The sequence below is a fragment of the Hemitrygon akajei genome, unplaced genomic scaffold (assembly GCF_048418815.1).
Source record: "Hemitrygon akajei unplaced genomic scaffold, sHemAka1.3 Scf000103, whole genome shotgun sequence".
NCBI lineage: Eukaryota > Metazoa > Chordata > Chondrichthyes > Myliobatiformes > Dasyatidae > Hemitrygon > Hemitrygon akajei.
This window is the reverse complement of record NW_027331989.1, coordinates 2254033-2326121: the sequence shown is the minus strand read 5'-3', so window position 1 is coordinate 2326121 and position 72089 is coordinate 2254033.

The following is a 72089-nucleotide window of genomic DNA, read 5'->3' as shown; positions in this document are numbered from 1 at the left end:
CGGCCCATCACGAACTCACGGGGTCAGACACAGAGTGAATCTCCCTACTCACCGTCCCATCACAAAAGCCCGGGGTCAGACACTGAGTGAATCTCCCTCCACACCGTCCCATCACAAAAGCCCGGGGTCAGACAGATATTGAATCTCCCTCCTCACCGTCCCATCACAAAAGCCCGGGGTCAGACACAGAGTGAATCTCCATCCAGACCTTCCCATCACAAAAACACGGGGTCAGACACAAAGTGAATGTCCATCCAAACCGTCCCATCATACATTCCCTGGGTCAGACTCAGAGTGAATCTCCCTCCTCACCGGCCCATCACAAAAACCCGGGGTCAGAAACAAAGTGAATCTCCATACACACCGGCCCATCACAAAAGCCCGGGGTCAGACAGATATTGAATCTCCCTCCTCACCGTCCCATCACAAAAGCCCGGGGTCAGACACAGAGTGAATCTGCATCCAAACCGTCCCATCACACATTCCCTGGGTCAGACACAGAGTGAATCTCCCTCATCACCGTCCCATCACACACTGGCGGGGTCAGACACAAGGTGAATCTCCATTAACACCGGCCCATCACAAAAACCCTGGGTCAGACACAAAGTGAATCTCCATACACACCGGCCCATCACAAACTCAAGGGGTCAGACACAGAGTGAATCTCCCTCCACACCGTCCCATCACAAAAGCCCGGGGTCAGACAGATATTGAATCGCCCTCCTCACCGTCGCATCACAAAAGCCCGGGGTCAGACACAGAGTGAATCTCCCTCCTCACCGTTCCATCACAAAAGCCCGGGGTCAGACACAGAGTGAATCTCCATCCAAACCGTCCCATCACACATTGCCGATGTAAGACACAGATTGAAACTCCCTCCACACCGTCCATTCACAAATTCCGTGGTCAGACATAGAGTGAATCTGCAACCACACATTTCCATCACAAACTCCCGGGGTCAGAGACAGAGTGAATCTCCCTCCACACCGTCCCATCACACTCTCCCGGGGTCTAACACAGAGTGAATCTCCATCCACACCGTCCCATCACACATTCCCGGGGTCAGTCACAGAGTGAATCTCCATCCACACCGTCCCATCACAAACTCCCGGGTTCGACACAGAGTGAATCTCCATTCAGACCTTCCCATCACAAAAGCCCGGGGTCAGACACAGAGTGAATCTACATCCAAAACGCCCCTTAACACTTCCCCGCGGTCAGACACAGAGTGAATCCCCATCCAAACCGTCCCATCACAATCTCCCGGGGTCAGACACAGAGTGAATCTCCCTCCACACAAACCCATCACAAAAGCCTGTGGTCAGACACTGAGTGAAACTCCTTGCACATCATCCCATCACAAATTCCAGTGGTCAGACAGAGTGAATCTGCATCCACACCTTTCCATCACAAACTCCCGGGGTCAGACAAAGAGTAAATCTCCCTCCTCACCGTCCCATCACACACTCCCGGCGACAGGCACAGAGTGAATCTGCATCCAATCCGTCCCATCACACGTTCCCGTGGTCAGACACAGAGTGAATATCCCTCCTCACCGACCCATCACACACTCCCGGGGTCAGACACAGAGGGAATCTCCATCCACACCGGCCCATCACGAACTCACGGGGTCAGACACAGAGTGAATCTCCCTACTCACCGTCCCATCACAAAAGCCCGGGGTCAGACACAGAGTGAATCTCCCTCCACACCGTCCCAACACAAAAGCCCGGGTTCAGACAGATATTGAATCTCCCTCCTCACCGTCCCATCACAAAACCCGGGGTCAGACACAGAGTGAATCTGCATCCAAACCGTCCCATCACACATTCCCTGGGTCAGACACAGAGTGAATCTCCTTCATCACCGTCCCATAACACACTGGCGGGGTCAGACACAAGGTGAATCTCCATTAACACCGGCCCATCACAAAAACCCTGGGTCAGACACAAAGTGAATCTCCATACACACCGGCCCATCACAAACTCAAGGGGTCAGACACAGAGTGAATCTCCCTCCACACCGTCCCATCACAAAAGCCCGGGGTCAGACAGATATTGAATCTCCCTCCTCACCGTCCCATCACAAAAGCCCGGGGTCAGACACAGAGTGAATCTCCCTCTTCACCGTTCCATCACAAAAGCCCGGGGTCAGACACAGAGTGAATCTCCATCCAAACCGTCCCATCACACATTGCCGATGTCAGACACAGATTGAAACTCCCTCCGCACCGTCCATTCACAAATTCCGTGGTCAGACAGAGAGTGAATCTGCAACCACACATTTCCATCACAAACTCCCGGGGTCAGAAACAGAGTGAATCTCCCTCCACACCGTCCCATCACACTCTCCCGGGGTCTGACACAGAGTGAATCTCCATCCACACCGTCCCATCACAAAAGCCCGGGGTCAGACAGATATTGAATCTCCCTCCTCACCGTCCCATCTCAAAAGCCCGGGGTCAGACACAGAGTGAATCTCCATCCTCACCGTCCCATCACAAAAGCCCGGGGTCAGACACAGAGTGAATCTCCCTCCACACCGTCCCATCACAAAAGCCCGGGGTCAGACAGATATTGAATCTCCCTCCTCACCGTCCCATCTCAAAAGCCCGGGGTCAGACACAGAGTGAATCTCCATCCTCACCGTCCCATCACAAAAGCCCGGGGTCAGACACAGAGTGAATCTCCATCCACACCGTCCCATCACACTTTCCCGGGGTCAGACACAGATTGAATCTCCATCCACACCGTCCCTTAACACTTCCCCGCGGTCAGACACAGAGTGAATCCCCATCCAAACCGTCCCATCACAATCTCCCGGGGTCAGACACAGAGTGAATCTCCCTCCACACAAACCCATCACAAAAGCCTGGGGTCAGACACTGATTGAACCTCCATCTAAACCGTCCCATCATACAATGCCGTAGTCAGACACAGAGTGAATCTCCTTCCACATCATCCCATCACAAATTCCAGTGGTCAGACATAGAGTTAATCTGCATCCACACCTTTCCATCACAATCTCCCGGGGTCAGACAAAGAGTAAATCTCCCTCCTCACCGTCCCATCACACACTCCCGGCGACAGGCACAGAGAGAATCTGCATCCAATCCGTCCCATCACACGTTCTCGTGGTCAGACACAGAGTAAATCTCCCTCCTCACCGTCCCATCACACACTCCCGGCGACAGGCACAGAGAGAATCTGCATCCAATCCGTCCCATCACACGTTCCCGTGGTCAGCCACAGAGTGAATCTCCCTCCTCACCGACCCATCACACACTCCCGGGGTCAGACACAGAGTGAATTTCCAAACACACCGTCCCATCACACACTCCCGGGGTCAGACACAGAGGGAATCTCCATCCACACCGGCCCATCACGTACTCACGGGGTCAGACACAGAGTGAATCTCCCTACTCACCGTCCCATCACAAAAGCCCGGGGTCAGACACAGAGTGAATCTCCCTCCACACCGTCCCATCACAAAAGCCCGGGGTCAGACAGATATTGAATCTCCCTCCTCACCGTCCCATGACAAAAGCCCGGGGTCAGACACAGAGTGAATCTCCATCCTCACCGTCCCATCACAAAAGCCCGGGGTCAGACACAGAGTGAATCTCCATCCACACCGTCCCATCACACTTTCCCGGGGTCAGACACAGAGTGAATCTCCATCCACACCGTCCCTTAACACTTCCCCGCGGTCAGACACAGAGTGAATCCCCATCCAAACCGTCCCATCACAATCTCCCGGGGTCAGACACAGAGTGAATCTCCCTCCACACAAACCCATCACAAAAGCCTGGGGTCAGACACTGAGTGAACCTCCATCTAAACCGTCCCATCACACTTTCCCGGGGTCAGACACAGAGTGAATCTCCATCCACACCGTCCCTTAACACTTCCCCGCGGTCAGACACAGAGTGAATCCCCATCCAAACCGTCCCATCACAATCTCCCGGGGTCAGACACAGAGTGAATCTCCCTCCACACAAACCCATCACAAAAGCCCGGGGTCAGACACAGAGTGAATCTCCATCCACACCGTCCCATCACACTTTCCCGGGGTCAGACACAGAGTGAATCTCCATCCACACCGTCCCTTAACACTTCCCCGCGGTCAGACACAGAGTGAATCCTCATCCAAACCGTCCCATCACACTTTCCCGGGGTCAGACACAGATTGAATCTCCATCCACACCGTCCCTTAACACTTCCCCGCGGTCAGACACAGAGTGAATCCCCATCCAAACCGTCCCATCACAATCTCCCGGGGTCAGACACAGAGTGAATCTCCATCCTCACCGTCCCATCACTAAAGCCCGGGGTCAGACACAGAGTGAATCTCCATCCACACCGTCCCATCACACTTTCCCGGGGTCAGACACAGATTGAATCTCCATCCACACCGTCCCTTAACACTTCCCCGCGGTCAGACACAGAGTGAATCCCCATCCAAACCGTCCCATCACAATCTCCCGGGGTCAGACACAGAGTGAATCTCCCTCCACACAAACCCATCACAACAGCCTGGGGTCAGACACTGATTGAACCTCCATCTAAACCGTCCCATCATACAATGCCGTGGTCAGACACAGAGTGAATCTCCTTCCACATCATCCCATCACAAATTCCAGTGGTCAGACATAGAGTGAATCTGCATCCACACCTTTCCATCACAAACTCCCGGGGTCAGACAAAGAGTAAATCTCCCTCCTCACCGTCCCATCACACACTCCCGGCGACAGGCACAGAGAGAATCTGCATCCAATCCGTCCCATCACACGTTCTCGTGGTCAGACACAGAGTAAATCTCCCTCCTCACCGTCCCATCTCACACTCCCGGCGACAGACACAGAGAGAATCTGCATCCAATCCGTCCCATCACACGTTCCCGTGGTCAGACACAGAGTGAATCTCCCTCCTAACCGACCCATCACACACTCCCGGGGTCAGACACAGAGTGAATTTCGAAACACACCGTCCCATCACACACTCCCGGGGTCAGACACAGAGGGAATCTCCATCCACACCGGCCCATCACGTACTCACGGGGTCAGACACAGAGTGAATCTCCCTACTCACCGTCCCATCACAAAAGCCCGGGGTCAGACACAGAGTGAATCTCCCTCCACACCGTCCCATCACAAAAGCCCGGGGTCAGACAGATATTGAATCTGCCTCCTCACCGTCCCATCACAAAAGCCCGGGGTCAGACACAGAGTGAATCTCCATCCTCACCGTCCCATCACAAAAGCCCGGGGTCAGACACAGAGTGAATCTCCATCCACACCTTCCCATCACACTTTCCCGGGGTCAGACACAGAGTGAATCTCCATCCACACCGTCCCTTAACACTTCCCCGCGGTCAGACACAGAGTGAATCCCCATCCAAACCGTCCCATCACAATCTCCCGGGGTCAGACACAGAGTGAATCTCCCTCCACACAAACCCATCACAAAAGCCTGGGGTCAGACACTGAGTGAACCTCCATCTAAACCGTCCCATCATACAATGCCGTGGTCAGACACAGACTGAATCTCCTTCCACATCATCCTATCACAAATTCCAGTGGTCAGACATAGAGTGAATCTGCATCCACACCTTTCCATCACAAACTCCCGGGGTCAGACAAAGAGTAAATCTCCCTCCTCACCGTCCCATCACACACTCCCGGCGACAGGCACAGAGAGAATCTGCATCCAATCCGTCGCATCACACGTTCCCGTGGTCAGACACAGATTGAATCACCCTCCTCACCGACCCATCACACACTCCCGGGGTCAGACACAGAGTGAATTTCCAAACACACCGTCCCATCACACACTCCCGGGGTCAGACACAGAGGGAATCTCCATCCACACCGGCCCATCACGAACTCACGGGGTCAGACACAGAGTGAATCTCCCTACTCACCGTCCCATCACAAAAGCCCGGGGTCAGACACAGAGTGAATCTCCCTCCACACCGTCCCAACACAAAAGCCCGGGGTCAGACAGATATTGAATCTCCCTCCTCACCGTCCCATCACAAAAGCCCGGGGTCAGACACAGAGTGAATCTGCATCCAAACCGTCCCATCACACATTCCCTGGGTCAGACACAGAGTGAATCTCCCTCATCACCGTCCCATCACACACTGGCGGGGTCAGACACAAGGTGAATCTCCATTAACACCGGCCCATCACAAAAACCCTGGGTCAGACACAAAGTGAATCTCCATACACACCGGCCCATCACAAACTCAAGGGGTCAGACACAGAGTGAATCTCCCTCCACACCGTACCATCACAAAAGCCCGGGGTCAGACAGATATTGAATCTCCCTCCTCACCGTCCCATCACAAAAGCCCGGGGTCAGACACAGAGTGAATCTCCCTCCTCACCGTTCCATCACAACAGCCCGGGGTCAGCCACAGAGTGAATCTCCCTCCTCACCGACCCATCACACACTCCCGGGGTCAGACACAGAGTGAATTTCCAAACACACCGTCCCATCACACATTGCCGATGTCAGACACAGATTGAAACTCCCTCCGCACCGTCCATTCACAAATTCCGTGGTCAGACAGAGAGTGAATCTGCAACCACACATTTCCATCACAAACTCCCGGGGTCAGAAACAGAGTGAATCTCCCTCCACACCGTCCCATCACACTCTCCCGGGGTCTGACACAGAGTGAATCTCCATCCACACCGTCCCATCACAAAAGCCCGGGGTCAGACAGATATTGAATCTCCCTCCTCACCGTCCCATCTCAAAAGCCCGGGGTCAGAGACAGAGTGAATCTCCATCCTCACCGTCCCATCACAAAAGCCCGGGGTCAGACACAGAGTGAATCTCCCTCCACACCGTCCCATCACAAAAGCCCGGGGTCAGACAGATATTGAATCTCCCTCCTCACCGTCCCATCTCAAAAGCCCGGGGTCAGACACAGAGTGAATCTCCATCCTCACCGTCCCATCACAAAAGCCCGGGGTCAGACACAGAGTGAATCTCCATCCACACCGTCCCATCACACTTTCCCGGGGTCAGACACAGATTGAATCTCCATCCACACCGTCCCTTAACACTTCCCCGCGGTCAGACACAGAGTGAATCCCCATCCAAACCGTCCCATCACAATCTCCCGGGGTCAGACACAGAGTGAATCTCCCTCCACACAAACCCATCACAAAAGCCTGGGGTCAGACACTGATTGAACCTCCATCTAAACCGTCCCATCATACAATGCCGTAGTCAGACACAGAGTGAATCTCCTTCCACATCATCCCATCACAAATTCCAGTGGTCAGACATAGAGTTAATCTGCATCCACACCTTTCCATCACAATCTCCCGGGGTCAGACAAAGAGTAAATCTCCCTCCTCACCGTCCCATCACACACTCCCGGCGACAGGCACAGAGAGAATCTGCATCCAATCCGTCCCATCACACGTTCTCGTGGTCAGACACAGAGTAAATCTCCCTCCTCACCGTCCCATCACACACCCCCGGCGACAGGCACAGAGAGAATCTGCATCCAATCCGTCCCATCACACGTTCCCGTGGTCAGCCACAGAGTGAATCTCCCTCCTCACCGACCCATCACACACTCCCGGGGTCAGACACAGAGTGAATTTCCAAACACACCGTCCCATCACACACTCCCGGGGTCAGACACAGAGGGAATCTCCATCCACACCGGCCCATCACGTACTCACGGGGTCAGACACAGAGTGAATCTCCCTACTCACCGTCCCATCACAAAAGCCCGGGGTCAGACACAGAGTGAATCTCCCTCCACACCGTCCCATCACAAAAGCCCGGGGTCAGACAGATATTGAATCTCCCTCCTCACCGTCCCATGACAAAAGCCCGGGGTCAGACACAGAGTGAATCTCCATCCTCAGCGTCCCATCACAAAAGCCCGGGGTCAGACACAGAGTGAATCTCCATCCACACCGTCCCATCACACTTTCCCGGGGTCAGACACAGAGTGAATCTCCATCCACACCGTCCCTTAACACTTCCCCGCGGTCAGACACAGAGTGAATCCCCATCCAAACCGTCCCATCACAATCTCCCGGGGTCAGACACAGAGTGAATCTCCCTCCACACAAACCCATCACAAAAGCCTGGGGTCAGACACTGAGTGAACCTCCATCTAAACCGTCCCATCACACTTTCCCGGGGTCAGACACAGAGTGAATCTCCATCCACACCGTCCCTTAACACTTCCCCGCGGTCAGACACAGAGTGAATCCCCATCCAAACCGTCCCATCACAATCTCCCGGGGTCAGACACAGAGTGAATCTCCCTCCACACAAACCCATCACAAAAGCCCGGGGTCAGACACAGAGTGAATCTCCATCCACACCGTCCCATCACACTTTCCCGGGGTCAGACACAGAGTGAATCTCCATCCACACCGTCCCTTAACACTTCCCCGCGGTCAGACACAGAGTGAATCCCCATCCAAACCGTCCCATCACACTTTCCCGGGGTCAGACACAGATTGAATCTCCATCCACACCGTCCCTTAACACTTCCCCGCGGTCAGACACAGATTGAATCCCCATCCAAACCGTCCCATCACAATCTCCCGGGGTCAGACACAGAGTGAATCTCCATCCTCACCGTCCCATCACAAAAGCCCGGGGTCAGACACAGAGTGAATCTCCATCCACACCGTCCCATCACACTTTCCCGGGGTCAGACACAGATTGAATCTCCATCCACACCGTCCCTTAACACTTCCCCGCGGTCAGACACAGAGTGAATCCCCATCCAAACCGTCCCATCACAATCTCCCGGGGTCAGACACAGAGTGAATCTCCCTCCACACAAACCCATCACAAAAGCCTGGGGTCAGACACTGAGTGAACCTCCATCTAAACCGTCCCATCATACAATGCCGTGGTCAGACACAGAGTGAATCTCCTTCCACATCATCCCATCACAAATTCCAGTGGTCAGACATAGACTGAATCTGCATCCACACCTTTCCATCACAAACTCCCGGGGTCAGACAAAGAGTAAATCTCCCTCCTCACCGTCCCATCACACACTCCCGGCGACAGGCACAGAGAGAATCTGCATCCAATCCGTCCCATCACACGTTCTCGTGGTCAGACACAGAGTAAATCTCCCTCCTCACCGTCCCATCACACACTCCCGGCGACAGACACAGAGAGAATCTGCATCCAATCCGTCCCATCACACGTTCCCGTGGTCAGACACAGAGTGAATCTCCCTCCTAACCGACCCATCACACACTCCCGGGGTCAGACACAGAGTGAATTTCGAAACACACCGTCCCATCACACACTCCCGGGGTCAGACACAGAGGGAATCTCCATCCACACCGGCCCATCACGTACTCACGGGGTCAGACACAGAGTGAATCTCCCTACTCACCGTCCCATCACAAAAGCCCGGGGTCAGACACAGAGTGAATCTCCCTCCACACCGTCCCATCACAAAAGCCCGGGGTCAGACAGATATTGAATCTGCCTCCTCACCGTCCCATCACAAAAGCCCGGGGTCAGACACAGAGTGAATCTCCATCCTCACCGTCCCATCACAAAAGCCCGGGTTCAGACACAGAGTGAATCTCCATCCACACCGTCCCATCACACTTTCCCGGGGTCAGACACAGAGTGAATCTCCATCCACACCGTCCCTTAACACTTCCCCGCGGTCAGACACAGAGTGAATCCCCATCCAAACCGTCCCATCACAATCTCCCGGGGTCAGACACAGAGTGAATCTCCCTCCACACAAACCCATCACAAAAGCCTGGGGTCAGACACTGAGTGAACCTCCATCTAAACCGTCCCATCATACAATGCCGTGGTCAGACACAGACTGAATCTCCTTCCACATCATCCTATCACAAATTCCAGTGGTCAGACATAGAGTGAATCTGCATCCACACCTTTCCATCACAAACTCCCGGGGTCAGACAAAGAGTAAATCTCCCTCCTCACCGTCCCATCACACACTCCCGGCGACAGGCACAGAGAGAATCTGCATCCAATCCGTCGCATCACACGTTCCCGTGGTCAGACACAGATTGAATCACCCTCCTCACCGACCCATCACACACTCCCGGGGTCAGACACAGAGTGAATTTCCAAACACACCGTCCCATCACACACTCCCGGGGTCAGACACAGAGGGAATCTCCATCCACACCGGCCCATCACGAACTCACGGGGTCAGACACAGAGTGAATCTCCCTACTCACCGTCCCATCACAAAAGCCCGGGGTCAGACACAGAGTGAATCTCCCTCCACACCGTCCCAACACAAAAGCCCGGGGTCAGACAGATATTGAATCTCCCTCCTCACCGTCCCATCACAAAAGCCCGGGGTCAGACACAGAGTGAATCTGCATCCAAACCGTCCCATCACACATTCCCTGGGTCAGACACAGAGTGAATCTCCCTCATCACCGTCCCATCACACACTGGCGGGGTCAGACACAAGGTGAATCTCCATTAACACCGGCCCATCACAAAAACCCTGGGTCAGACACAAAGTGAATCTCCATACACACCGGCCCATCACAAACTCAAGGGGTCAGACACAGAGTGAATCTCCCTCCACACCGTACCATCACAAAACCCCGGGGTCAGACAGATATTGAATCTCCCTCCTCACCGTCCCATCACAAAAGCCCGGGGTCAGACACAGAGTGAATCTCCCTCCTCACCGTTCCATCACAAAAGCCCGGGGTCAGACACAGAGTGAATCTCCATCCAAACCGTCCCATCACACATTGCCGATGTCAGATACAGATTGAAACTCCCTCCACACCGTCCATTCACAAATTCCGTGGTCAGACAGAGAGTGAATCTGCAACCACACATTTCCATCACAAACTCCCGGGGTCAGAAACAGAGTGAATCTCCCTCCACACCGTCCCATCACACTCTCCCGGGGTCTGACACAGAGTGAATCTCCATCCACACCGTCCCATCACACTTTCCCGGGGTCAGACACAGAGTGAATCTCCATCCACTCCGTCCCATCACAAACTCCCGAGGTCAGACACAGAGTGAATCTCCATCCAGACCTTCCCATCACAAAAACCCGGGGTCAGACACAAAGAGAATGTCCATCCAAACCCTCCCATCATACTTTCCCTGGGTCAGACTCAGAGTGAATCTCCATCCACACCGTCCCATCACAAAAGCCCGGGGTCAGACACAGAGTGAATCTACATCCAAAACGCCCCTTAACACTTCCCCGCGGTCAGACACAGAGTGAATCCCCATCCAAACCGTCCCATCACAATCTCCCGGGGTCTGACACAGAGTGAATCTCCCTCCACACAAACCCATCATAAAAGCCTGGGGTCAGACACTGAGTGAACCTCCATCCAAACTGTCCAATCACACAATGCCGTTTTCAGACACAGAGTGAATCTCCTTCCACATCATCCCATCACAAATTCCAGTGGTCAGACATAGAGTGATTCTGCATCCACACCTTTCCATCACAAACTCCCGGGGTCAGACAAAGAGTAAATCTCCCTCCTCACCGTCCCATCACACACTCCCGGCGTCAGGCACAGAGTGAATCTGCATCCAATCCGTCCCATCACACACTCCCGGCGACAGGCACAGAGAGAATCTGCATCCAATCCGTCCCATCACACGTTCTCGTGGTCAGACACAGAGTAAATCTCCCTCCTCACCGTCCCATCACACACTCCCGGCGACAGGCACAGAGAGAATCTGCATCCAATCCGTCCCATCACACGTTCCCGTGGTCAGCCACAGAGTGAATCTCCCTCCTCACCGACCCATCACACACTCCCGGGGTCAGACACAGAGTGAATTTCCAAACACACCGTCCCATCACACACTCCCGGGGTCAGACACAGAGGGAATCTCCATCCACACCGGCCCATCACGTACTCACGGGGTCAGACACAGAGTGAATCTCCCTACTCACCGTCCCATCACAAAAGCCCGGGGTCAGACACAGAGTGAATCTCCCTCCACACCGTCCCATCACAAAAGCCCGGGGTCAGACAGATATTGAATCTCCCTCCTCACCGTCCCATGACAAAAGCCCGGGGTCAGACACAGAGTGAATCTCCATCCTCACCGTCCCATCACAAAAGCCCGGGGTCAGACACAGAGTGAATCTCCATCCACACCGTCCCATCACACTTTCCCGGGGTCAGACACAGAGTGAATCTCCATCCACACCGTCCCTTAACACTTCCCCGCGGTCAGACACAGAGTGAATCCCCATCCAAACCGTCCCATCACAATCTCCCGGGGTCAGACACAGAGTGAATCTCCCTCCACACAAACCCATCACAAAAGCCTGGGGTCAGACACTGAGTGAACCTCCATCTAAACCGTCCCATCACACTTTCCCGGGGTCAGACACAGAGTGAATCTCTATCCACACCGTCCCTTAACACTTCCCCGCGGTCAGACACAGAGTGAATCCCCATCCAAACCGTCCCATCACAATCTCCCGGGGTCAGACACAGAGTGAATCTCCCTCCACACAAACCCATCACAAAAGCCCGGGGTCAGACACAGAGTGAATCTCCATCCACACCGTCCCATCACACTTTCCCGGGGTCAGACACAGAGTGAATCTCCATCCACACCGTCCCTTAACACTTCCCCGCGGTCAGACACAGAGTGAATCCTCATCCAAACCGTCCCATCACACTTTCCCGGGGTCAGACACAGATTGAATCTCCATCCACACCGTCCCTTAACACTTCCCCGCGGTCAGACACAGAGTGAATCCCCATCCAAACCGTCCCATCACAATCTCCCGGGGTCAGACACAGAGTGAATCTCCATCCTCACCGTCCCATCACAAAAGCCCGGGGTCAGACACAGAGTGAATCTCCATCCACACCGTCCCATCACACTTTCCCGGGGTCAGACACAGATTGAATCTCCATCCACACCGTCCCTTAACACTTCCCCGCGGTCAGACACAGAGTGAATCCCCATCCAAACCGTCCCATCACAATCTCCCGGGGTCAGACACAGAGTGAATCTCCCTCCACACAAACCCATCACAACAGCCTGGGGTCAGTCACTGATTGAACCTCCATCTAAACCGTCCCATCATACAATGCCGTGGTCAGACACAGAGTGAATCTCCTTCCACATCATCCCATCACAAATTCCAGTGGTCAGACATAGAGTGAATCTGCATCCACACCTTTCCATCACAAACTCCCGGGGTCAGACAAAGAGTAAATCTCCCTCCTCACCGTCCCATCACACACTCCCGGCGACAGGCACAGAGAGAATCTGCATCCAATCCGTCCCATCACACGTTCTCGTGGTCAGACACAGAGTAAATCTCCCTCCTCACCGTCCCATCTCACACTCCCGGCGACAGACACAGAGAGAATCTGCATCCAATCCGTCCCATCACACGTTCCCGTGGTCAGACACAGAGTGAATCTCCCTCCTAACCGACCCATCACACACTCCCGGGGTCAGACACAGAGTGAATTTCGAAACACACCGTCCCATCACACACTCCCGGGGTCAGACACAGAGGGAATCTCCATCCACACCGGCCCATCACGTACTCACGGGGTCAGACACAGAGTGAATCTCCCTACTCACCGTCCCATCACAAAAGCCCGGGGTCAGACACAGAGTGAATCTCCCTCCACACCGTCCCATCACAAAAGCCCGGGGTCAGACAGATATTGAATCTGCCTCCTCACCGTCCCATCACAAAAGCCCGGGGTCAGACACAGAGTGAATCTCCATCCTCACCGTCCCATCACAAAAGCCCGGGGTCAGACACAGAGTGAATCTCCATCCACACCTTCCCATCACACTTTCCCGGGGTCAGACACAGAGTGAATCTCCATCCACACCGTCCCTTAACACTTCCCCGCGGTCAGACACAGAGTGAATCCCCATCCAAACCGTCCCATCACAATCTCCCGGGGTCAGACACAGAGTGAATCTCCCTCCACACAAACCCATCACAAAAGCCTGGGGTCAGACACTGAGTGAACCTCCATCTAAACCGTCCCATCATACAATGCCGTGGTCAGACACAGACTGAATCTCCTTCCACATCATCCTATCACAAATTCCAGTGGTCAGACATAGAGTGAATCTGCATCCACACCTTTCCATCACAAACTCCCGGGGTCAGACAAAGAGTAAATCTCCCTCCTCACCGTCCCATCACACACTCCCGGCGACAGGCACAGAGAGAATCTGCATCCAATCCGTCGCATCACACGTTCCCGTGGTCAGACACAGATTGAATCACCCTCCTCACCGACCCATCACACACTCCCGGGGTCAGACACAGAGTGAATTTCCAAACACACCGTCCCATCACACACTCCCGGGGTCAGACACAGAGGGAATCTCCATCCACACCGGCCCATCACGAACTCACGGGGTCAGACACAGAGTGAATCTCCCTACTCACCGTCCCATCACAAAAGCCCGGGGTCAGACACAGAGTGAATCTCCCTCCACACCGTCCCAACACAAAAGCCCGGGGTCAGACAGATATTGAATCTCCCTCCTCACCGTCCCATCACAAAAGCCCGGGGTCAGACACAGAGTGAATCTGCATCCAAACCGTCCCATCACACATTCCCTGGGTCAGACACAGAGTGAATCTCCCTCATCACCGTCCCATCACACACTGGCGGGGTCAGACACAAGGTGAATCTCCATTAACACCGGCCCATCACAAAAACCCTGGGTCAGACACAAAGTGAATCTCCATACACACCGGCCCATCACAAACTCAAGGGGTCAGACACAGAGTGAATCTCCCTCCACACCGTACCATCACAAAAGCCCGGGGTCAGACAGATATTGAATCTCCCTCCTCACCGTCCCATCACAAAAGCCCGGGGTCAGACACAGAGTGAATCTCCCTCCTCACCGTTCCATCACAAAAGCCCGGGGTCAGCCACAGAGTGAATCTCCCTCCTCACCGACCCATCACACACTCCCGGGGTCAGACACAGAGTGAATTTCCAAACACACCGTCCCATCACACATTGCCGATGTCAGACACAGATTGAAACTCCCTCCGCACCGTCCATTCACAAATTCCGTGGTCAGACAGAGAGTGAATCTGCAACCACACATTTCCATCACAAACTCCCGGGGTCAGAAACAGAGTGAATCTCCCTCCACACCGTCCCATCACACTCTCCCGGGGTCTGACACAGAGTGAATCTCCATCCACACCGTCCCATCACAAAAGCCCGGGGTCAGACAGATATTGAATCTCCCTCCTCACCGTCCCATCTCAAAAGCCCGGGGTCAGAGACAGAGTGAATCTCCATCCTCACCGTCCCATCACAAAAGCCCGGGGTCAGACACAGAGTGAATCTCCCTCCACACCGTCCCATCACAAAAGCCCGGGGTCAGACAGATATTGAATCTCCCTCCTCACCGTCCCATCTCAAAAGCCCGGGGTCAGACACAGAGTGAATCTCCATCCTCACCGTCCCATCACAAAAGCCCGGGGTCAGACACAGAGTGAATCTCCATCCACACCGTCCCATCACACTTTCCCGGGGTCAGACACAGATTGAATCTCCATCCACACCGTCCCTTAACACTTCCCCGCGGTCAGACACAGAGTGAATCCCCATCCAAACCGTCCCATCACAATCTCCCGGGGTCAGACACAGAGTGAATCTCCCTCCACACAAACCCATCACAAAAGCCTGGGGTCAGACACTGATTGAACCTCCATCTAAACCGTCCCATCATACAATGCCGTAGTCAGACACAGAGTGAATCTCCTTCCACATCATCCCATCACAAATTCCAGTGGTCAGACATAGAGTTAATCTGCATCCACACCTTTCCATCACAATCTCCCGGGGTCAGACAAAGAGTAAATCTCCCTCCTCACCGTCCCATCACACACTCCCGGCGACAGGCACAGAGAGAATCTGCATCCAATCCGTCCCATCACACGTTCTCGTGGTCAGACACAGAGTAAATCTCCCTCCTCACCGTCCCATCACACACTCCCGGCGACAGGCACAGAGAGAATCTGCATCCAATCCGTCCCATCACACGTTCCCGTGGTCAGCCACAGAGTGAATCTCCCTCCTCACCGACCCATCACACACTCCCGGGGTCAGACACAGAGTGAATTTCCAAACACACCGTCCCATCACACACTCCCGGGGTCAGACACAGAGGGAATCTCCATCCACACCGGCCCATCACGTACTCACGGGGTCAGACACAGAGTGAATCTCCCTACTCACCGTCCCATCACAAAAGCCCGGGGTCAGACACAGAGTGAATCTCCCTCCACACCGTCCCATCACAAAAGCCCGGGGTCAGACAGATATTGAATCTCCCTCCTCACCGTCCCATGACAAAAGCCCGGGGTCAGACACAGAGTGAATCTCCATCCTCAGCGTCCCATCACAAAAGCCCGGGGTCAGACACAGAGTGAATCTCCATCCACACCGTCCCATCACACTTTCCCGGGGTCAGACACAGAGTGAATCTCCATCCACACCGTCCCTTAACACTTCCCCGCGGTCAGACACAGAGTGAATCCCCATCCAAACCGTCCCATCACAATCTCCCGGGGTCAGACACAGAGTGAATCTCCCTCCACACAAACCCATCACAAAAGCCTGGGGTCAGACACTGAGTGAACCTCCATCTAAACCGTCCCATCACACTTTCCCGGGGTCAGACACAGAGTGAATCTCCATCCACACCGTCCCTTAACACTTCCCCGCGGTCAGACACAGAGTGAATCCCCATCCAAAGCGTCCCATCACAATCTCCCGGGGTCAGACACAGAGTGAATCTCCCTCCACACAAACCCATCACAAAAGCCCGGGGTCAGACACAGAGTGAATCTCCATCCACACCGTCCCATCACACTTTCCCGGGGTCAGACACAGAGTGAATCTCCATCCACACCGTCCCTTAACACTTCCCCGCGGTCAGACACAGAGTGAATCCCCATCCTAACCGTCCCATCACACTTTCCCGGGGTCAGACACAGATTGAATCTCCATCCACACCGTCCCTTAACACTTCCCCGCGGTCAGACACAGATTGAATCCCCATCCAAACCGTCCCATCACAATCTCCCGGGGTCAGACACAGAGTGAATCTCCATCCTCACCGTCCCATCACAAAAGCCCGGGGTCAGACACAGAGTGAATCTCCATCCACACCGTCCCATCACACTTTCCCGGGGTCAGACACAGATTGAATCTCCATCCACACCGTCCCTTAACACTTCCCCGCGGTCAGACACAGAGTGAATCCCCATCCAAACCGTCCCATCACAATCTCCCGGGGTCAGACACAGAGTGAATCTCCCTCCACACAAACCCATCACAAAAGCCTGGGGTCAGACACTGAGTGAACCTCCATCTAAACCGTCCCATCATACAATGCCGTGGTCAGACACAGAGTGAATCTCCTTCCACATCATCCCATCACAATTTCCAGTGGTCAGACATAGAGTGAATCTGCATCCACACCTTTCCATCACAAACTCCCGGGGTCAGACAAAGAGTAAATCTCCCTCCTCACCGTCCCATCACACACTCCCGGCGACAGGCACAGAGAGAATCTGCATCCAATCCGTCCCATCACACGTTCTCGTGGTCAGACACAGAGTAAATCTCCCTCCTCACCGTCCCATCACACACTCCCGGCGACAGACACAGAGAGAATCTGCATCCAATCCGTCCCATCACACGTTCCCGTGGTCAGACACAGAGTGAATCTCCCTCCTAACCGACCCATCACACACTCCCGGGGTCAGACACAGAGTGAATTTCGAAACACACCGTCCCATCACACACTCCCGGGGTCAGACACAGAGGGAATCTCCATCCACACCGGCCCATCACGTACTCACGGGGTCAGACACAGAGTGAATCTCCCTACTCACCGTCCCATCACAAAAGCCCGGGGTCAGACACAGAGTGAATCTCCCTCCACACCGTCCCATCACAAAAGCCCGGGGTCAGACAGATATTGAATCTGCCTCCTCACCGTCCCATCACAAAAGCCCGGGGTCAGACACAGAGTGAATCTCCATCCTCACCGTCCCATCACAAAAGCCCGGGTTCAGACACAGAGTGAATCTCCATCCACACCGTCCCATCACACTTTCCCGGGGTCAGACACAGAGTGAATCTCCATCCACACCGTCCCTTAACACTTCCCCGCGGTCAGACACAGAGTGAATCCCCATCCAAACCGTCCCATCACAATCTCCCGGGGTCAGACACAGAGTGAATCTCCCTCCACACCGTCCCATCACACACTCCCGGCGACAGGCACAGAGAGAATCTGCATCCAATCCGTCGCATCACACGTTCCCGTGGTCAGACACAGATTGAATCACCCTCCTCACCGACCCATCACACACTCCCGGGGTCAGACACAGAGTGAATTTCCAAACACACCGTCCCATCACACACTCCCGGGGTCAGACACAGAGGGAATCTCCATCCACACCGGCCCATCACGAACTCACGGGGTCAGACACAGAGTGAATCTCCCTACTCACCGTCCCATCACAAAAGCCCGGGGTCAGACACAGAGTGAATCTCCCTCCACACCGTCCCAACACAAAAGCCCGGGGTCAGACAGATATTGAATCTCCCTCCTCACCGTCCCATCACAAAAGCCCGGGGTCAGACACAGAGTGAATCTGCATCCAAACCGTCCCATCACACATTCCCTGGGTCAGACACAGAGTGAATCTCCCTCATCACCGTCCCATCACACACTGGCGGGGTCAGACACAAGGTGAATCTCCATTAACACCGGCCCATCACAAAAACCCTGGGTCAGACACAAAGTGAATCTCCATACACACCGGCCCATCACAAACTCAAGGGGTCAGACACAGAGTGAATCTCCCTCCACACCGTACCATCACAAAACCCCGGGGTCAGACAGATATTGAATCTCCCTCCTCACCGTCCCATCACAAAAGCCCGGGGTCAGACACAGAGTGAATCTCCCTCCTCACCGTTCCATCACAAAAGCCCGGGGTCAGACACAGAGTGAATCTCCATCCAAACCGTCCCATCACACATTGCCGATGTCAGATACAGATTGAAACTCCCTCCACACCGTCCATTCACAAATTCCGTGGTCAGACAGAGAGTGAATCTGCAACCACACATTTCCATCACAAACTCCCGGGGTCAGAAACAGAGTGAATCTCCCTCCACACCGTCCCATCACACTCTCCCGGGGTCTGACACAGAGTGAATCTCCATCCACACCGTCCCATCACACTTTCCCGGGGTCAGACACAGAGTGAATCTCCATCCACTCCGTCCCATCACAAACTCCCGAGGTCAGACACAGAGTGAATCTCCATCCAGACCTTCCTATCACAAAAACCCGGGGTCAGACACAAAGAGAATGTCCATCCAAACCCTCCCATCATACTTTCCCTGGGTCAGACTCAGAGTGAATCTCCATCCACACCGTCCCATCACAAAAGCCCGGGGTCAGACACAGAGTGAATCTACATCCAAAACGCCCCTTAACACTTCCCCGCGGTCAGACACAGAGTGAATCCCCATCCAAACCGTCCCATCACAATCTCCCGGGGTCTGACACAGAGTGAATCTCCCTCCACACAAACCCATCATAAAAGCCTGGGGTCAGACACTGAGTGAACCTCCATCCAAACTGTCCAATCACACAATGCCGTTTTCAGACACAGAGTGAATCTCCTTCCACATCATCCCATCACAAATTCCAGTGGTCAGACATAGAGTGATTCTGCATCCACACCTTTCCATCACAAACTCCCGGGGTCAGACAAAGAGTAAATCTCCCTCCTCACCGTCCCATCACACACTCCCGGCGTCAGGCACAGAGTGAATCTGCATCCAATCCGTCCCATCACACGTTCCCGTGGTCAGACACAGAGTGAATCTCCCTCCTCACCGACCCATCACACACTCCCGGGGTCAGACACAGAGTGAATTTCCAAACACACCGTCCCATCACACAGTCCCGGGGACAGACACAGAGGGAATCTCCATCCACAGCGACCCATCACGTACTCACGGGGTCAGACACAGAGTGAATCTCCCTACTCACCGTCCCATCACAAAAGCCCGGGGTCAGACACAGAGTGAATCTCCCTCCACACCGTCCCATCACAAAAGCCCGGGGTCAGACAGATATTGAATCTCCCTCCTCACCGTCCCATCACAAAAGCCCGGGGTCAGACACAGAGTGAATCTGCATCCAAACCGTCCCATCACACATTCCCTGGGTCAGACACAGAGTGAATCTCCCTCATCACCGTCCCATCACACACTGGCGGGGTCAGACACAAGGTGAATCTCCATTAACACCGGCCCATCACAAAAACCCTGGGTCAGACACAAAGTGAATCTCCATACACACCGGCCCATCACAAACTCAAGGGGTCAGACACAGAGTGAATCTCCCTCCACACCGTCCCATCACAAAAGCCCGGGGTCAGACAGATATTGAATCTCCCTCCTCACCGTCCCATCACAAAAGCCCGGGGTCAGACACAGAGTGAATCTCCCTCCTCACCGTTCCATCCCAAAAGCCCGGGGTCAGACACAGAGTGAATCTCCATCCAAACCGTCCCATCACACATTGCCGTTGTCAGACACAGATTGAAACTCCCTCCACACCGTCCATTCACAAATTCCGTGGTCAGACAGAGAGTGAATCTGCAACCGCACATTTCCATCACAAACTCCCGGGGTCAGATACAGAGTGAATCTCCCTCCACACCGTCCCATCACACTCTCCCGGGGTCTGACACAGAGTGAATCTCCATCCACACCGTCCCATCACACTTTCCCGGGGTCAGACACAGAGTGAATCTCCATCCACTCCTTCCCATCACAAACTCCCGGGGTCAGACACAGAGTGAATCTCCATCCAGACATTCCCATCACAAAAACCCGGGGTCAGACACAATGTGAATGTCCATCCAAACCGTCCCATCATACTTTCCCTGGGTCAGACTCAGAGTGAATCTCCATCCACACCGTCCCATCACAAAAGCCCGGGGTCAGACACAGAGTGAATCTACATCCAAAACGCCCCTTAACACTTCCCCGCGGTCAGACACAGAGAGAATCCCCATCCAAACCGTCCCATCACAATCTCCCGGGGTCAGACACAGAGTGAATCTCCCTCCACACAAACCCATCACAAAAGCCTGGGGTCAGACACTGAGTGAACCTCCATCCAAACTGTCCAATCACACAATGCCGTGGTCAGACACAGAGTGAATCTCCTTCCACATCATCCCATCACAAATTCCAGTGGTCAGACATAGAGTGAATCTGCATCCACACCTTTCCATCACAAACTCCCGGGGTCAGACAAAGAGTAAATCTCCCTCCTCACCGTCCCATCACACACTCCCGGCGTCAGGCACAGAGTGAATCTGCATCCAAACCGTCCCATCACACGTTCCCGTGGTCAGACACAGAGTGAATCTCCTCCTCACCGATCCATCACACACTCCCGGGGTCAGACACAGAGTGAATTTCCAAACACACCGTCCCATCACACAGTCCCGGGGTCAGACACCGAGGGAATCTACATCCACACCGTCCCATCACACACTCCCGGGGTCTGACACAGAGTGAATCTCCATCCACACCGTCCCATCACAAAAGTGCGGGGTCAGACACAGTGAATCTCCATCCACACTGTCCCATCACAAAAGTGCGGGGTCAGACACAGAGTGAATCTCCATCCAAACGGTCCCATCACACTTTCACGTGGTCAGACACAGAGTGAATCTCCCTCCACACAATACTATCACAAAAACCCGGGGTCAGACACTCAGTGAACCTGCATCCAAACCGTCCCATCACACATTGCCCGGGGTCAGACACAGAGTGAATCTGCATCCAATCCGTCCCATCACACGTTCCCGTGGTCAGACAGAGAGTGAATCTCCCTCCTCACCGACCCATCACACACTCCCGGGGTCAGACACAGAGTGAATTTCCAAACACACCGTCCCATCACACACTCCCAGGGTCAGACACAGAGGGAATCTCCATCCACACCGTCCCATCACACACTCCCGGGGTCAGACACAGAGGGAATCTCCATCCACACCGACCCATCACACACTCCCGGGGTCAGACACAGAGTGAATTTCCAAACACACCGTCCCATCACACAGTCCCGGGGACAGACACAGAGGGAATCTCCATCCACAGCGACCCATCACGTACTCACGGGGTCAGACACAGAGTGAATCTCCCTACTCACCGTCCCATCACAAAAGCCCGGGGTCAGACACAGAGTGAATCTCCCTCCACACCGTCCCATCACAAAAGCCCGGGGTCAGACAGATATTGAATCTCCCTCCTCACCGCCCCATCACAAAAGCCCGGGGTCAGACACAGAGTGAATCTGCATCCAAACCGTCCCATCACACATTCCCTGGGTCAGACACAGAGTGAATCTCCCTCATCACCGTCCCATCACACACTGGCGGGGTCAGACACAAGGTGAATCTCCATTAACACCGGCCCATCACAAAAACCCTGGGTCAGACACAAAATGAATCTCCATACACACCGGCCCATCACAAACTCAAGGGGTCAGACACAGAGTGAATCTCCCTCCACACCGTACCATCACAAAAGCCCGGGGTCAGACAGATATTGAATCTCCCTCCTCACCGTCCCATCACAAAAGCCCGGGGTCAGACACAGAGTGAATCTCCCTCCTCACCGTTCCATCACAAAAGCCCGGGGTCAGACACAGAGTGAATCTCCATCCAAACCGTCCCATCACACATTGCCGTTGTCAGACACAGATTGAAACTCCCTCCACACCGTCCATTCACAAATTCCGTGGTCAGACAGAGAGTGAATCTGCAACCACACATTTCCATCACAAACTCCCGGGGTCAGATACAGAGTGAATCTCCATCCACACCGTCCCATCACACTTTCCCGGGGTCAGACACAGAGTGAATCTCCATCCACTCCGTCCCATCACAAACTCCCGGGGTCAGACACAGAGTGAATCTCCATCCAGACCTTCCCATCACAAAAACCCGGGGTCAGACACAATGTGAATGTCCATCCAAACCGTCCCATCATACTTTCCCTGGGTCAGACTCAGAGTGAATCTCCATCCACACCGTCCCATCACAAAAGCCCGGGGTCAGACACTGAGTGAATCTACATCCAAAACGCCCCTTAACACTTCCCCGCGGTCAGACACAGAGAGAATACCCATCCAAACCGTCCCATCACAATCTCCCGGGGTCAGACACAGAGTGAATCTCCCTCCACACAAACCCATCACAAAAGCCTGGGGTCAGACACTGAGTGAACCTCCATCCAAACTGTCCAATCACACAATGCCGTGGTCAGACACAGAGTGAATCTCCTTCCACATCATCCCATCACAAATTCCAGTGGTCAGACATAGAGTGAATCTGCATCCACACCTTTCCATCACAAACTCCCGGGGTCAGACAAAGAGTAAATCTCCCTCCTCACCGTCCCATCACACACTCCCGGCGTCAGGCACAGAGTGAATCTGCATCCAATCCGTCCCATCACACGTTCCCGTGGTCAGACACAGAGTGAATCTCCCTCCTCACCGACCCATCACACACTCCCGGGGTCAGACACAGAGTGAATTTCCAAACACACCGTCCCATCACACAGTCCCGGGGTCAGACACAGAGGGAATCTCCATCCACACCGGCCCATCACGTACTAACGGGGTCAGACACAGAGTGAATCTCCCTACTCACCGTCCCATCACAAAAGCCCGGGGTCAGACACAGAGTGAATCTCCCTCCAAACCGTCCCATCACAAAAGCTTGGGGTCAGACAGATATTGAATCTCCCTCCTCACCGTCCCATCACAAAAGCCCGGGGTCAGACACAGAGTGAATCTCCATCCTCACCGTCCCATCACAAAAGCCCGGGGTCAGACACAGAGTGAATCTCCATCCAATCCGTCCCATCACACATTGCCGATGTCAGACACAGATTGAAACTCCCTCCACCCCGTCAAATCGCAAATTCCGTGGTCAGATTTAGAGTGAATCTGCATCCACACATTTCCATCAAAAACTCCCGGGGTCAGAAACAAAGTGAATCTTCCTCCACACCGTCCCATCACACACTCCCGGGGTCTGACACAGAGTGAATCTCCATCCACACTGTCCCATCACAAAAGTGCGGGGTCAGACACAGAGTGAATCTCCATCCAAACGGTCCCATCACACTTTCACGTGGTCAGACACAGAGTGAATCTCCCTCCACACAATCCTATCACAAAAGCCCGGGGTCAGACACTCAGTGAACCTGCATCCAAACCGTCCCATCACACATTGCCCGGGGTCAGACACAGAGTGAATCTCCTTCCACACCAACCCATCACAAATTCCAGGGGTCAGACAAAGAGTGAAACTGCATCCACACCTTTCCATCACACATTGCCGTGGTCAGACACAGAGTGAATTTCCTTCCACACCATCCCATCACAAATTCCAGGGGTGAGACATAGAGTGAATCTCCATCCACACCGTCCATCACAAACTCCCGGGGTCAGACAAAGAGTAAATCTCCCTCCTCACCGTCCCATCACACACTCCCGGCGACACGCACAGAGTGAATCTGCATCCAATCCGTCCCATCACACGTTCCCGTGGTCAGACACAGAGTGAATCTCCCTCCTCACCGACCCATCACACACTCCCGGGGTCAGACACAGAGTGAATTTCCAAACACACCGTCCCATCACACACTCCCGGGGTCAGACACAGAGGGAATCTCCATCCACAGCGGCCCATCACGAACTCACGGGGTCAGACACAGAGTGAATCTCCCTACTCACCGTCCCATCACAAAAGCCCGGGGTCAGACACAGAGTGAATCTCCCTCCACACCGTCCCATCACAAAAGCCCGGGGTCAGACAGATATTGAAACTCCCTCCTCACCGTCCCATCACAAAAGCCCGGGTTCAGACACAGAGTGAAACTGCATCCAAACCGTCGCATCACACATTCCCTGGGTCAGACACAGAGTGAATCTCCCTCATCACCGTCCCATCACACACTGGAGGGGTCAGACACAAGGTGATTCTCCATTAACACCGGCCCATCACAAAAGCCCTGGGTCAGACACAAAGTAAATCTCCATACACACCGGCCCATCACAAACTCAAGGGGTCAGACACAGAGTGAATCTCCCTCCACACCGTCCCATCACAAAAGCCCGGGGTCAGACAGATATTGAATCTCCCTCCTCACCGTCCATTCACAAATTCCGTGGTCACACATAGAGTGAATCTGCAACCACACATTTCCATCACAAACTCCCGGGGTCAGAAACAGAGTGAATCTCCCTCCACACCGTCCCATCACACTCTCCCGGGGTCTGACACAGAGTGAATCTCCATCGACACCGTCCCATCACACTTTCCAGGGGTCAGACACAGAGTGAATCTCCATCCACACCGTCCCATCACAAACTCCCGGGGTCAGACACAGAGAGAATCTCCATCCAGACCTTCCCATCACAAAAACCCAGGGTCAGACACAAAGTGAATGTCCATCCAAACCGTCCCATCATACTTTCCCTGGGTCAGACTCAGAGTGAATCTCCATCCACACCGGCCCATCACAAAAACCCGGGGTCAGACACAAAGTGAATCACCATACACACCGGCCCAACACAAAAGCCCGGGGTCAGACAGATATTGAATCTCCCTCCTCACCGTCCCATCACAAAAGCCCGGGGTCAGACACAGAGTGAATCTGCATCCAAACAGTCCCATCACACATTCCCTGGGTCAGACACAGAGTGAATCTCCCTCATCACCGTCCCATCACACACTGGCGGGGTCAGACACAAGGTGAATCTCCATTAACACCGGCCCATCACAAAAACCCAGGGTCAGACACAAAGTGAATCTCCATACACACCGGCCCATCACAAACTCAAGGGGTCAGACACAGAGTGAATCTCCCTCCACACCGTCCCATCACAAAAGCCCGGGGTCAGACAGATATTGAATCGCCCTCCTCACCGTCCCATCACAAAAGCCCGGGGTCAGACACAGAGTGAATCTCCCTCCTCACCGTTCCATCACAAAAGCCCGGGGTCAGACACAGAGTGAATCTCCATCCAAACCGTCCCATCACTCATTGCCGATGTCAGACACAGATTGAAACTCCCTCCACACCGTCCATTCACAAATTCCGTGGTCAGACATAGAGTGAATCTGCAACCACACATTTCCATCACAAACTCCCGGGGTCAGAAACAGAGTGAATCTCCCTCCACACCGTCCCATCACACTCTCCCGGGGACTAACACAGAGTGAATCTCCATCCACACCGTCCCATCACACATTCCCGGGGTCAGACACAGAGTGAATCTCCATCCACACCGTCCCATCACAAACTCCCGGGGTCAGACACAGAGTGAATTTCCATTCAGACCTTCCCATCACAAAAGCCCGGGGTCAGACACAGAGTGAATCTATATCCAAAACGCCCCTTAACACTTCCCCGCGGTCAGACACAGAGTGAATCCCCATCCAAACCATCCCATCACAATCTCCCGGGGTCAGACACAGAGTGAATCTCCCTCCTTACCGTCCCAGCACACACTCCCGGCGACAGGCACAGAGTGAATCTGCATCCAATCCGTCCCATCACACGTTCCCGTGGTCAGACACAGAGTGAATCTCCCTCCTCACCGACCCATCACACACTCCCGGGGTCAGACACAGAGTGAATTTCCAAACACACCGTCCCATCACACACTCCCGTGGTCAGAGACAGAGGGAATCTCCATCCACACCGGCCCATCACGAACTCACGGGGTCAGACACAGAGTGAATCTCCCTCCACACCGTCCCAACACAAAAGCCCGGGGTCAGACAGATATTGAATCTCCCTCCTCACCGTCCCATCACAAAAGCCCGGGGTCAGACACAGAGTGAATCTGCATCCAAACCGTCCCATCACACATTCCCTGGGTCAGACACAGAGTGAATCTCCCTCATCACCGTCCCATCACACACTGGCGGGGTCAGACACAAGGTGAATCTCCATTAACACCGGCCCATCACAAAAACCCTGGGTCAGACACAAAGTGAATCTCCATACACACCGGCTCATCACAAACTCAAGGGGTCAGACACAGAGTGAATCTCCCTCCACACCGTCCCATCACAAAAGCCCGGGGTCAGACAGATATTGAATCTCCCTCCTCACCGTCCCATCACAAAAGCCCGGGGTCAGACACAGAGTGAATCTGCATCCAAACCGTCCCATCACACATTCCCTGGGTCAGACACAGAGTGAATCTCCCTCATCACCGTCCCATCACACACTGGCGGGGTCAGACACAAGGTGAATCTCCATTAACACCGGCCCATCACAAAAACCCTGGGTCAGACACAAAGTGAATCTCCATACACACCGGCCCATCACAAACTCAAGGGGTCAGACACAGAGTGAATCTCCCTCCACACCGTCCCATCACAAAAGCCCGGGGTCAGACAGATATTGAATCTCCCTCCTCACCGTCCCATCACAAAAGCCCGGGGTCAGACACAGAGTGAATCTCCCTCCTCACCGTTCCATCACAAAAGCCCGGGGTCAGACACAGAGTCAATCTCCATCCAAACCGTCCCATCACACATTGCCGATGTCAGACACAGATTGAAACTCCCTCCACACCGTCCATTCACAAATTCCGTGGTCAGACAGAGAGTGAATCTGCAACCACACATTTCCATCACAAACTCCCGGGGTCAGATACAGAGTGAATCTCCCTCCACACCGTCCCATCACACTCTCCCGGGGTCTGACACAGAGTGAATCTCCATCCACACCGTCCCATCACACTTTCCCGGGGTCAGACACAGAGTGAATCTCCATCCACTCCGTCCAATCACAAACTCCCGGGGTCAGACACAGAGTGAATCTCCATCCAGACCTTCCCATCACAAAAACCCGGGGTCAGACACAATGTGAATGTCCATCCAAACCGTCCCATCATACTTTCCCTGGGTCAGACTCAGAGTGAATCTCCATCCACACCGTCCCATCACAAAAGCCCGAGGTCAGACACAGAGTGAATCTACATCCAAAACGCCCCTTAACACTTCCCCGCGGTCAGACACAGAGAGAATCCCCATCCAAACCGTCCCATCACAATCTCCCGGGGTCAGACACAGAGTGAATCTCCCTCCACACAAACCCATCACAAAAGCCTGGGGTCAGACACTGAGTGAACCTCCATCTAAACCGTCCCATCACACAATGCCGTGGTCAGACACAGAGTGAATCTCCTTCCACATCATCCCATCACAAATTCCAGTGGTCAGACATAGAGGGAATCTGCATCCACACCTTTCCATCACAAACTCCCGGGGTCAGACAAAGAGTAAATCTCCCTCCTCACCGTCCCATCACACACTCCCGGCGACAGGCACAGAGTGAATCTGCATCCAATCCTTCCCATCACACGTTCCCGTGGTCAGACACAGAGTGAATCTCCCTCCTCACCGACCCATCACACACTCCCGGGGTCAGACACAGAGTGAATTTCCCTACTCACCGTCCCATCACAAAAGCCCGGGGTCAGACACAGAGTGAATCTCCCTCCACACCGTCCCAACACAAAAGCCCGGGGTCAGACAGATATTGAATCTCCCTCCTCACCGTCCCATCACAAAAGCCCGGGGTCAGACACAGAGTGAATCTGCATCCAAACCGTCCCATCACACATTCCCTGGGTCAGACACAGAGTGAATCTCCCTCATCACCGTCCCATCACACACTGGCGGGGTCAGACACAAGGTGAATCTCCATTAACACTGGCCCATCACAAAAACCCTGGGTCAGACACAAAGTGAATCTCCATACAAACCGGCCCATCACAAACTCAAGGGTTCAGACACAGAGTGAATCTCCCTCCACACCGTCCCATCACAAAAGCCCGGGGTCAGACAGATATTGAATCTCCCTCCTGACCGTCCCATCACAAAAGCCCGGGGTCAGAGACAGAGTGAATCTCCATCCAAACCGTCCCATCACACATTGCCGATGTCAGACACAGATTGAAACTCCCTCCACACCGTCCATTCACAAATTCCGTGGTCAAACAGAGAGTGAATCTGCAACCACACATTTCCATCACAAACTCCCGGGGTCAGAAACAGAGTGAATCTCCCTCCACACCGTCCCATCACACTCTCCCGGGGTTTGACACAGAGTGAATCTCCATCTAAACCGTCCCATCACACAATGCCGTGGTCAGACACAGAGTGAATCTCCTTCCACATCATCCCATCACAAATTCCAGTGGTCAGACATAGAGTGAATCTGCATCCACACCTTTCCATCACAAACTCCCGGGGTCAGACAAAGAGTAAATCTCCCTCCTTACCGTCCCAGCACACACTCCCGGCGACAGGCACAGAGTGAATCTGCATCCAATCCGTCCCATCACACGTTCCCGTGGTCAGACACAGAGTGAATCTCCCTCCTCACCGACCCATCACACACTCCCGGGGTCAGACACAGAGTGAATTTCCAAACACACCGTCCCATCACACACTCCCGTGGTCAGAGACAGAGGGAATCTCCATCCACACCGGCCCATCACGAACTCACGGGGTCAGACACAGAGTGAATCTCCCTACTCACCGTCCCATCACAAAAGACCGGGGTCAGACACAGAGTGAATCTCCCTCCACACCGTCCCAACCCAAAAGCCCGGGGTCAGACAGATATTGAATCTCCCTCCTCACCGTCCCATCACAAAAGCCCGGGGTCAGACAGAGAGTGAATCTGTTTCCAAACCGTCCCATCACACATTCCCTGGGTCAGACACAGAGTGAATCTCCCTCATCACCGTCCCATCACACACTGGCGGGGTCAGACACAAGGTGAATCTCCATTAACACCGGCCCATCACAAAAACCCTGGGTCAGACACAAAGTGAATCTCCATACACACCGGCCCATCACAAACTCAAGGGGTCAGACACAGAGTGAATCTCCCTCCACACCGTCCCATCACAAAAGCCCGGGGTCAGACAGATATTGAATCTCCCTCCTCACCGTCCCATCACAAAAGCCCGGGGTCAGACACAGAGTGAATCTGCATCCAAACCGTCCCATCACACATTCCCTGGGTCAGACACAGAGTGAATCTCCCTCATCACCGTCCCATCGCACACTGGCTGGGTCAGACACAAGGTGAATCTCCATTAACACCGGCCCATCACAATAACCCTGGGTCAGACACAAAGTGAATCTCCATACACACCGGCCCATCACAAACTCAAGGGGTCAGACACAGAGTGAATCTCCCTCCACACCGTCCCATCACAAAAGCCCGGGGTCAGACAGATATTGAATCTCCCTCCTCACCGTCCCATCACAAAAGCCCGGGGTCAGACACAGAGTGAATCTCCCTCCTCACCGTTCCATCACAAAAGCCCGGGGTCAGACACAGAGTGAATCTCCATCCAAACCGTCCCATCACACATTGCCGATGTCAGACACAGATTGAAACTCCCTCCACACCGTCCATTCACAAATTCCGTGGTCAGACAGAGAGTGAATCTGCAACCACACATTTCCATCACAAACTCCCGCGGTCAGTTACAGAGTGAATCTCCCTCCACACCGTCCCATCACACTCTCCCGGGGTCTGACACAGAGTGAATCTCCATCCACACCGTCCCATCACACTTTCCCGGGGTCAGACACAGAGTGAATCTCCATCCACTCCGTCCCATCACAAACTCCCGGGGACAGACACAAAGTGAATCTCCATCCAGACCTTCCCATCACAAAAACCCGGGGTCAGACACAATGTGAATGTCCATCCAAACCGTCCCATCATACTTTCCCTGGGTCAGACTCAGAGTGAATCTCCATCCACACCGTCCCATCACAAAAGCCCGGGGTCAGACACAGAGTGAATCTACATCCAAAACGGCCCTTAACACTTCCCCGCGGTCAGACACAGAGAGAATCCCCATCCAAACCGTCCCATCACAATCTCCAGGGGTCAGACACAGAGTGAATCTCCCTCCACACAAACCCATCACAAAAGCCTGGATTCAGACACTGAGTGAACCTCCATCTAAACCGTCCCATCACACAATGCCGTGGTCAGACACAGAGTGAATCTCCTTCCACATCATCCCATCACAAATTCCAGTGGTCAGACATAGAGTGAATCTGCATCCACACCTTTCCATCACAAACTCCCGGGGTCAGACAAAGAGTAAATCTCCCTCCTCACCGTCCCATCACACACTCCCGGCGACAGGCACAGAGTGAATCTGCATCCAATCCTTCCCATCACACGTTCCCGTGGTCAGACACAGAGTGAATCTCCCTCCTCACCGACCCATCACACACTCCCGGGGTCAGACACAGAGTGAATTTCCAAACACACCGTCCCATCACACACTCCCGGGGTCAGACACAGAGGGAATCTCCATCCACACCGGCCCATCACGAACTCACGGGGTCAGACACAGAGTGAATCTCCCTACTCACCGTCCCATCACAAAAGCCCGGGGTCAGACACAGAGTGAATCTCCCTCCACACCGTCCCAACACAAAAGCCCGGGGTCAGACAGATATTGAATCTCCCTCCTCACCGTCCCATCACAAAAGCCCGGGGTCAGACACAGAGTGAATCTGCATCCAAACCGTCCCATCACACATTCCCTGGGTCAGACACAGAGTGAATCTCCCTCATCACCGTCCCATCACACACTGGCGGGGTCAGACACAAGGTGAATCTCCATTAACACCGGCCCATCACAAAAACCCTGGGTCAGACACAAAGTGAATCTCCATACACACCGGCCCATCACAAACTCAAGGGGTCAGACACAGAGTGAATCTCCCTCCACACCGTCCCATCACAAAAGCCCGGGGTCAGACAGATATTGAATCTCCCTCCTCACCGTCCCATCACAAAAGCCCGGGGTCAGACACAGAGTGAATCTGCATCCAAACCGTCCCATCACACATTCCCTGGGTCAGACACAGAGTGAATCTCCCTCATCACCGTCCCATCACACACTGGCGGGGTCAGACACAAGGTGAATCTCCATTAACACCGGCCCATCACAAAAACCCTGGGTCAGACACAAAGTGAATCTCCATACACACCGGCCCATCACAAACTCAAGGGGTCAGACACAGAGTGAATCTCCCTCCACACCGTCCCATCACAAAAGCCCGGGGTCAGACAGATATTGAATCTCCCTCCTCACCGTCCCATCACAAAAGCCCGGGGTCAGACACAGAGTGAATCTCCCTCCTCACCGTTCCATCACAAAAGCCCGGGGTCAGACACAGAGTGAATCTCCATCCAAACCGTCCCATCACACATTGCCGTTGTCAGACACAGATTGAAACTCCCTCCACACCGTCCATTCACAAATTCCGTGGTCAGACAGAGAGTGAATCTGCAACCACACATTTCCATCACAAACTCCCGGGGTCAGATACAGAGTGAATCTCCATCCACACCGTCCCATCACACTTTCCCGGGGTCAGACACAGAGTGAATCTCCATCCACTCCGTCCCATCACAAACTCCCGGGGTCAGACACAGAGTGAATCTCCATCCAGACCTTCCCATCACAAAAACCCGGGGTCAGACACAATGTGAATGTCCATCCAAACCGTCCCATCATACTTTCCCTGGGTCAGACTCAGAGTGAATCTCCATCCACACCGTCCCATCACAAAAGCCCGGGGTCAGACACAGAGTGAATCTACATCCAAAACGCCCCTTAACACTTCCCCGCGGTCAGACACAGAGAGAATACCCATCCAAACCGTCCCATCACAATCTCCCGGGGTCAGACACAGAGTGAATCTCCCTCCACACAAACCCATCACAAAAGCCTGGGGTCAGACACTGAGTGAACCTCCATCCAAACTGTCCAATCACACAATGCCGTGGTCAGACACAGAGTGAATCTCCTTCCACATCATCCCATCACAAATTCCAGTGGTCAGACATAGAGTGAATCTGCATCCCCACCTTTCCATCACAAACTCCCGGGGTCAGACAAAGAGTAAATCTCCCTCCTCACCGTCCCATCACACACTCCCGGCGTCAGGCACAGAGTGAATCTGCATCCAATCCGTCCCATCACACGTTCCCGTGGTCAGACACAGAGTGAATCTCCCTCCTCACCGACCCATCACACACTCCCGGGGTCAGACACAGAGTGAATTTCCAAACACACCGTCCCATCACACAGTCCCGGGGTCAGACACAGAGGGAATCTCCATCCACACCGGCCCATCACGTACTAACGGGGTCAGACACAGAGTGAATCTCCCTACTCACCGTCCCATCACAAAAGCCCGGGGTCAGACACAGAGTGAATCTCCCTCCAAACCGTCCCATCACAAAAGCTTGGGGTCAGACAGATATTGAATCTCCCTCCTCACCGTCCCATCACAAAAGCCCGGGGTCAGACACAGAGTGAATCTCCATCCTCACCGTCCCATCACAAAAGCCCGGGGTCAGACACAGAGTGAATCTCCATCCAATCCGTCCCATCACACATTGCCGATGTCAGACACAGATTGAAACTCCCTCCACCCCGTCAAATCGCAAATTCCGTGGTCAGATTTAGAGTGAATCTGCATCCACACATTTCCATCAAAAACTCCCGGGGTCAGAAACAAAGTGAATCTTCCTCCACACCGTCCCATCACACACTCCCGGGGTCTGACACAGAGTGAATCTCCATCCACACTGTCCCATCACAAAAGTGCGGGGTCAGACACAGAGTGAATCTCCATCCAAACGGTCCCATCACACTTTCACGTGGTCAGACACAGAGTGAATCTCCCTCCACACAATCCTATCACAAAAGCCCGGGGTCAGACACTCAGTGAACCTGCATCCAAACCGTCCCATCACACATTGCCCGGGGTCAGACACAGAGTGAATCTCCTTCCACACCAACCCATCACAAATTCCAGGGGTCAGACAAAGAGTGAAACTGCATCCACACCTTTCCATCACACATTGCCGTGGTCAGACACAGAGTGAATTTCCTTCCACACCATCCCATCACAAATTCCAGGGGTGAGACATAGAGTGAATCTCCATCCACACCGTCCATCACAAACTCCCGGGGTCAGACAAAGAGTAAATCTCCCTCCTCACCGTCCCATCACACACTCCCGGCGACACGCACAGAGTGAATCTGCATCCAATCCGTCCCATCACACGTTCCCGTGGTCAGACACAGAGTGAATCTCCCTCCTCACCGACCCATCACACACTCCCGGGGTCAGACACAGAGTGAATTTCCAAACACACCGTCCCATCACACACTCCCGGGGTCAGACACAGAGGGAATCTCCATCCACAGCGGCCCATCACGAACTCACGGGGTCAGACACAGAGTGAATCTCCCTACTCACCGTCCCATCACAAAAGCCCGGGGTCAGACACAGAGTGAATCTCCCTCCACACCGTCCCATCACAAAAGCCCGGGGTCAGACAGATATTGAAACTCCCTCCTCACCGTCCCATCACAAAAGCCCGGGTTCAGACACAGAGTGAAACTGCATCCAAACCGTCGCATCACACATTCCCTGGGTCAGACACAGAGTGAATCTCCCTCATCACCGTCCCATCACACACTGGAGGGGTCAGACACAAGGTGATTCTCCATTAACACCGGCCCATCACAAAAGCCCTGGGTCAGACACAAAGTAAATCTCCATACACACCGGCCCATCACAAACTCAAGGGGTCAGACACAGAGTGAATCTCCCTCCACACCGTCCCATCACAAAAGCCCGGGGTCAGACAGATATTGAATCTCCCTCCTCACCGTCCATTCACAAATTCCGTGGTCACACATAGAGTGAATCTGCAACCACACATTTCCATCACAAACTCCCGGGGTCAGAAACAGAGTGAATCTCCCTCCACACCGTCCCATCACACTCTCCCGGGGTCTGACACAGAGTGAATCTCCATCGACACCGTCCCATCACACTTTCCCGGGGTCAGACACAGAGTGAATCTCCATCCACACCGTCCCATCACAAACTCCCGGGGTCAGACACAGAGAGAATCTCCATCCAGACCTTCCCATCACAAAAACCCAGGGTCAGACACAAAGTGAATGTCCATCCAAACCGTCCCATCATACTTTCCCTGGGTCAGACTCAGAGTGAATCTCCATCCACACCGGCCCATCACAAAAACCCGGGGTCAGACACAAAGTGAATCTCCATACACACCGGCCCAACACAAAAGCCCGGGGTCAGACAGATATTGAATCTCCCTCCTCACCGTCCCATCACAAAAGCCCGGGGTCAGACACAGAGTGAATCTGCATCCAAACAGTCCCATCACACATTCCCTGGGTCAGACACAGAGTGAATCTCCCTCATCACCGTCCCATCACACACTGGCGGGGTCAGACACAAGGTGAATCTCCATTAACACCGGCCCATCACAAAAACCCAGGGTCAGACACAAAGTGAATCTCCATACACACCGGCCCATCACAAAAGCCCGGGGTCAGACAGATATTGAATCGCCCTCCTCACCGTCCCATCACAAAAGCCCGGGGTCAGACACAGAGTGAATCTCCCTCCTCACCGTTCCATCACAAAAGCCCGGGGTCAGACACAGAGTGAATCTCCATCCAAACCGTCCCATCACTCATTGCCGATGTCAGACACAGATTGAAACTCCCTCCACACCGTCCATTCACAAATTCCGTGGTCAGACATAGAGTGAATCTGCAACCACACATTTCCATCACAAACTCCCGGGGTCAGAAACAGAGTGAATCTCCCTCCACACCGTCCCATCACACTCTCCCGGGGTCTAACACAGAGTGAATCTCCATCCACACCGTCCCATCACACATTCCCGGGGTCAGTCACAGAGTGAATCTCCATCCACACCGTCCCATCACAAACTCCCGGGGTCAGACACAGAGTGAATTTCCATTCAGACCTTCCCATCACAAAAGCCCGGGGTCAGACACAGAGTGAATCTACATCCAAAACGCCCCTTAACACTTCCCCGCGGTCAGACACAGAGTGAATCCCCATCCAAACCATCCCATCACAATCTCCCGGGGTCAGACACAGAGTGAATCTCCCTCCTTACCGTCCCAGCACACACTCCCGGCGACAGGCACAGAGTGAATCTGCATCCAATCCGTCCCATCACACGTTCCCGTGGTCAGACACAGAGTGAATCTCCCTCCTCACCGACCCATCACACACTCCCGGGGTCAGACACAGAGTGAATTTCCAAACACACCGTCCCATCACACACTCCCGTGGTCAGAGACAGAGGGAATCTCCATCCACACCGGCCCATCACGAACTCACGGGGTCAGACACAGAGTGAATCTCCCTCCACACCGTCCCAACACAAAAGCCCGGGGTCAGACAGATATTGAATCTCCCTCCTCACCGTCCCATCACAAAAGCCCGGGGTCAGACACAGAGTGAATCTGCATCCAAACCGTCCCATCACACATTCCCTGGGTCAGACACAGAGTGAATCTCCCTCATCACCGTCCCATCACACACTGGCGGGGTCAGACACAAGGTGAATCTCCATTAACACCGGCCCATCACAAAAACCCTGGGTCAGACACAAAGTGAATCTCCATACACACCGGCCCATCACAAACTCAAGGGGTCAGACACAGAGTGAATCTCCCTCCACACCGTCCCATCACAAAAGCCCGGGGTCAGACAGATATTGAATCTCCCTCCTCACCGTCCCATCACAAAAGCCCGGGGTCAGACACAGAGTGAATCTGCATCCAAACCGTCCCATCACACATTCCCTGGGTCAGACACAGAGTGAATCTCCCTCATCACCGTCCCATCACACACTGGCGGGGTCAGACACAAGGTGAATCTCCATTAACACCGGCCCATCACAAAAACCCTGGGTCAGACACAAAGTGAATCTCCATACACACCGGCCCATCACAAACTCAAGGGGTCAGACACAGAGTGAATCTCCCTCCACACCGTCCCATCACAAAAGCCCGGGGTCAGACAGATATTGAATCTCCCTCCTCACCGTCCCATCACAAAAGCCCGGGGTCAGACACAGAGTGAATCTCCCTCCTCACCGTTCCATCACAAAAGCCCGGGGTCAGACACAGAGTCAATCTCCATCCAAACCGTCCCATCACACATTGCCGATGTCAGACACAGATTGAAACTCCCTCCACACCGTCCATTCACAAATTCCGTGGTCAGACAGAGAGTGAATCTGCAACCACACATTTCCATCACAAACTCCCGGGGTCAGATACAGAGTGAATCTCCCTCCACACCGTCCCATCACACTCTCCCGGGGTCTGACACAGAGTGAATCTCCATCCACACCGTCCCATCACACTTTCCCGGGGTCAGACACAGAGTGAATCTCCATCCACTCCGTCCAATCACAAACTCCCGGGGTCAGACACAGAGTGAATCTCCATCCAGACCTTCCCATCACAAAAACCCGGGGTCAGACACAATGTGAATGTCCATCCAAACCGTCCCATCATACTTTCCCTGGGTCAGACTCAGAGTGAATCTCCATCCACACCGTCCCATCACAAAAGCCCGAGGTCAGACACAGAGTGAATCTACATCCAAAACGCCCCTTAACACTTCCCCGCGGTCAGACACAGAGAGAATCCCCATCCAAACCGTCCCATCACAATCTCCCGGGGTCAGACACAGAGTGAATCTCCCTCCACACAAACCCATCACAAAAGCCTGGGGTCAGACACTGAGTGAACCTCCATCTAAACCGTCCGATCACACAATGCCGTGGTCAGACACAGAGTGAATCTCCTTCCACATCATCCCATCACAAATTCCAGTGGTCAGACATAGAGGGAATCTGCATCCACACCTTTCCATCACAAACTCCCGGGGTCAGACAAAGAGTAAATCTCCCTCCTCACCGTCCCATCACACACTCCCGGCGACAGGCACAGAGTGAATCTGCATCCAATCCTTCCCATCACACGTTCCCGTGGTCAGACACAGAGTGAATCTCCCTCCTCACCGACCCATCACACACTCCCGGGGTCAGACACAGAGTGAATTTCCCTACTCACCGTCCCATCACAAAAGCCCGGGGTCAGACACAGAGTGAATCTCCCTCCACACCGTCCCAACACAAAAGCCCGGGGTCAGACAGATATTGAATCTCCCTCCTCACCGTCCCATCACAAAAGCCCGGGGTCAGACACAGAGTGAATCTGCATCCAAACCGTCCCATCACACATTCCCTGGGTCAGACACAGAGTGAATCTCCCTCATCACAGTCCCATCACACACTGGCGGGGTCAGACACAAGGTGAATCTCCATTAACACTGGCCCATCACAAAAACCCTGGGTCAGACACAAAGTGAATCTCCATACAAACCGGCCCATCACAAACTCAAGGGTTCAGACACAGAGTGAATCTCCCTCCACACCGTCCCATCACAAAAGCCCGGGGTCAGACAGATATTGAATCTCCCTCCTGACCGTCCCATCACAAAAGCCCGGGGTCAGAGACAGAGTGAATCTCCATCCAAACCGTCCCATCACACATTGCCGATGTCAGACACAGATTGAAACTCCCTCCACACCGTCCATTCACAAATTCCGTGGTCAAACAGAGAGTGAATCTGCAACCACACATTTCCATCACAAACTCCCGGGGTCAGAAACAGAGTGAATCTCCCTCCACACCGTCCCATCACACTCTCCCGGGGTTTGACACAGAGTGAATCTCCATCTAAACCGTCCCATCACACAATGCCGTGGTCAGACACAGAGTGAATCTCCTTCCACATCATCCCATCACAAATTCCAGTGGTCAGACATAGAGTGAATCTGCATCCACACCTTTCCATCACAAACTCCCGGGGTCAGACAAAGAGTAAATCTCCCTCCTTACCGTCCCAGCACACACTCCCGGCGACAGGCACAGAGTGAATCTGCATCCAATCCGTCCCATCACACGTTCCCGTGGTCAGACACAGAGTGAATCTCCCTCCTCACCGACCCATCACACACTCCCGGGGTCAGACACAGAGTGAATTTCCAAACACACCGTCCCATCACACACTCCCGTGGTCAGAGACAGAGGGAATCTCCATCCACACCGGCCCATCACGAACTCACGGGGTCAGACACAGAGTGAATCTCCCTACTCACCGTCCCATCACAAAAGACCGGGGTCAGACACAGAGTGAATCTCCCTCCACACCGTCCCAACCCAAAAGCCCGGGGTCAGACAGATATTGAATCTCCCTCCTCACCGTCCCATCACAAAAGCCCGGGGTCAGACAGAGAGTGAATCTGTTTCCAAACCGTCCCATCACACATTCCCTGGGTCAGACACAGAGTGAATCTCCCTCATCACCGTCCCATCACACACTGGCGGGGTCAGACACAAGGTGAATCTCCATTAACACCGGCCCATCACAAAAACCCTGGGTCAGACACAAAGTGAATCTCCATACACACCGGCCCATCACAAACTCAAGGGGTCAGACACAGAGTGAATCTCCCTCCACACCGTCCCATCACAAAAGCCCGGGGTCAGACAGATATTGAATCTCCCTCCTCACCGTCCCATCACAAAAGCCCGGGGTCAGACACAGAGTGAATCTGCATCCAAACCGTCCCATCACACATTCCCTGGGTCAGACACAGAGTGAATCTCCCTCATCACCGTCCCATCACACACTGGCTGGGTCAGACACAAGGTGAATCTCCATTAACACCGGCCCATCACAATAACCCTGGGTCAGACACAAAGTGAATCTCCATACACACCGGCCCATCACAAACTCAAGGGGTCAGACACAGAGTGAATCTCCCTCCACACCGTCCCATCACAAAAGCCCGGGGTCAGACAGATATTGAATCTCCCTCCTCACCGTCCCATCACAAAAGCCCGGGGTCAGACACAGAGTGAATCTCCCTCCTCACCGTTCCATCACAAAAGCCCGGGGTCAGACACAGAGTGAATCTCCATCCAAACCGTCCCATCACACATTGCCGATGTCAGACACAGATTGAAACTCCCTCCACACCGTCCATTCACAAATTCCGTGGTCAGACAGAGAGTGAATCTGCAACCACACATTTCCATCACAAACTCCCGCGGTCAGTTACAGAGTGAATCTCCCTCCACACCGTCCCATCACACTCTCCCGGGGTCTGACACAGAGTGAATCTCCATCCACACCGTCCCATCACACTTTCCCGGGGTCAGACACAGAGTGAATCTCCATCCACTCCGTCCCATCACAAACTCCCGGGGACAGACACAAAGTGAATCTCCATCCAGACCTTCCCATCACAAAAACCCGGGGTCAGACACAATGTGAATGTCCATCCAAACCGTCCCATCATACTTTCCCTGGGTCAGACTCAGAGTGAATCTCCATCCACACCGTCCCATCACAAAAGCCCGGGGTCAGACACAGAGTGAATCTACATCCAAAACGGCCCTTAACACTTCCCCGCGGTCAGACACAGAGAGAATCCCCATCCAAACCGTCCCATCACAATCTCCAGGGGTCAGACACAGAGTGAATCTCCCTCCACACAAACCCATCACAAAAGCCTGGATTCAGACACTGAGTGAACCTCCATCTAAACCGTCCCATCACACAATGCCGTGGTCAGACACAGAGTGAATCTCCTTCCACATCATCCCATCACAAATTCCAGTGGTCAGACATAGAGTGAATCTGCATCCACACCTTTCCATCACAAACTCCCGGGGTCAGACAAAGAGTAAATCTCCCTCCTCACCGTCCCATCACACACTCCCGGCGACAGGCACAGAGTGAATCTGCATCCAATCCTTCCCATCACACGTTCCCGTGGTCAGACACAGAGTGAATCTCCCTCCTCACCGACCCATCACACACTCCCGGGGTCAGACACAGAGTGAATTTCCAAACACACCGTCCCATCACACACTCCCGGGGTCAGACACAGAGGGAATCTCCATCCACACCGGCCCATCACGAACTCACGGGGTCAGACACAGAGTGAATCTCCCTACTCACCGTCCCATCACAAAAGCCCGGGGTCAGACACAGAGTGAATCTCCCTCCACACCGTCCCAACACAAAAGCCCGGGGTCAGACAGATATTGAATCTCCCTCCTCACCGTCCCATCACAAAAGCCCGGGGTCAGACACAGAGTGAATCTGCATCCAAACCGTCCCATCACACATTCCCTGGGTCAGACACAGAGTGAATCTCCCTCATCACCGTCCCATCACACACTGGCGGGGTCAGACACAAGGTGAATCTCCATTAACACCGGCCCATCACAAAAACCCTGGGTCAGACACAAAGTGAATCTCCATACACACCGGCCCATCACAAACTCAAGGGGTCAGACACAGAGTGAATCTCCCTCCACACCGTCCCATCACAAAAGCCCGGGGTCAGACAGATATTGAATCTCCCTCCTCACCGTCCCATCACAAAAGCCCGGGGTCAGACACAGAGTGAATCTGCATCCAAACCGTCCCATCACACATTCCCTGGGTCAGACACAGAGTGAATCTCCCTCATCACCGTCCCATCACACACTGGCGGGGTCAGACACAAGGTGAATCTCCATTAACACAGGCCCATCACAAAAACCCTGGGTCAGACACAAAGTGAATCTCCATACACACCGGCCCATCACAAACTCAAGGGGTCAGACACAGAGTGAATCTCCCTCCACACCGTCCCATCACAAAAGCCCGGGGTCAGACAGATATTGAATCTCCCTCCTCACCGTCCCATCACAAAAGCCCGGGGTCAGACACAGAGTGAATCTCCCTCCTCACCGTTCCATCACAAAAGCCCGGGGTCAGACACAGAGTCAATCTCCATCCAAACCGTCCCATCACACATTGCCGATGTCAGACACAGATTGAAACTCCCTCCACACCGTCCATTCACAAATTCCGTGGTCAGACAGAGAGTGAATCTGCAACCACACATTTCCATCACAAACTCCCGGGGTCAGATACAGAGTGAATCTCCCTCCACACCGTCCCATCACACTCTCCCGGGGTCTGACACAGAGTGAATCTCCATCCACACCGTCCCATCACACTTTCCCGGGGTCAGACACAGAGTGAATATCCATCCACTCCGTCCAATCACAAACTCCCGGGGTCAGACACAGAGTGAATCTCCATCCAGACCTTCCCATCACAAAAACCCGGGGTCAGACACAATGTGAATGTCCATCCAAACCGTCCCATCACACATTGCCGATGTCAGACACAGATTGAAACTCCCTCCACACCGTCCATTCACAAATTCCGTGGTCAAACAGAGAGTGAATCTGCAACCACACATTTCCATCACAAACTCCCGGGGTCAGAAACAGAGTGAATCTCCCTCCACACCGTCCCATCACACTCTCCCGGGGTTTGACACAGAGTGAATCTCCATCCACACCGTCCCATCACACTTTCCCGGGGTCAGACACAGAGTGAATCTCCATCCACACCGTCCCATCACAAAAACCCGGGGTCAGACACAAAAGTGAATGTCCATCCGAACCGTCCCATCATACTTTCCCTGGGTCAGACTCAGAGTGAATCTCCATCCACACCGTCCCATCACAAAAGCCCGGGGTCAGACACAGAGTGAATCTACATCCAAAACGCCCCTTAACACTTCCCCGCGGTCAGACACAGAGTGAATCCCCATCCAAACCGTCCCATCACAATCTCCCGGGGTCAGACACAGAGTGAATCTCCCTCCACACAAACCCATCACAAAAGCCTGGGGTCAGACACTGAGTGAACCTCCATCCAAACTGTCCAATCACACAATGCCGTGGTCAGACACAGAGTGAATCTCCTTCCACATCATCCCATCTCAAATTCCAGTGGTCAGACATAGAGTGAATCTGCATCCACACCTATCCATCACATACTCCCGGGGTCAGACAAAGAGTAAATCTCCCTCCTCACCGTCCCATCACACACTCCCGGCGTCAGGCACAGAGTGAATCTGCATCCAATCCGTCCCATCACACGTTCCCGTGGTCAGACACAGAGTGAATCTTCCTCCTCACCGACCCATCACACACTCCCGGGGTCAGACACAGAGTGAATTTCCAAACACACCGTCCCATCACACAGTCCCGGGGTCAGACACAGAGGGAATCTCCATCCACACCGGCCCATCACGTACTCACGGGGTCAGACACAGAGTGAATCTCCCTACTCACCGTCCCATCACAAAAGCCCGGGGTCAGACACAGAGTGAATCTCCCTCCACACCGTCCCATCACAAAAGCCCGGGGTCAGACAGATATTGAATCTCCCTCCTCACCGTCCCATCTCAAAAGCCCGGGGTCAGACACAGAGTGAATCTCCATCCTCACCGTCCCATCACAAAAGACCGGGGTCAGACACAGAGTGAATCTCCATCCAATCCGTCCCATCACACATTGCCGATGTCAGACACAGATTGAAACTCCCTCCACCCCGTCAAATCGCAAATTCCGTGGTCAGATTTAGAGTGAATCTGCATCCACACATTTCCATCAAAAACTCCCGGGGTCAGAAACAAAGTGAATCTTCCTCCACACCGTCCCATCACACACTCCCGCGGTCTGACACAGAGTGAATCTCCATCCACACCGTCCCATCACAAAAGTGCGGGGTCAGACACAGTGAATCTCCATCCACACTGTCCCATCACAAAAGTGCGGGTTCAGACACAGAGTGAATCTCCATCCAAACGGTCCCATCACACTTTCACGTGGTCAGACACAGAGTGAATCTCCCTCCACACAATCCTATCACAAAAGCCCGGGGTCAGACACTCAGTGAACCTGCATCCAAACCGTCCCATCACACATTGCCCGGGGTCAGACACAGAGTGAATCTCCTTCCACACCAACCCATCACAAATTCCAGGGGTCAGACATAGAGTGAAACTGCATCCACTCCTTTCCAGCACACATTGCTGTGGTCAGACACAGAGTGAATTTCCTTCAACACCATCCCATCACAAATTCCAGGGGTGAGACATAGAGTGAATCTCCATCCACACCGTCCATCACAAACTCACGGGGTCAGACACAGAGTGAATCTCCTTCCACACCATCCCATCACAAATTCCAGGGGTCAGACATAGAGTGAATCTGCAAGCACACCTTTCCATTACAAACTCCCGGGGTCAGACAAAGAGAAAAATCTCCCTCCTCACCGTCCCATCACACACTCCCGGCGTCAGGAACAGAGTGAATTTGCATCCAAACCGTCCCATCACACGTTCCCGGGGTCAGGCACAGAGTGAATCTGCATCCTCACCGTCCCAACACACACACCCGGGGTCAGACACAGAGTGAATTTCCAATCACACCGTCCCATCACAATCTCCCGGGGTCAGACACAAAGTGAATCTCCCTCCACACCGTCCCATCACTCATTGCCGATGTCAGACACAGATTGAAACTCCCTCCACACCGTCCATTCACAAATTCCGTGGTCAGACATAGAGTGAATCTGCAACCACACATTTCCATCACAAACTCCCGGGGTCAGAAACAGAGTGAATCTCCCTCCACACCGTCCCATCACACTCTCCCGGGGTCTAACACAGAGTGAATCTCCATCCACACCGTCCCATCACACATTCCCGGGGTCAGACACAGAGTGAATCTCCATCCACACCGTCCCATCACAAACTCCCGGGGTCAGACACAGAGTGAATTTCCATTCAGACCTTCCCATCACAAAAGCCCGGGGTCAGACACAGAGTGAATCTACATCCAAAACGCCCCTTAACACTTCCCCGCGGTCAGACACAGAGTGAATCCCCATCCAAACCATCCCATCACAATCTCCCGGGGTCAGACACAGAGTGAATCTCCCTCCACACAAACCCATCACAAAAGCCTGGGGTCAGACACTGAGTGAACCTCCATCTAAACCGTCCCATCACACAATGCCGTGGTCAGACACAGAGTGAATCTCCTTCCACATCATCCCATCACAAATTCCAGTGGTCAGACATAGAGTGAATCTGCATCCACACCTTTCCATCACAAGCTCCCGAGGTCAGACAAAGAGTAAATCTCCCTCCTCACCGTCCCAGCACACACTCCCGGCGACAGGCACAGAGTGAATCTGCATCCAATCCGTCCCATCACACGTTCCCGTGGTCAGACACAGAGTGAATCTCCCTCCTCACCGACCCATCACCCACTCCCGGGGTCAGACACAGAGTGAATTTCCAAACACACCGTCCCATCACAGACTCCCGTGGTCAGACACAGAGGGAATCTCCATCCACACCGGCCCATCACGAACTCACGGGGTCAGACACAGAGTGAATCTCCCTACTCACCGTCCCATCACAAAAGCCCGGGGTTAGACACAGAGTGAATCTCCCTCCACACCGTCCCAACCCAAAAGCCCGGGGTCAGACAGATATTGAATCTCCCTCCTCACCGTCCCATCACAAAAGCCCGGGGTCAGACAGAGAGTGAATCTGTTTCCAAACCGTCCCATCACACATTCCCTGGGTCAGACACAGAGTGAATCTCCCTCATCACCGTCCCATCACACACTGGCGGGGTCAGACACAAGGTGAATCTCCATTAACACCGGCCCATCACAAAAACCCTGGGTCAGACACAAAGTGAATCTCCATACACACCGGCCCATCACAAACTCAAGGGGTCAGACACAGAGTGAATCTCCCTCCACACCGTCCCATCACAAAAGCCCGGGGTCAGACACAGAGTGAATCTGCATCCAAACCGTCCCATCACACATTCCCTGGTCAGACACAGTGTGAATCTCCCTCATCACCGTCCCATCACACACTGGCGGGGTCAGACACAAGGTGAATCTCCATTAACACCGGCCCATCACAAAAACCCTGGGTCAGACACAAAGTGAATCTCCATACACACCGGCCCATCACAAACTCAAGGGGTCAGACACAGAGTGAATCTCCCTCCACACCGTCCCATCACAAAAGCCCGGGGTCAGACAGATATTGAATCTCCCTCCTCACCGTCCCATCACAAAAGCCCGGGGTCAGACACAGAGTGAATCTCCCTCCTCACCGTTCCATCACAAAAGCCCGGGGTCAGACACAGAGTGAATCTCCATCCAAACCGTCCCATCACACATTGCCGATGTCAGACACAGATTGAAACTCCCTCCACACCGTCCATTCACAAATTCCGTGGTCAGACAGAGAGTGAATCTGCAACCACACATTTCCATCACAAACTCCCGGGGTCAGATACAGAGTGAATCTCCCTCCACACCGTCCCATCACACTCTCCCGGGGTCTGACACAGAGTGAATCTCCATCCACACCGTCCCATCACACTTTCCCGGGGTCAGACACAGAGTGAATCTCCATCCACTCCGTCCCATCACAAAAACCCGGGGTCAGACACAATGTGAATGTCCATCGAAACCGTCCCATCATACTTTCCCTGGATCAGACTCAGAGTGAATCTCCATCCACACCGTCCCATCACAAAAGACCGGGGTCAGACACAGAGTGAATCTACATCCAAAACGCCCCTTAACACTTCCCCGCGGTCAGACACAGAGAGAATCCCCATCCAAACCGTCCCATCACAATCTCCCGGGGTCAGACACAGAGTGAAGCTCCCTCCACACAAACGCATCACAAAAGCCTGGGGTCAGACACTGAGTGAACCTCCATCTAAACCGTCCCATCACACAATGCCGTGGTCAGACACAGAGTGAATCTCCTTCCACATCATCCCATCACAAATTCCAGTGGTCAGACATAGAGTGAATCTGCATCCACACCTTTCCATCACAAACTCCCGGGGTCAGACAAAGAGTAAATCTCCCTCCTCACCGTCCCATCACACACTCCCGGCGACAGGCACAGAGTGAATCTGCATCCAATCCTTCCCATCACACGTTCCCGTGGTCAGACACAGAGTGAATCTCCCTCCTCACCGACCCATCACACACTCCCGGGGTCAGACACAGAGTGAATTTCCAAACACACCGTCCCATCACACACTCCCGGGGTCAGACACAGAGGGAATCTCCATCCACAGCGGCCCATCACGAACTCACGGGGTCAGACACAGAGTGAATCTCCCTACTCACCGTCCCATCACAAAAGCCCGGGGTCAGACACAGAGTGAATCTCCCTCCACACCGTCCCAACACAAAAGCCCGGGTTCAGACAGATATTGAATCTCCCTCCTCACCGTCCCATCACAAAAGCCCGGGGTCAGACACAGAGTGAATCTGCATCCAAACCGTCCCATCACACATTCCCTGGGTCAGACACAGAGTGAATCTCCCTCATCACCGTCCCATCACACACTGGCGGGGTCAGACACAAGGTGAATCTCCATTAACACTGGCCCATCACAAAAACCCTGGGTCAGACACAAAGTGAATCTCCATACAAACCGGCCCATCACAAACTCAAGGGTTCAGACACAGAGTGAACCTCCCTCCACACCGTCCCATCACAAAAGCCCGGGATCAGACAGATATTGAATCTCCCTCCTGACCGTCCCATCACAAAAGCCCGGGGTCAGAGACAGAGTGAATCTCCATCCAAACCCTCCCATCACACATTGCCGATGTCAGACACAGATTGAAACTCCCTCCACACCGTCCATTCACAAATTCCGTGGTCAAACAGAGAGTGAATCTGCAACCACACATTTCCATCACAAACTCCCGGGGTCAGAAACAGAGTGAATCTCCCTCCACACCGTCCCATCACACTCTCCCGGGGTTTGACACAGACTGAATCTCCATCCACACCGTCCCATCACACTTTCCCGGGGTCAGACACAGAGTGAATCTCCATCCACACCGTCCCATCACAAAAACCCGGGGTCAGACACAAAGTGAATGTCCATCCAAACCGTCCCATCATACTTTCCCTGGGTCAGACTCAGAGTGAATCTCCATGCACACCGTCCCATCACAAAAGCCCGCGGTCAGACACAGAGTGAATCTACATCCAAAACGCCCCTTAACACTTCCCCGCGGTCAGACACAGAGTGAATCCCCATCCAAACCGTCCCATCACAATCTCCTGGGATCAGACACAGAGTGAATCTCCCTCCACACAAACCCATCACAAAAGCCTGGGGTCAGACACTGAGTGAACCTCCATCCAAACTGTCCAATCACACAATGCCGTGGTCAGACACAGAGTGAATCTCCTTCCACATCATCCCATCACAAATTCCAGTGGTCAGACATAGAGTGAATCTGCATCCACACCTTTCCATCACATACTCCCGGGGTCAGACGAAGAGTAAATCTCCCTCCTCACCGTCCCATCACACACTCCCGGCGTCAGGCACAGAGTGAATCTGCATCCAATCCGTCCCATCACACGTTCCCGTGGTCAGACACAGAGTGAATCTTCCTCCTCACCGACCCATCACACACACCCGGGGTCAGACACAGAGTGAATTTCCAAACACACCGTCCCATCACAATCTCCCGGGGTCAGACACAAAGTGAATCTCCCTCCACACCGTCCCATCACTCATTGCCGATGTCAGACACAGATTGAAACTCCCTCCACACCGTCCATTCACAAATTCCGTGGTCAGACATAGAGTGAATCTGCAACCACACATTTCCATCACAAACTCCCGGGGTCAGAAACAGAGTGAATCTCCCTCCACACCGTCCCATAACACTCTCCCGGGGTCTAACACAGAGTGAATCTCCATCCACACCGTCCTATCACACATTCCCGGGGTCAGACACAGAGTGAATCTCCATCCACACCGTCCCATCACACGTTCCCGGGGTCAGACACAGAGTGAATCTCCCTCTTCACCGTCCCATCACGAAAGCCCGGGTCAGTCACAGAGTGAATCTCCATCCAAACTGTCCCATCACACATTCCCGGGGTAAGACACAGAGTGAATCTCCATCCACACCGTCCCATCTTAAAACCCTCGGGGTCAGACACTGAGTGAACCTCCATCCAAACCGTCTCATCACACATTGCCGGGGTCAGACACAGAGTGAATCTCCTTCCACACCATCCTATCACAAATTCAAGGGGTCAGACACAGAGTGAATCTGCCTCCTCACCGTCCCATCACAAAAGCCCGTGGACAGACACAGAGTGAATCTCCCTCCTCACCGTCCCATCACATAAGCCCGGGGTCAGACACAGAGTGAATCTCCATCCAAACCGTCCCATCACACATTGCCGATGTCAGACACAGATTGAAACTCCCTCCACACCATCCCATCACAAATTCCAGGGGTGAGACATAGAGTGAATCTCCATCCACACCGTCCATCACAAACTCCCGGGGTCAGACACAGAGTGAATCTCCCTCCACACAATCCCATCACAAAAGCCCGGGGTCAGACACTGAGTGAATCTCCCTCCAAACCGTCCCATCACACACTCCCGGGGTCAGACTCAGAGTGAATCTCCCTCCACACCGTCCCATCACACACTCCTGTGGTCAGACTCGGAGTGAACCTCCATCCAAACCGTCTCATCACACGTTCCCGTGGTCAGACACAGAGTGAATCTCCATCCACACCGTCCCATCTTAAACCCCTCGGGGTCAGACACTGAGTGAACCTCCATCCAAACCGTCTCATCACACATTGCCGGGGTCAGACACAGAGTGATTCTCCTTACACACCATCCTATCACAAATTCCAGGGGTCAGACATAGAGTGAATCTGCATCCACACCTTTCCATCACATACTCCCGGGGTCAGACAAAGAGTAAAGCTCCCTTCTCATCGTCCAATCACAGACTCCCGGGGTCAGACACAGAGTGAATCTCCACCCCAACCGTCTCATCACACATTGCCGGGGTCAGACACAGAGTGATTCTCCTTGCACACTATCCTATCACAAATTCCAGGGGTCAGACATAGAGTGAATTTGCATCCACACCTTTCCATCACATACTCCCGGGGTCAGACAAAGAGTAAAGCTCCCTTCTCATCGTCCAATCACAGACTCCCGGGGTCAGACACAGAGTGAATCTCCACCCAAACCGTCCCATCACACATTGCCGATGTCAGACACAGATTGAAACTCCCTCCACACCGTCCATTCACAAATTCCGTGGTCAGACATAGAGTGAAACTGCAACCACACATTTCCATCACAAACTCCCGGGGTCAGAAAGAGAGTGAATCTCCCTCCACACCGTCCCATCACACACTCCCGGGGTCTAACACAGAGTATATCTCCATCCACACCGTCCCATCACACTTTCCAGGGGTCAGACACAGAGTGAATCTCCATCCACACCGTCCCATCACAATAGACCGGGGTCAGACATAAAGTGAATCTCCTTACACACGGCCCATCACAAACTCACGGGGTCAGACACAGAGTGAATCTCCCTCCACACAGACCCATCAGAAAAGCCCGGGGTCAGACACAGAGTGAATTTCCAATCACACCGTCCCATCACAAACTCACGGGGTCAGGCACAGTGTGAATCTCCCTCCACACCGTCCAATCACAATATACCGGGGTCAGACACAAAGTGAATCTCCATACACACCGGCCCATCAGAAAAGCCCGGTGTCAGATAGAGATTGAATCTCCATCCAAACCGTCCCATCACACGTTCCCGGGGTCAGACACAGAGTGAATCTCCCTCCTCACCGTCCCAACACACACACCCGGGGTCAGACACAGAGTGAATTTCCAATCACACCGTCCCATCACAATCTCCCGGGGTCAGACACAAAGTGAATCTCCCTCCACACCGTCCCATCACTCATTGCCGATGTCAGACACAGATTGAAACTCCCTCCACACCGTCCATTCACAAATTCCGTGGTCAGACATAGAGTGAATCTGCAACCACAAATTTCCATCACAAACTCCCGGGGTCAGAAACAGAGTGAATCTCCCTCCACACCGTCCCATCACACTCTCCCGGGGTCTAACACAGAGTGAATCTCCATCCACACCGTCCCATCACACATTCCCGGGGTCAGACACAGAGTGAATCTCCATCCACACCGTCCCATCACACGTTCCCGGGGTCAGACACAGTGTGAATCTCCCTCTTCACCGTCCCATCACGAAAGCCCGGGTCAGTCACAGAGTGAATCTCCATCCAAACTGTCCCATCACACATTCCCGGGGTAAGACACAGAGTGAATCTCCATCCACACCGTCCCATCTTAAACCCCTCGGGGTCAGACACTGAGTGAACCTCCATCCAAACCGTCTCATCACACATTGCCGGGGTCAGACACAGAGTGAATCTCCTTCCACACCATCCTATCACAAATTCAAGGGGTCAGACACAGAGTGAATCTGCCTCCTCACCGTCCCATCACAAAAGCCCGTGGCAGACACAGAGTGAATCTCCCTCCTCACCGTCCCATCACATAAGCCCGGGGTCAGACACAGAGTGAATCTCCATCCAAACCGTCCCATCACACATTGCCGATGTCAGACACAGATTGAAACTCCCTCCACACCATCCCATCACAAATTCCAGGGGTGAGACATAGAGTGAATCTCCACCCACACCGTCCATCACAAACTCCCGGGGTCAGACACAGAGTGAATCTCCCTCCACACAAACCCATCACAAAAGCCTGGGGTCAGACACTGAGTGAATCTCCCTCCAAACCGTCCCATCACACACTCCCGGGGTCAGACTCAGAGTGAATCTCCCTCCACACCGTCCCATCACACACTCCTGTGGTCAGACTCGGAGTGAACCTCCATCCAAATCGTCTCATCACGCGTCCCGTGGTCAGACACAGAGTGAATCTCCATCCACACCGTCCCATCTTAAACCCCTCGGGGTCAGACACTGAGTGAACCTCCATCCAAACCGTCTCATCACACATTGCCGGGGTCAGACACAGAGTGATTCTCCTTACACACCATCCTATCACAAATTCCAGGGGTCAGACATAGAGTGAATCTGCATCCACACCTTTCCATCACATACTCCCGGGGTCAGACAAAGAGTAAAGCTCCCTTCTCATCGTCCAATCACAGACTCCCGGGGTCAGACACAGAGTGAATCTCCACCCCAACCGTCTCATCACACATTGCCGGGGTCAGACACAGAGTGATTCTCCTTGCACACTATCCTATCACAAATTCCAGGGGTCAGACATAGAGTGAATTTGCATCCACACCTTTCCATCACATACTCCCGGGGTCAGACAAAGAGTAAAGCTCCCTTCTTATCGTCCAATCACAGACTCCCGGGGTCAGACACAGAGTGAATCTCCACCCAAACCGTCCCATCACACATTGCCGATGTCAGACACAGATTGAAACTCCCTCCACACCGTCCATTCACAAATTCCGTGGTCAGACATAGAGTGAAACTGCAACCACACATTTCCATCACAATCTCCCGGGGTCAGAAAGAGAGTGAATCTCCCTCCACACCGTCCCATCACACTTTCCAGGGGTCAGACACAGAGTGAATCTCCATCCACACCGTCCCATCACAATAGACCGGGGTCAGACATAAAGTGAATCTCCATACACACGGCCCATCACAAACTCACGGGGTCAGACACAGAGTGAATCTCCCTCCACACAGACCCATCAGAAAAGCCCGGGGTCAGACACAGAGTGAATTTCCAATCATACCTTCCCATCACAAACTCACGGGGTCAGGCACAGTGTGAATCTCCCTCCACACCGTCCAATCACAATATACCGGGGTCAGACACAAAGTGAATCTCCATCCACACCGGCCCATCACGAACTCACGGGGTCAGACACAGAGTGAATCTCCCTACTCACCGTCCCATCACAAAAGCCCGGGGTCAGACACAGAGTGAATCTCCCTCCACACCGTCCCAACACAAAAGCCCGGGGTCAGACAGATATTGAATCTCCCTCCTCACCGTCCCATCACAAAAGCCCGGGGTCAGACACAGAGTGAATCTGCATCCAAACCGTCCCATCACACATTCCCTGGGTCAGACACAGAGTGAATCTCCCTCATCACCGTCCCATCACACACTGGCGGGGTCAGACACAAGGTGAATCTCCATTAACACCGGCCCATCACAAAAACCCTGGGTCAGACACAAAGTGAATCTCCATACAAACCGGCCCATCACAAACTCAAGGGTTCAGACACAGAGTGAATCTCCCTCCACACCGTCCCATCACAAAAGCCCGGGGTCAGACAGATATTGAATCTCCCTCCTGACCGTCCCATCACAAAAGCCCGGGGTCAGAGACAGAGTGAACCTCCATCCAAACCGTCTCATCACACATTGCCGGGGTCAGACACAGAGTGATTCTCCTTACACACCATCCTATCACAAATTCCAGGGGTCAGACATAGAGTGAATCTGCATCCACACCTTTCCATCACATACTCCCGGGGTCAGACAAAGAGTAAAGCTCCCTTCTCATCGTCCAATCACAGACTCCCGGGGTCAGACACAGAGTGAATCTCCACCCCAACCGTCTCATCACACATTGCCGGGGTCAGACACAGAGTGATTCTCCTTGCACACTATCCTATCACAAATTCCAGGGGTCAGACATAGAGTGAATTTGCATCCACACCTTTCCATCACATACTCCCGGGGTCAGACAAAGAGTAAAGCTCCCTTCTCATCGTCCAATCACAGACTCCCGGGGTCAGACACAGAGTGAATCTCCACCCAAACCGTCCCATCACACATTGCCGATGTCAGACACAGATTGAAACTCCCTCCACACCGTCCATTCACAAATTCCGTGGTCAGACATAGAGTGAAACTGCAACCACACATTTCCATCACAAACTCCCGGGGTCAGAAAGAGAGTGAATCTCCCTCCACACCGTCCCATCACACACTCCCGGGGTCTAACACAGAGTATATCTCCATCCACACCGTCCCATCACACTTTCCAGGGGTCAGACACAGAGTGAATCTCCATCCACACCGTCCCATCACAATAGACCGGGGTCAGACATAAAGTGAATCTCCTTACACACGGCCCATCACAAACTCACGGGGTCAGACACAGAGTGAATCTCCCTCCACACAGACCCATCAGAAAAGCCCGGGGTCAGACACAGAGTGAATTTCCAATCACACCGTCCCATCACAAACTCACGGGGTCAGGCACAGTGTGAATCTCCCTCCACACCGTCCAATCACAATATACCGGGGTCAGACACAAAGTGAATCTCCATACACACCGGCCCATCAGAAAAGCCCGGTGTCAGATAGAGATTGAATCTCCATCCAAACCGTCCCATCACACGTTCCCGGGGTCAGACACAGAGTGAATCTCCCTCCTCACCGTCCCAACACACACACCCGGGGTCAGACACAGAGTGAATTTCCAATCACACCGTCCCATCACAATCTCCCGGGGTCAGACACAAAGTGAATCTCCCTCCACACCGTCCCATCACTCATTGCCGATGTCAGACACAGATTGAAACTCCCTCCACACCGTCCATTCACAAATTCCGTGGTCAGACATAGAGTGAATCTGCAACCACAAATTTCCATCACAAACTCCCGGGGTCAGAAACAGAGTGAATCTCCCTCCACACCGTCCCATCACACTCTCCCGGGGTCTAACACAGAGTGAATCTCCATCCACACCGTCCCATCACACATTCCCGGGGTCAGACACAGAGTGAATCTCCATCCACACCGTCCCATCACACGTTCCCGGGGTCAGACACAGTGTGAATCTCCCTCTTCACCGTCCCATCACGAAAGCCCGGGTCAGTCACAGAGTGAATCTCCATCCAAACTGTCCCATCACACATTCCCGGGGTAAGACACAGAGTGAATCTCCATCCACACCGTCCCATCTTAAACCCCTCGGGGTCAGACACTGAGTGAACCTCCATCCAAACCGTCTCATCACACATTGCCGGGGTCAGACACAGAGTGAATCTCCTTCCACACCATCCTATCACAAATTCAAGGGGTCAGACACAGAGTGAATCTGCCTCCTCACCGTCCCATCACAAAAGCCCGTGGCAGACACAGAGTGAATCTCCCTCCTCACCGTCCCATCACATAAGCCCGGGGTCAGACACAGAGTGAATCTCCATCCAAACCGTCCCATCACACATTGCCGATGTCAGACACAGATTGAAACTCCCTCCACACCATCCCATCACAAATTCCAGGGGTGAGACATAGAGTGAATCTCCACCCACACCGTCCATCACAAACTCCCGGGGTCAGACACAGAGTGAATCTCCCTCCACACAAACCCATCACAAAAGCCTGGGGTCAGACACTGAGTGAATCTCCCTCCAAACCGTCCCATCACACACTCCCGGGGTCAGACTCAGAGTGAATCTCCCTCCACACCGTCCCATCACACACTCCTGTGGTCAGACTCGGAGTGAACCTCCATCCAAATCGTCTCATCACGCGTCCCGTGGTCAGACACAGAGTGAATCTCCATCCACACCGTCCCATCTTAAACCCCTCGGGGTCAGACACTGAGTGAACCTCCATCCAAACCGTCTCATCACACATTGCCGGGGTCAGACACAGAGTGATTCTCCTTACACACCATCCTATCACAAATTCCAGGGGTCAGACATAGAGTGAATCTGCATCCACACCTTTCCATCACATACTCCCGGGGTCAGACAAAGAGTAAAGCTCCCTTCTCATCGTCCAATCACAGACTCCCGGGGTCAGACACAGAGTGAATCTCCACCCCAACCGTCTCATCACACATTGCCGGGGTCAGACACAGAGTGATTCTCCTTGCACACTATCCTATCACAAATTCCAGGGGTCAGACATAGAGTGAATTTGCATCCACACCTTTCCATCACATACTCCCGGGGTCAGACAAAGAGTAAAGCTCCCTTCTTATCGTCCAATCACAGACTCCCGGGGTCAGACACAGAGTGAATCTCCACCCAAACCGTCCCATCACACATTGCCGATGTCAGACACAGATTGAAACTCCCTCCACACCGTCCATTCACAAATTCCGTGGTCAGACATAGAGTGAAACTGCAACCACACATTTCCATCACAATCTCCCGGGGTCAGAAAGAGAGTGAATCTCCCTCCACACCGTCCCATCACACTTTCCAGGGGTCAGACACAGAGTGAATCTCCATCCACACCGTCCCATCACAATAGACCGGGGTCAGACATAAAGTGAATCTCCATACACACGGCCCATCACAAACTCACGGGGTCAGACACAGAGTGAATCTCCCTCCACACAGACCCATCAGAAAAGCCCGGGGTCAGACACAGAGTGAATTTCCAATCATACCTTCCCATCACAAACTCACGGGGTCAGGCACAGTGTGAATCTCCCTCCACACCGTCCAATCACAATATACCGGGGTCAGACACAAAGTGAATCTCCATCCACACCGGCCCATCACGAACTCACGGGGTCAGACACAGAGTGAATCTCCCTACTCACCGTCCCATCACAAAAGCCCGGGGTCAGACACAGAGTGAATCTCCCTCCACACCGTCCCAACACAAAAGCCCGGGGTCAGACAGATATTGAATCTCCCTCCTCACCGTCCCATCACAAAAGCCCGGGGTCAGACACAGAGTGAATCTGCATCCAAACCGTCCCATCACACATTCCCTGGGTCAGACACAGAGTGAATCTCCCTCATCACCGTCCCATCACACACTGGCGGGGTCAGACACAAGGTGAATCTCCATTAACACCGGCCCATCACAAAAACCCTGGGTCAGACACAAAGTGAATCTCCATACAAACCGGCCCATCACAAACTCAAGGGTTCAGACACAGAGTGAATCTCCCTCCACACCGTCCCATCACAAAAGCCCGGGGTCAGACAGATATTGAATCTCCCTCCTGACCGTCCCATCACAAAAGCCCGGGGTCAGAGACAGAGTGAATCTCCATCCAAACCGTCCCATCACACATTGCCGATGTCAGACACAGATTGAAACTCCCTCCACACCGTCCACTCACAAATTCCGTGGTCAAACAGAGAGTGAATCTGCAACCACACATTTCCATCACAAACTCCCGGGGTCAGACAAAGAGTGAATCTCCATCCAAACCGTCCCATCACACATTGCCGATGTCAGACACAGATTGAATCTCCCTCCACACCGTCCCATCACACTCTCCCGGGGTTTGACACAGAGTGAATCTCCATCCACACCGTCCCATCACACTTTCCCGGGGTCAGACACAGAGTGAATCTCCATCCACACCGTCCCATCACAAAAACCCGGGGTCAGACACAAAGTGAATGTCCATCCAAACCGTCCCATCATACTTTCCCTGGGTCAGACTCAGAGTGAATCTCCATCCACACCGTCCCATCACAAAAGCCCGGGGTCAGACACAGAGTGAATCTACATCCAAAACGCCCCTTAACACTTCCCCGCGGTCAGACACAGAGTGAATCCCCATCCAAACCGTCCCATCACAATCTCCTGGGGTCAGACACAGAGTGAATCTCCCTCCACACAAACCCATCACAAAAGCCTGGGGTCAGACACTGAGTGAACCTCCATCCAAACTGTCCAATCACACAATGCCGTGGTCAGACACAGAGTGAATCTCCTTCCACATCATCCCATCACAAATTCCAGTGGTCAGACATAGAGTGAATCTGCATCCACACCTTTCCATCACATACTCCCGGGGTCAGACAAAGAGTAAATCTCCCTCCTCACCGTCCCATCACACACTCCCGGCGTCAGGCACAGAGTGATTCTGCATCCAATCCGTCCCATCACACGTTCCCGTGGTCAGACACAGAGTGAATCTTCCTCCTCACCGACCCATCACACACTCCCGGGGTCAGACACAGAGTGAATTTCCAAACACACCGTCCCATCACACAGTCCCGGGGTCAGACACAGAGGGAATCTCCATCCACACCGGCCCATCACGTACTCACGGGGTCAGACACAGAGTGAATCGCCCTACTCACCGTCCCATCACAAAAGCCCGGGGTCAGACACAGAGTGAATCTCCCTCCACACCGTCCCATCACAAAAGCCCGGGGTCAGACAGATATTGAATCTCCCTCCTCACCGTCCCATCACAAAAGCCCGGGGTCAGACACAGAGTGAATCTCCATCCTCACCGTCCCATCACAAAAGACCGGGGTCAGACACAGAGTGAATCTCCATCCAATCCGTCCCATCACACATTGCCGATGTCAGACACAGATTGAAACTCCCTCCACCCCGTCAAATCGCAAATTCCGTGGTCAGATTTAGAGTGAATCTGCATCCACACATTTCCATCAAAAACTCCCGGGGTCAGAAACAAAGTGAATCTTCCTCCACGCCGTCCCATCACACACTCCCGCGGTCTGACACAGAGTGAATCTCCATCCACACCGTCCCATCACAAAAGTGCGGGGTCAGACACAGTGAATCTCCATCCACACTGTCCCATCACAAAAGTGCGGGGTCAGACACAGAGTGAATCTCCATCCAAACGGTCCCATCACACTTTCACGTGGTCAGACACAGAGTGAATCTCCCTCCACACAATCCTATCACAAAAGCCCGGGGTCAGACACTCAGTGAACCTGCATCCAAACCGTCCCATCACACATTGCCCGGGGTCAGACACAGAGTGAATCTCCTTCCACACCAACCCATCACAAATTCCAGGGGTCAGACATAGAGTGAAACTGCATCCACACCTTTCCATCACACATTGCCGTGGTCAGACACAGAGTGAATTTCCTTCAACACCATCCCATCACAAATTCCAGGGCTGAGACATAGAGTGAATCTGCAAGCACACCTTTCCATTACAAACTCCCGGGGTCAGACAAAGAGAAAAATCTCCCTCCTCACCGTCCCATCACACACTCCCGGCGTCAGGAACAGAGTGAATTTGCATCCAAACCGTCCCATCACACGTTCCCGGGGTCAGACACAGATTGAAACTCCCTCCACACCGTCCATTCACAAATTCCGTGGTCAGACATAGAGTGAATCTGCAACCACACATTTCCATCACAAACTCCCGGGGTCAGAAACAGAGTGAATCTCCCTCCACACCGTCCCATCACACTCTCCCGGGGTCTAACACAGAGTGAATCTCCATCCACACCGTCCCATCACACATTCCCGGGGTCAGACACAGAGTGAATCTCCATCCACACCGTCCCATCACACGTTCCCGGGGTCAGACACAGAGTGAATCTCCCTCTTCACCGTCCCATCACGAAAGCCCGGGTCAGTCACAGAGTGAATCTCCATCCAAACTGTCCCATCACACATTCCCGGGGTAAGACACAGAGTGAATCTCCATCCACACCGTCCCATCTTAAACCCCTCGGGGTCAGACACTGAGTGAACCTCCATCCAAACCGTCTCATCACACATTGCCGGGGTCAGACACAGAGTGAATCTCCTTCCACACCATCCTATCACAAATTCAAGGGGTCAGAAACAGAGTGAATCTGCCTCCTCACCGTCCCATCACAAAAGCCCGTGGTCAGACACAGAGTGAATCTCCCTCCTCACCGTCCCATCACATAAGCCCGGGGTCAGACACAGAGTGAATCTCCATCCAAACCGTCCCATCACACATTGCCGATGTCAGACACAGATTGAAACTCCCTCCACACCATCCCATCACAAATTCCAGGGGTGAGACATAGAGTGAATCTCCATCCACACCGTCCATCACAAACTCCCGGGGTCAGACACAGAGTGAATCTCCCTCCACACAATCCCATCACAAAAGCCCGGGGTCAGACACTGAGTGAATCTCCCTCCAAACCGTCCCATCACACACTCCCGGGGTCAGACTCAGAGTGAATCTCCCTCCACACCGTCCCTTCACACACTCCTGTGGTCAGACTCGGAGTGAACCTCCATCCAAACCGTCTCATCACACGTTCCCGTGGTCAGACACAGAGTGAATCTCCATCCACACCGTCCCATCTTAAACCCCTCGGGGTCAGACACTGAGTGAACCTCCATCCAAACCGTCTCATCACACATTGCCGGGGTCAGACACAGAGTGATTCTCCTTACACACCATCCTATCACAAATACCAGCGGTCAGACATAGAGTGAATCTGCATCCACACCTTTCCATCACATACTCCCGGGGTCAGAAACAGAGTGAATCTCCCTCCACACCGTCCCATCACACTCTCCCGGGGTCTGACACAGAGTGAGTCTCCATCCACACCGTCCCATCACACATTCCCGGGGTCAGACACAGAGTGAATCTCCCTCCACACCGTCCCATCACAAAAGCCCGGGTTCAGACAGATATTGAATCGCCCTCCTCACCGTCCCATCACAAAAGCCCGGGGTCAGACACAGAGTGAATCTCCCTCCTCACGGTTCCATCACAAAAGCCCGGGGTCAGACACAGAGTGAATCTCCATCCAAACCGTCCCATCACATATTGCCGATGTCAGACACAGATTGAAACTCCCTCCACACCGTCCATTCACAAATTCCGTGGTCAGACATAGAGTGAATCTGCAACCACACATTGCCATCACAAACTCCCGGGGTCAGAAACAGAGTGAATCTCCCTCCACACCGTCCCATCACACTCTCCCGGGGTCTGACACAGAGTGAGTCTCCATCCACACCGTCCCATCACACATTCCCGGGGTCAGACACAGAGTGAATCATCATCCACACCGTCCCATCACAAACTCCCGGGGTCAGACACAGAGTGAATCTACATTCAGACCTTCCCATCACAAAAGCCCGGGGTCAGACACAGAGTGAATCTACATCCAAAACGCCCCTTAACACTTCCCCGCGGTCAGACACAGAGTGAATCCCCATCCAAACCGTCCCATCACAATCTCCCGGGGTCAGACACAGAGTGAATCTCCCTCCACACAAACCCATCACAAAAGCCTGGGGTCAGACACTGAGTGAACCTCCATCTAAACCGTCCCATCACACAAAGCCGTGGTCAGACACAGAGTGAATCTCCTTCCACATCATCCCATCACAAATTCCAGTGGTCAGACATAGTGTGAATCTGCATCCACACCTTTCCATCACAAACTCCCGGGGTCAGACAAAGAGTAAATCTCCCTCCTCACCGTCCCATCACACACTCCCGGCGACAGGCACAGAGTGAATCTGCATCCAATCCGTCCTTTCACACGTTCCCGTGGTCAGAAACAGAGTGAATCTCCCTCCTCACCGACCCATCACACACTCCCGGGGTCAGACACAGAGTGAATTTCCAAACACACCGTCCCATCACAAACTCACGGGGTCAGACACAGAGTGAATCTCCCTCCACACAGACCCATCAGAAAAGCCCGGGGTCAGACACAGAGTGAATTTCCAATCACACCGTCCCATCACAAACTCACGGGGTCAGACACAGTGTGAATCTCCCTCCACACCGTCCAATCACTATATACCGGGTTCAGACACAAAGTGAATCTCCATACACACCGGCCCATCAGAAAAGCCCGGTGTCAGATAGAGATTGAATCTCCATCCAAACCGTCCCATCACACGTTCCCGGGGTCTGACACAGAGTGAATCTCCCTCTTCACCGTCCCATCACACACTCCTGTGGTCAGACTCGGAGTGAACCTCCATCCAAACCGTCTCATCACACGTTCCCGTCGTCAGACACAGAGTGAATCTCCATCCACACCGTCCCATCTTAAACCCCTCGGGGTCAGACACTGAGTGAACCACCATCCAAACCGTCTCATCACACATTGCCGGGGTCAGACACAGAGTGATTCTCCTTCCACACCATCCTATCACAAAAGCCTGGGGTCAGACACTGAGTGAACCTCCATCCAAACCGTCCCATCACACAATGCCGTGGTCAGACACAGAGTGATTCTCCTTACACACCATCCTATCACAAATACCAGGGGTCAGACATAGAGTGAATCTGCATCCACACCTTTCCATCACATACTCCCGGGGTCAGAAACAGAGTGAATCTCCCTCCACACCGTCCCATCACACTCTCCCGGGGTCTGACACAGAGTGAGTCTCCATCCACACCGTCCCATCACACATTCCCGGGGTCAGACACAGAGTGAATCTCCCTCCACACCGTCCCATCACAAAAGCCCGGGTTCAGACAGATATTGAATCGCCCTCCTCACCGTCCCATCACAAAAGCCCGGGGTCAGACACAGAGTGAATCTCCCTCCTCACGGTTCCATCACAAAAGCCCGGGGTCAGACACAGAGTGAATCTCCATCCACACCGTCCCATCTTAAACCCCTCGGGGTCAGACACAGAGTGAATCTCCTTCCACACCATCCTATCACAAATTCAAGGGGTCAGAAACAGAGTGAATCTGCCTCCTCACCGTCCCATCACAAAAGCCCGTGGTCAGACACAGAGTGAATCTCCATCCACACCGTCCCATCACACGTTCCCGGGGTCAGACACAGAGTGAATCTCCCTCTTCACCGTCCCATCACGAAAGCCCGGGTCAGTCACAGAGTGAATCTCCATCCAAACTGTCCCATCACACATTCCCGGGGTAAGACACAGAGTGAATCTCCATCCACACCGTCCCATCTTAAACCCCTCGGGGTCAGACACTGAGTGAACCTCCATCCAAACCGTCTCATCACACATTGCCGGGGTCAGACACAGAGTGAATCTCCTTCCACACCATCCTATCACAAATTCAAGGGGTCAGAAACAGAGTGAATCTGCCTCCTCACCGTCCCATCACAAAAGCCCGTGGTCAGACACAGAGTGAATCTCCCTCCTCACCGTCCCATCACATAAGCCCGGGGTCAGACACAGAGTGAATCTCCATCCAAACCGTCCCATCACACATTGCCGATGTCAGACACAGATTGAAACTCCCTCCACACCATCCCATCACAAATTCCAGGGGTGAGACATAGAGTGAATCTCCATCCACACCGTCCATCACAAACTCCCGGGGTCAGACACAGAGTGAATCTCCCTCCACACAATCCCATCACAAAAGCCCGGGGTCAGACACTGAGTGAATCTCCCTCCAAACCGTCCCATCACACACTCCCGGGGTCAGACTCAGAGTGAATCTCCCTCCACACCGTCCCATCACACACTCCTGTGGTCAGACTCGGAGTGAACCTCCATCCAAACCGTCTCATCACACGTTCCCGTGGTCAGACACAGAGTGAATCTCCATCCACACCGTCCCATCTTAAACCCCTCGGGGTCAGACACTGAGTGAACCTCCATCCAAACCGTCTCATCACACATTGCCGGGGTCAGACACAGAGTGATTCTCCTTACACACCATCCTGTCACAAATACCAGGGGTCAGACATAGAGTGAATCTGCATCCACACCTTTCCATCACATACACCCGGGGTCAGACAAAGAGTAAAGCTCCCTTCTCATCGTCCAATCACAGACTCCCGGGGTCAGACACAGAGTGAATCTCCACCCCAACCGTCTCATCACACATTGCCGGGGTCAGACACAGAGTGATTCTCCTTGCACACTATCCTATCACAAATTCCAGGGGTCAGACATAGAGTGAATTTGCATCCACACCTTTCCATCACATACTCCCGGGGTCAGACAAAGAGTAAAGCTCCCTTCTCATCGTCCAATCACAGACTCCCGGGGTCAGACACAGAGTGAATCTCCAACCAAACCGTCCCATCACACATTGCCGATGTCAGACACAGATTGAAACTCCCTCCACACCGTCCATTCACAAATTCCGTGGTCAGACATAGAGTGAAACTGCAACCACACATTTCCATCACAAACTCCCGGGGTCAGAAAGAGAGTGAATCTCCCTCCACACCGTCCCATCACACACTCCCGGGGTCTAACACAGAGTATATCTCCATCCACACCGTCCCATCACACTTTCCAGGGGTCAGACACAGAGTGAATCTCCATCCACACCGTCCCATCACAATAGACCGGGGTCAGACATAAAGTGAATCTCCATACGCACGGCCCATCACAAACTCACGGGGTCAGACACAGAGTGAATCACCCTCCACACAGACCCATCAGAAAAGCCCGGGGTCAGACACAGAGTGAATTTCCAATCACACCGTCCCATCACAAACTCACGGGGTCAGGCACAGTGTGAATCTCCCTCCACACCGTCCAATCACAATATACCGGGGTCAGACACAAAGTGAATCTCCATACACACCGGCCCATCAGAAAAGCCCGGTGTCAGATAGAGATTGAATCTCCATCCAAACCGTCCCATCACACGTTCCCGGGGTCTGACACAGAGTGAATCTCGCTCTTCACCGTCCCATCACACACTCCTGGGGTCAGACTCAGAGTGAACCTCCATCCAAACCGTCCCATCAAACGTTCCCGGGGTCAGACACAGAGTGAATCTCCCACTTCACCGTCCCATCACAAAAGCCCGGGTCAGTCACAGAGTGAATCTCCATCCACACCGTCCCATTTTAAACCCCTCGGGGTCAGACACTGAGAGAACCTCCATCCAAACCGTCCCATCACACACTCCCGGGGTCTGACACAGAGTATATCTCCATCCACACCGTCCCATCACACTTTCCAGGGGTCAGACACAGAGTGAATCTCCATCCACACCGTCCCATCACAATAGACCGGGGTCAGACATAAATTGAATCTCCATACACACCGGCCCATCACAAACTCACGGGGTCAGACACAGAGTGAATCTCCCTCCACACCGTCCCATCAGAAAAGCCCGGGGTCAGACACAGAGTGAATTTCCAATCACACCGTCCCATCACAAACTCACGGGGTCAGACACAGTGTGAATCTCCCACTTCACCGTCCCATCACAAAAGCCCGGGTCAGTCACAGAGTGAATCTCCATCCACACCGTCCCATTTTAAACCCCTCGGGGTCAGACACTGAGAGAACCTCCATCCAAACCGTCTCAACACTCATTGACGGGGTCAGACACAGAGGGAATCTCCTTCCACACCATCCTATCACAAATTCCAGGGGTCAGACATAGAGTGAATCTGCATCCACTACTTTCCATCACATACTCCCGGGGTCAGACACAAAGTGCATCTCAATCCACACCGGCCCATCACAAATTCCAGGGGTCAGACATAGAGTGAATCTGCATCCACACCTTACCATCACATACTCCCTGGGTCAGACAAAGAGTAAAGCTCCCTTCTCACCGTCCAATCAAGACTCCCGGGGTCAGACACAGAGTGAATCTGCATCCAAACCGTCCCATCACAGATTCCCTGGGTCAGACACAGAGTGAATCTCCCTCATCACCGTCCCATCACAAACTCAAGGGGTCAGACACAGAGTGAATCTCCCTCATCACCGTCCCATCACAAACTCAAGGGGTCAGACACAGAGTGAATTTCCCTCCACACTGTCCCATCACAAAAGCCCGGGGTCAGACAGATATTGAATCTCCCTCCTCACCGTCCCATCACAAAAGCCCGGCGTCAGACACAGAGTGAATCTCCCTCCTCACCGTTCCATCACAAAAGCCCGGGGTCAGACACAGAGTGAATCTCAATCCAAACCGTCCCACAACACATTGCCGATGTCAGACACAGTTTGAATCTCCCTCCACCCCGTCCAATCACAAATTCCGTGGTCAGACATAGAGTGAATCAGCATCCACACATTTCCATCACAAACTCCGGGGGTCAGAAACAGAGTGAATCTCCCTCCACACCGTCCAATCACACACTCCTGGGGTCTGACACAGAGTGAATCTCCATCCACACCGTCCCATCACAAAAGTGCGGGGTCAGACACAGAGTGAATCTCCATCCAAACGGTCCCATCACACTTTCACGGGGTCAGACACAGAGTGAATCTCCCTCCACACCATCCCATCACAAATTCCAGGGGTAAGACATAGAGTGAAACTGCATCCACACCTTTCCATCACACATTGCCGTGGTCAGACACAGAGTGAATCTCCTTCCACACCATCACATCACAGATTCCAGGGGTGAGACATAGAGTGAATCTCCATCCACACCGTCCATCACAATCTCCCGGGGTCAGACACAGAGTGAATCTCCCTCCTCACCGTCCCAACACACACTCCCGGGGTCAGACACAGAGTGAATTTCCAACCACACCGTCCCATCACAAACTCCCGGGGTCAGACTCAGTGTGAATCTCCCTCCACACCGTCCCATCACAATAGACCGGGGTCAGACACAAAGTGAATCTCCCTCCACACCGTCCCATCAGAAAAGCCCGGGGTCAGATAGAGATTGAATCTCCATCCAAACCGTCCCATCACACTTTCCCGGGGTCTGACACAGAGTGAATCTCCCTCTTCACCGTCCCATCACACACTCCTGGGGTCAGACTCAGAGTGAACCTCCATCCAAACCGTCCCATCACACGTCCCCGGGGTCAGACACAGAGTGAATCTCCCTCTTCACCGTCCCATCACAAAAGCCCGGGTCAGTCACAGAGTGAATCTCCATCCAAACTGTCCCATCAAACATTCCCGGGGTAAGACACTTAGTGAATCTCCATCCACACCGTCCCATCTTAAATCCCTCGGGGTCAGACACTGAGTGAACCTCCATCCAAACCGTCTCATCACACATTGCCGGGGTCAGACACAGAGTGAATCTCCTTCCACACCATCCTATCACAAATTCCAGGGGTCAGACACAGAGTGAATCTGCCTCCTCACCGTCCCATCACAAAAGCCCGGGGTCAGACACAGAGTGAATCTCCCTCCTCACCGTCCCATCACAAAAGCCCGGGGTCAGACACAGAGTGAATCTCCATCCAAACTGTCCCATCACACATTGCCGGGTTCAGACACAGAGTGAATCTCCTTCCACACCATCCTATCACAAATTCCAGGGGTCAGACATAGAGTGAATCTGCATCCACACCTTTCCATCACATACTCCCGGGGTCAGACAAAGAGTAAAGCTCCCTTCTCATCGTCCCATCACAGACTCCCGGGGTCAGACACAGAGTGAATCTGAATCCAAACCGTCCCATCACACGTTCCCTGGGTCAGACACAGAGTGAATATACCTCATCACCGTCCCATCACACACTCCCGGGGTCAGACCCAGAGTGAATCTCCATCCACACCGGCCCATCACAAAAACCCGGGGTCAGTCACAAAGTGAATCTCCATACACACCGGCCCATCACAAACTCAAGGGGTCAGACACAGAGTGAATCTCCCTCCACACCGTCCCATCACAAAAGCCCGGGGTCAGACACAGAGTGACTCTGCATTCAAACCGTCCCATCACACATTCCCTGGGTCAGACACAGAGTGAATCTCCCTCATCACCGTCCCATCACACACTAGCGGGGTCAGACACAAGGTGAATCTCCATTAACACCGGCCGATCACAAAAACCCTGGGTCAGACACAAAGTGAATCTCCAAACACACCGGCCCATCACAAACTCAAGGGGTCAGACACAGAGTGAATCTCCCTCCACACCGTCCCATCACAAAAGCCCGGGGTCAGACACAGAGAGAATCTCCCTCCTCACCGTCCCATCACAAAAGCCCGGGGTCAGACACAGAGTGAATCTCCCTCCTCACCGTTCCATCACAAAAGCCCGGGGTCAGACACAGAGTGAATCTCCATCCAAACCGTCCCACCACACATTGCCGATGTCAGACACAGATTGAAACTCCCTCCACACCGTCCATTCACAAATTCCGTGGTCAGACATAGAGTGAATCTGCAACCACACATTTCAATCACAAACTCCCGGGGTCAGAAACAGAGTGAATCTCCCTCCACACCGTCCCATCACACTCTCCCGGGGTCTGACACAGAGTGAATCTCAATCCACACCGTCCCATCACACATTCCAGGGGTCAGACACAGAGTGAATCTTCATCCACCCCGTCCCATCACAAACTCCCGGGGTCAGACACAGAGTGAATCTCCATTCCGACCTTCCCATCACAAAAGCCCGGGGTCAGACACAGAGTGAATCTCCCTCCACACCGTCCCATCACAAAAGCCCGGGGTCAGACAGATATTGAATCTCCCTCCTCACCGTCCCATCACAAAAGCCCGGGTTCAGACACAGAGTGAAACTGCATCCAAACCGTCCCATCACACATTCCCTGGGTCAGACTCAGAGTGAATCTCCCTCATCACCGTCCCATCACACACTGGCGGGGTCAGACACAAGGTGAATCTCCATTAACACCGGCCCATCACAAAAACCCTGGGTCAGACACAAAGTGAATCTCCATACACACCGGCCCATCACAAACTCAAGGGGTCAGACACAGAGTGAATCTCCCTCCACACCGTCCCATCACAAAAGACCGGGGTCAGACAGATATTGAATCTCCCTCCTCACCGTCCCATCACAAAAGCCCGGGGACAGACACAGAGTTAATCTCCCTCCTCACCGTTCCATCACAAAAGCCCGGGGTCAGACACAGAGTGAATCTCCATCCAAACCGTCCCATCACATATTGCCGATGTCAGACACAGATTGAAACTCCCTCCACACCGTCCATTCACAAATTCCGTGGTCAGACATAGAGTGAATCTGCAACCACACATTTCCATCACAAACTCCTGGGGTCAGAAACACAGTGAATCTCCCTCCACACCGTCCCATCACACTCTCCCGGGGTCTGACACAGAGTGAATCTCCATCCACACTGTCCCATCACACTTTCCCGTGGTCAGACACAGAGTGAATCTCCATCCACACCGTCCCATCACAAACTCCCGGGGTCAGACACAGAGTGAATCTCCATCCAGACCTTCCCATCACAAAAACCCGGGGTCAGGCACAAAGTGAATGTCCATCCAAACCGTCCCATCATACTTTCCCTGGGTCAGACTCAGAGTGAATCTCCATCCACACCGTCCCATCACAAAAGCCCGGGGTCAGACATATATTGAATCTCCCTCCTCACCGTCCCATCACACATTCCCTGGGTCAGACACAGAGTGAATCTCCCTCATCAGCGACGCATCACACACTGGCGGGGTCAGACACAAGGTGAATCTCCATAAACACCGGCCCATCACAAAAACCCTGGGTCAGGCACAGAGTGAATCTCCCTCCACACCATCCCATCACAAAAGCCCGGGGTCAGACAGATATTGAATCTCCCTCCTCACCGTCCCATCACAAAAGCCCGGGGTCAGACACAGAGTGAATCTCCATCCAGACCTTCCCATCACAAAAACCCGGGGTCAGGCACAAAGTGAATGTCCATCCTAACCGTCCCATCATACTTTCCCTGGGTCAGACACAGAGTGAATCTCCCTCCACACCGTCCCATCACAAAAGCCCGGGGTCAGACAGATATTGAATCTCCCTCCTCACCGTTCCATCACAAAAGCCCGGTGTCAGACACAGAGTGAATCTGCATCCAAACCGTCCCATCAAACATTCCCTGGGTCAGACACAGGGTGAATCTCCCTCATCACCGTCCCATCACACACTGGCGGGGTCAGACACAAGGTGAATCTCTATTATCACCGGCCCATCACAAAAACCCTGGATCAGACACAAAGTGAATCTCCATACACACCGGCCCATCACAAACTCAAGGGGTCAGACACAGAGTGAATCTCCCTCCACACCGTCCCATCACAAAAGCCCGGGTTCAGACAGATATTGAATCGCCCTCCTAACTGTCCCATCACAAAAGCCCGGGGTCAGACACAGAGAGAATCTCCCTCCTCACCGTTCCATCACAAAAGCCCGGGGTCAGACAAAGAGTGAATCTCCATCCAAACCGTCCCATCACACATTGCCGATGTCAGACACAGATTGAATCTCCCTCCACACCGTCCCATCACACTCTCCCGGGGTCTGACACAGAGTGAATCTCCATCCACACTGTGCCATCACACTTTCCCGGGGTCAGACACAGAGTGAATCTCCATCCACACCGTCCCATCACAAACTCCCGGGGTCAGACACAGATTGAATCTCCATCCAGACCTTCCCATCACAAAAACCCGGGGTCAGACTCAGAGTGAATCTCCATCCACACCGACCCATCACAAAAGCCCGGGGTCAGACATATATTGAATCTCCCTCCTCACCGTCCCATCACACATTCCCTGGGTCAGACACAGAGTGAATCTCCCTCATCAACGACCCATCACACACTGGCGGGGTCAGACACAAGGTGAAACTCCATAAACACCGGCCCATCTCAAAAACCCTGGGTCAGACACAGAGTGAATCTCCATCCAGACCTTCCCATCACAAAAACCCGGGGTCAGGCACAAAGTGAATGTCCATCCTAACCGTCCCATCATACTTTCCCTGGGTCAGACTCAGAGTGAATCTCCATACACACCGGCCCATCACAAACTCAAGGGGTCAGACACAGAGTGAATCTTCCTCCACACCGTCCCATCACAAAAGCCCGGGGTCAGACAGATATTGAATCTCCCTCCTCACCGTCCCATCACAAAAGCCCGGGGTCAGACACAGAGTGAATCTGCATCCAAACCGTCCCATCACACATTCCCTGGGTCAGACACAGGGTGAATCTCCCTCATCACCGTCCCATCACACACTGGCCGGGTCAGACACAAGGTGAATCTCCATTAACACCGGCCCATCACAAAAACCCTGGATCAGACACAAAGTGAATCTCCATACACACCGGCACATCACAAACTCAAGGGGTCAGACACAGAGTGAATCTCCCTCCACACCGTCCCATCACAAAAGCCCGGGTTCAGGCAGATATTGAATCGCCCTCCTCACCGTCCCATCACAAAAGCCCGGGGTCAGACACAGAGTGAATCTCCCTCCTCACCGTTCCATCACAAAAGCCCGGGGTCAGACACAGAGTGAATCTCCATCCAAACCGTCCCATCACACATTGCCGATGTCAGACACAGATTGAAACTCCCTCCACACCGTCCATTCACAAATTCCGTGGTCAGACATAGAGTGAATCTGCAACCACACATTGCCATCACAAACTCCCGGGGACAGAAACAGAGTGAATCTCCATCCACACCGTCCCATCACACATTCCCGGGGTCAGACACAGAGTGAAACTCTATTCAGACCTTCCCATCACAAAAGCCCGGGGTCAGACACAGAGTGAATATACATCCAAAACGCCCCTTAACACTTCCCCGCGGTCAGACACAGAGTGAAGCCCCATCCAAACCGTCCCATCACAATCTCCCGGGGTCAGACACAGAGTGAATCTCCCTCCACACAAACCCATCACAAAAGCCTGGGGTCAGACACTGAGTGAACCTCCATCTAAACCGTCCCATCACACAATGCCGTGGTCAGACACAGAGTGAATCTCCTTCCACATCATCCCTTCACAAATTCCAGTGGTCAGACATAGAGTGAATCTGCATCCACACCTTTCCATCACAAACTCCCGTGGTCAGACACAGAGTGAATCTCCCTCCTCACCGACCCATCACACACTCCCGGGGTCAGACACAGACTGGATTTCCAATCACACCGTCCCATCACAAACTCACGGGGTCAGACACAGTGTGAATCTCCCTCCACACCGTCCAATCACAATAGACCGGGGTCAGACACAAAGTGAATCTCCATACACACCGGCCCATCAGAAAAGCCCGGTGTCAGATAGAGATTGAATCTCCATCCAAACCGTCCCATCACACGTTCCCGGGGTCTGACACAGAGTGAATCTCCCTCTTCACCGTCCCATCACACACTCCTGTGGTAAGACTCGGAGTGAACCTCCATCCAAACCGTCTCATCACACGTTCCCGTGGTCAGACACAGAGTGAATCTCCATCCACACCGTCCCATCTTAAACCCCTCGGGGTCAGACACTGAGTGAACCTCCATCCAAACCGTCTCATCACACATTGCAGGGGTCAGACACAGAGTGATTCTCCTTCCACACCATCCTATCACAAAAGCATGGGGTCAGACACTGAGTGAACCTCCATCCAAACCGTCCCATCACGCAATGCCGTGGTCAGACACAGAGTGAATCTCCTTCCACATCATCCCATCACAAATTCCAGTGGTCAGTCATAGAGTGAATCTGCATCCACACCTTTCCATCACAAACTCCCGGGG